The sequence below is a fragment of the Pan paniscus genome, chromosome 3 (assembly GCF_029289425.2).
Source record: "Pan paniscus chromosome 3, NHGRI_mPanPan1-v2.0_pri, whole genome shotgun sequence".
Classification (NCBI taxonomy): Eukaryota; Metazoa; Chordata; class Mammalia; order Primates; family Hominidae; genus Pan; species Pan paniscus.
Genome location: NC_073252.2, coordinates 120159463 through 120231551, shown reverse-complemented (window position 1 = coordinate 120231551; position 72089 = coordinate 120159463). Strand labels below are relative to the sequence as shown.

Sequence of the window (72089 nt, the reverse complement as noted above, 5' to 3'; positions counted from 1 at the left end):
ATAAATGAAAAGCAATAAAGAAGAAAATGTAATATAATACTAATAATCCTAAAATAAGGCAAGAAAGAATGAAGAGAGGAATAAAGGTGAAAAAAGCAAAACACCCACAATGAGACAAACAGAAAACAAATAGCAAGAAGGCGGACTTAAACCAAACTCTATGTCATTGTCATTAAATACAAATGAACTACAAACTCCAATTAAAAAAAAGATGGTAAGATGAAATAAAAATCAAACCCAATTATACGCTGTTTATAAAAAACATATTTTAAATAAAAGGAAAAAAGATTAAAAGAAAAAGGAAAAGGGAATATAATGTGCAAACACTAACCAAAAACCAAAACCAAAAACCAGAGGTAGGCAGATTAACAACACGATGAAAAAAACAGACTTTAAAGCAAGAATTATATAACCAGAGATAAAGAAAATTTCATTCAACAGTACATACCAATTCCAAATTTAATTTGTTTTACTATTAAACTAAGTTTTACAAAATTCTAAATTTAAAGCTAAATTAAATTCTAAATTAAATTTAGAATTGGTATGTATTGCTGAACAAAATATATAGCTTCAAAATATAAAGACCAAGACTTCTGCCTTGATAGAGCAGTCTGAAGTCGACCTGGGATGCTCGAGCTTGGTCAGGGGAGGGACGTCCACCATTACTGAGTCTTGAGTAGGCGGTTTTCCCCTCACAGTGTAAACAAAGCCACCGGGAAGTTCCACCCGGGCAGAGCCCTCCACATCTCAGCAAAGCCACTGCAGACAGACTGCTTCTCTAGATTCCTCCACTTTGGGCAGGGCATCTCTGAAAAAAAAGGCAGCAGCCCCAGTTAGGGGCTTATAGATAAAACTCCCATCTTCCTGGGAAAGAGCATCAAGGGGAAGCGGCGGCTGTGGGCACAGCTTCGGCAGATTTAAATGTCCCTGCCTGCTGGCTCTGTACAGTGGATCTCCCAGCACAGTGCTCGAGCTCTAAGGGTCAGACTGCCTCCTCAAGTGGGCCCCTGACCCCCACGTCTCCTGACTAGAAGACACCGCCCAGCAGGGACCAACAGACACCTCATATGGGAGAGCTCCAGCTGGCATCTGGTGGGTGCCCCACTGGGAAAAAGCTTCCAGAGGAAGGAACAGGCAGCAATCTTTGTTGTTCTGCAGCCTCTGCTGGTGATACCCAGGCAAACAGGGTCTGGAGTGGACCTCCAGCAAACTCCAACAGACCTGCAGCAGAGGGGCCTGACTGTTAGAAGGAGATCTAACAAACAGAAAGGGATAGCATCAACATTAACAAAAAGGACGTCCACTCAGAAACCCCATCCGAAGGTCACCAATATCAAAGACCAAAGGTAGACAAATCCACGAAGATGGGGAGAAACCAGCGCAAAAATGCTGACAACTCCAAAAACCAGAATGCCTCTTCTCCAAAAAAATCACAACTTCTTGCCAGCAAGGGAACAAAACTGGACGGAGAATGAGTTTGACGAACTGAAAGAAGCAGGCTTCAGAAGATGGGTAATAACAAACTCCTCCAAGCTAAAGGAGCATATTCCAACCCAATGCAAGGAAGCTAAGGACCTTGAAAAAAGGTTAGAGGAATTTCTAACTAGAATAACCAGTTTAGAGAAGAACATATGACCTGATGGAGCAGAAAAACACAGCATGAGAACTTCGTGAAGCATACACATTCGTGAAGTATTAATAGCCAAATCAGTCAAGCAGAAGAAAGGATATCAGAGATTAAGATCAACTTAATGAAATAAAGTGTGAAGACAGATTAGAGGGAAAAAAAAGGAATGAACAAAGCCTCCAAGAAATATGGGACTATGTGAAAAGATAAAACCTACATTTTATTGGTGTACCTGAAAGTGACAGGGAGAATGAAACCAAGTTGGAAAATACTCTGCAGGATATTATCCAGGAGAACTTTCCCAATCTAGGAAGACAGGCCAACATTCAAATTCAGGAAATACAGAGAACACCACAAAGATACTCCTCGAGAAGAGCAACCCCAAGACACATAATCATCAGATTCACCAAGGTTGAAATGAAGGAAAAAATGTTAAGGGCAGCCAGAGAGAAAGATTGGGTTACCCACAAAGGGAAGCCCATCAGACTAACAGCAGATCTCTCAGCAGAAAACCTACAAGCCAGAAGAGAGTGGGGGCCAATATTCAACATTCTTAAAGAATTTTCAACCCAGAATTTCATATCCAGCCAAACTAAGCTTCCTAAGGGAAGGACAAATAAAATCCTTTATAGACAAGCAAATGCCGAGAGATTTTGTCACCACCAGGCCTGCCTTAAAAGACCTCCTGAAGGAAGCACTAAACATAGAAAGGAATAACAGCTACCAGCCACTGCAAAAACATACCAAATTGTAAAGACCATCGACACTATGAAGAAACTGCATCAACTAACAGGCAAAATAACCAGCTAGCATCATAATGACAGGATCAAATTCACATGTAACAATATTAACCTTAAATGTAAACAGGCTAAATGCTCCAATTAAAAGACACAGACTGGCAAATTGGACAGAGTCAAGACCCACTGGTGTGCTGTATTCAAGAGACCAATCTCACGTGCAAACACACACAGGCTTAAAATAAACAGATGGAGGAATATTTACCAAGTAAATGGAAAGCAAAAAAAAAAAAAAAAAAAAAAAAGCAGAGGTTGCAATCCTAGTCTCTGATAAAACTGACTTTAAACCAACAAGGATCAAAAGAGACAAAGAATGACATTACATAACGGTAAAGGGATCAATGCAACAAGAAGAGCTAACTATCCTAAATATATATGCACCCAATACAAGAGCACCCAGATTCATAAAGCAAGTTCTTAGACTCCCATACAAAAATAGTGGGAGACTTTAACACCCCATTGTCAATATTAGACAGATCAACAAGACAGAAAATTAACAAGGATATTCAGGGCTTGAACTCACCTGTGGACCAAGTGGACCTAACAGACATCTATAGAACTCTCCACCCCAAATCAACAGAATATATGTTCTTCTCAGCACCACAATGCACTTATTCTAAAATTGACCACATAATTGGAAGTAAAACACTCCTGAGCAAATGCAAAAGAATGGAAATCATAGCAAACAGTCTCTCAGACCACAGTGCAACCAAATTAGAAGTCAGGATTAAGAAACTCACTCAAAGCCTCACAACTACATGGAAACTGAACAACCTGCTCCTGAAGGACTACTGGGTAAATAACAAAATTAAGGCAGAAATAAGTAAGTTCTTTGAAACCAATGAGAACAAAGACATAACATAGCAGAATCTCTGGGACACATTTAAAGCAGTGTGTAGAGGGGAATTTATAGCACTAAATGCCCACAAGACAAGGCAGGAAAGATATTAAATCGACGCCCTAACATTACAATTAAAAGAGCTAGAGAAGCATGAGCAAACAAATCCAAAAGCTAGCAGAAGACAAGAAATAACTAAGATCAGAGCAGAACTGAAGGAGATAGAGACATGAAAAACCCTTCAAAAAAATCAATGAATCCAGGAGCTTGTTTTTTGAAAAGATCAACAAAATAGAGAGACCACTAGCCAGACTAACAAAGAAGAAAAGAGAGAAGAATCAAATGGACATGATAAAAAATGATAAAGGGAATATCACCACTGATCCCAGAGAAATACAAACTATCATCAGAGAATACTATAAACACCTCTATGCAAACAAACTAGAAAATCTAGAAGAAATGGATAAATTCCTCGACACATACACACTCCCAAGTCTAAACCAGGAAGAAGTTGAATCCCTGAATAGACCAATAACAAGTTCTGAAATTTAGGTAATAATTAATATCCTACGAACAAAAAAAAGTCTAGGACCAGATGAACTCACAGCCAAACTACCAGAGGTACAAAGAGGAGCTGGAAGCATTCCTTCTGAAACTATTCCAAACAACAGAAAAAGAGGAAATCCTCCCTCGCTCATTTTATAAGGCCAGCATCATCCTGATACCAAAACCTGGCAGAGACACAAGAAAAAAAGAAAATTTCAGGCCAATATCCCTGATGAACATTGATGCGAAAAACCTCAATAAAATACTCGCAAACTGAATCCAGCAGCACATCAAAAAGCTTATCCACCACAATCAAGTCGGCTTCATCCCTGGGATGCAAGGCTGGTTCAACATAAGCAAATCAATAAACATAATCCATCACATAAACAGAACCAATGACAAAAACCACAGGATTATCTCAAAAGATGCAGAAAAGGCCTTTGACAAAATTCTACACCCCTTCATGCTAAAAACTCTCAATAAACTAGGTACTGATGGACCATATCTCAAAATACACTACTTCTGACAAACCCACAGCCAATATCATACAAAATGAACAAAAATTCCCTTTAAAAACTGCCACAAGACAAGGATGCCCTCTCTCACCACTGCAATTCAACATAGTATTGGAAGTTCTGGCCAGGACAATCAGGCAAGAGAAAGAAATAAAGGTTATTCAGATAGGAAGAGAGGAAGTCAAATTGTCCCTGTTTGCAGATGACATGATTGTATATTTAGAAAACCCCATTATCTCAGCCCAAAATCTCCTTAACCTGATAAGCAACTTCAGCAAAGTCTCAGGATACAAAAATCAATATGCAAAAATCACAAGTATTCATATATACCAATAACAGACAAACAGCCAAATCATGAGTGAACTCACATTCACAATTGCTACAAAGAGAATAAAATACCTAGGAATCCAACTTACAAGGGATGTGAAGGACCTCTTCAAGGAGAACTACAAACCACTGCTCAAGGAAAGAAAAGAGGACACAAACAAATGGAAAAACATTCCATGCTCTGTTCTCACTCATAAGTGGAAGTTGAACAATGAGAACTCAGTGAGGGGAACATCACACACCAGGGCCTGTTGTGGGGTGGGGGGTTAGGGGAGGGATAGCATTAGGAGAAATACCTAATGTAGATGATAGGTTGATGGGTGCCGCAAACCGCCATGGCACACATATACCTATGTAACAAACCTGCACGTTCTGCACATGTATCCCAGAACTTAAAGTGTAATAAAAAAATTAAAAAAACACACACAAACATTCCATGCTCATGGATAGGAAGAATCAGTATCGTGAAAATGGCCATACTGCCCAAAGTAATTTAGAGATTCAATGCTATCCCCGTCAAGCTACCATTTGACTTTCTTCACAGAATTAGAAAAAACTATTAAATTTCATATGGAACAAAAAAAGAGCCCGCATAGCCAAGACAATCCTAAGCAAAAAGAACAAAGCTGGAGGCATCGTGCTACCCGACTTCAAACTATACTACAATGCTACAGTAACCAAAACAGCATGGTACTGGTACAAAAACAGATATATAGACCAATGGAACAAAACAGAGGCCTCAGAAATAACACCACACATCTACAGCCATCTGATCTTTGACAAACCTGACAAAAGCAATGGGGAAAGGATTCCCTATTTAATAAATGGTGTTGGAAAAACTGGCTAGCCATATGCAGAAACCTGAAAATGGACCCCTTCCTTACACCTTATACAAAAATTAATTCAAGATGGATTAAAGACTTAAGACCTAAAACCATAAAAACCCTAGAAGAAAATCTAGGCAATACCATTCAGGACATAGGCATGGGCAAAGACTTCATGACTAAAACACCAAAAGCAATGGCAACAAAAGCCAAAATTGACAAATGGGATCTAATTAAACTAAAGAGCTTCTGCACAGCAAAATAAACTACCATCAGAGTGAACAGGCAACCTACAGGACGGGAGAAAATTTTTGCAATCTATCCATCTGACAAAGGGCTAATATCCAGAATCTACAAAGAACTTAAACACATTTACAAGAAAAAAACAAACAACCCCACCAAAAAGTGGGCAAAGGATACGAACAGACACTTCTCAGAAGAAGACATTTATGCAGCCAACAAACATTTCAAAGAAAGCTCATCATCAATTGTCATTAGAGAAATGTAATCTAATGGTCATTAGAGAAATGTAAATCAAAACCACAATGAGATATCATCTCACTACAGTTAGAATGGTGATTTTTAAAAAGTCAGGAAACAACAGATGCTGGAGAGGATGTGGAGAAATAGGAACACTTTTACATGGTTGGTGAGAGTGTAAATTAGTTCAACCATTGTGGAAGACAGTGTGGCAATTCCTCAAGGATCTAGAACCAGAAATACCATTTGACCCAGCAATCCCATTACTGGGCATATACCCAAAGGATTATAAATCATTCTACTATAAAGACACATGCACAAGTATGTTTATTGTGGCACTGTTCACAATAGCAAAGACTTGGAACCAACCCAAATGCCCATCAATGATAGACTGGATAAAGAAAATGTGGCACATATATACCATGGAATACTATGCAGCCATAAAAAGGATGCGTTCATGTCCTTTGCAGGGACATGGATGAAGCTGGAAACCATCATTCTCAGTAAACTAACACAAGAACAGAAAACCAAACACTGCATGTTCTCACTTGTAAGTGGGAGTTGAAGAATGAGATCATATGGACACAGGGAGGTGAACATCATGCACCAGGGCCTGTTGGGGGGTGGGGGGCTAGGGGAGGGAGAGCATTAGGAGAAATACCTAATGTAGATGACGGGTTGATGGGTGCAGCAAACCACCATGGCAGGTGTATACCTAACAAACCTGCACGTTCTGCACATGTACCCCAGAACTTAAAGTATAATAAAAAAAGAATAAAAAATATAACAAAGATGAAGGAATTAGTTATTACAAACATGTTCAAGATTTAAAGCAAAATCTGAACACAATGAGGGGACAAATAGTGAATCCAACAGAAAAAGGGAAACCATAAAAATTGAAAGTATAAAAAAATCTATAAAAATTAACCAATGTTCCAGAACAGAAGTTCTAGCAGTGAAAATTATATGAAATGAAAAATTAATTATATGGGCATAATAGGAGTTTAGACACTGAAGAAATAAAGACTGACTACTAGCAATCTTACACAATTTCAAAGGACAGAAAAAGAGTGGATGCTTCAAAAATCATTCTATTAGGTCAGCATAACCTTGACACCAAACTAACATTACAAAAAAAGAACAAGTATATATAGGCCAGCATCTCTCATAAACATAATGCAAAACTTTTAGTATTAAAATATTAGTAAATTAAAAATTTGCTATCTGTAAAAGATAATATATGTGACCAAACTGGAATTTATCCAGGAATGCAAGATTGATTATATGTTTCTAAAAAATGTAACCCACTATATTAACAACAACAAAACAATGATATAGCCTACATGAATCAACGCAATTGGTGCATAAAATTCACGTTAAGAAAACACAAATTACTGGGAGGCCAAGGCAGGTGGATCACAAGGTCAGGAGTTCGAGACCAGCCTGGCCAATATGTTGACACCCCATCTCTACTAAAAATACAAAAATTAGCTGTGTGTGGTGGCACGCCTGTAGCCCCAGCTGCTCGGGAGGCTGAGGCAGGAGAACTGCTTGAACCCGGGAGGCGGAAGTTGCAGTGAGCCGAGATTGCACCACTGTACTCCAGCCTGGGTGACACAGTGAGACTCCAACTCCAAAAAAAAAAAAAAAAAGAGAAACAAAGAAAGAAAAGAGAAGAAAATAAAAATCAGTGGCACCGAGAAAAACAGAATTTTCTTAATCTGACAAAAGGTATCTACAAAAAAATGAAACCAAACACCATAACTAACATAATAATAAAATATGGAACATTTTCCCCTAGTTTGGGAGTAAGACTAAGATAAGAAGGTCCATCACCATTTATATTCAATGGTGTAGTGTAGGTTTTATTGACTGTAGTAAGAAAAAAAAGAGATTGGAAAGGAAGAAGTAAAATAATTATCACTAGTCATAGATGACATTATTGTATAAACAGGATATCCAAAAAAATCTGTAACTACAAATTATTAGAATAAGTGAATTTAGTTAAGATTAACAGTTATCAAGGTTAATATACATAAAAGTCCATTTATTTTTACATACCATTATCAAATATACTTAAAAACAGTACCATTTGTAATAGCACAAAAAAACAACTGAGAATATAATGAAATATATGCCCCTACAAAACATTACTGAAAGTAAGACCTAAATAAATGGTTATATCATGTTCCTGATTTGTAATTTTCACTTTTCTTAATTCTCCCTGATCCATAGAGTGAATGCAATCTCATTCAAAATTTCAGATTTTATATGGGTGTGAGTGGTAGAGGGGAGACCATGAAACCAACAAAGTGAATCTTACATTTTTATGGCCATACAAAGACTCTAAAATAGCCAAATATACTTGAAGAAAAACACACTGGAACGCTTATATTACCAAATATCAAGACATTATAAAGCTACATAGTAATTAAGACAGTGTAGTATTGGTATAAAGACTTGACACTGGAAAAAAGATCTATATATATAAGGTTACATCAGATGTACAACTCCAATCCAGAGGAAAAATGATGGCGTTTTCAATAAATGCCGCTATGTCAACCGGCCATATTTTTAAAAGTTCTTGAACGTTATGTCAAAAAATGAAAAATAACAAGTGTTGGTGAGCATGTGGAAAATTAGAGTCCTTGTGCATCGCTTGTAGGAATGCAAAATGGTGCGGCCACTGTGGAAATCAGTTTGGCAGTTCCTCAAAAAGTTAAACAAAATTGCCATATGATTCAGCAATTCTACTCCTAGGTATATTGCCAAAAGAAATGAGAGACTTAAAGAGATACTTGCACACTCATGTTCATAGCAGCAAGATTGCCAATAGCCAAGGGGTAGAAACAACCCAAATGTCTAACAGATGAACTTTTTTTTTGTTTGTTTTTGAGACGGAGTCTTGCTCTGTCACCCAGGCTGGAGTGCAGTGGCGCAATCTTGGCTCACTGCAAGCTCTGCCTCCCAGGTTCATGCCATTCTCCTGCCTCAGCCTCCTGAGTAGCTGGGACTACAGGCGCTCGCCACCACACCCGGCTAATTTTTTGTATTTTTTAGTAGAGACGGGGTTTCACCGTGTTAGCCAGGATGGTCTCGATCTCCTGACCTCATGATCTACCCACCTCCGCCTCCCAAAGTGCTGGGATTACAGGTGTGAGCCACCGCGCCCAGCCCAGATGAACTTTTAAACAACAAAAGTGCTGTGTATCAATACAATAAAATATTATTCAGCTTTAAAAGAGGATGAAAGTTCTGACACATGCTACAAACATGGATGAACCTTGAAAACGTCATGCTAGGTAAAATAAGCCAGACACACAAAAGGACAAATATTATATTATTCCACTTAAGTGAATTATGTAGAACAAGCAAATCCATAAAACATTCAATAGACTGGAACGTCCAAGGGGCCTGGGGAAATAAGGAATGGGGAGTTACTTTCAATGGGTACAAAGTTTCTTTCTGGGATGATGAAAAACTTCTGGAAATGGAGAACACGGTGCAGTACAACATTGTGAACTTAATAATACAGAATTGTACAAAAAATGGTTAAAATAGTAAATTTTATGTCACGTATATTTTACCACAATATAAAATGCATGAATGTTCATTGTAGCTGTATTTATAATAGAATAAATTGAAAACAACTCAAATGTCCCTACATGGGTGAAAGGATAAACAAACTGTGGTAATGTATATAACAGAATACTGTTCAGTAATGAAAAAGGGCAACTATGATACATACAACTTGGAATGAGCTCCAGATTATTATCCTGAGTTAAAAAAAAGCCAGTTTCCAAAGGTTATATGATTTATATAATATGGAATCTCAGCAACAAAAATATATTAAGACAACAGATCAGTGGTTGCCAGAGGTTAGGGGACAGAATTTGACTATAAAGGAGCAGCATGACAGAGTTATTCTGTGGTGATGAAACAATTCTGTACTTTGTGGTGGTAATTTTTCAAATCTACATATAGGAAAATATTTCATAAAACTATACACACAAAAAAGGAATGAATGCAAAAACTGGTGAAACCTGAGTAGGGTCTGTGGTCTTGTTAGTTATATTGTGTTATGTCACTTTATTGGTTTTGATAATATAATTATGTAGCACCATTGAAGGAAGCTGGGTGCTGGGTACACAGGACCTCTCTGCAACTTCTTATGAGCCTCTATTTCAGAATAAAACATTTTTTAAAATTCTGAGAGAAGAATAATTCCTTTACTTAAAAAAGCACACATTAAAATTGGTATCATATACATTCTTAATATTCCAGGAAGTTTTTGGATTTGCAAAATACAAGTCGGCTGGGTGCAGTGGCTCATGCTTGTAATCCCAGCACTTTGGGAGGCCGAGGTGGGTGGATCCCCTGAGGTCAGGAGTTCAAGACCAGTCTAGCCAACATGGCAAAACCCCGTCGCTACTAAAAATACAAAAATTAGGCATGATGACGGGCACCTGTAATCCCAGCTACTTGGGAGGCTGAGGCAGGGAGAATCACTTGAACCCGGGAGGCAGAGGTTGCAGTGAGCCAAGATCACGCCATTACACTCCAGTCTGGGTGACAGAGTGAGACTCTGTCTCAAAAAATAAACAGACAAAAAAACAATAAAAAAAGGAAGAAATATACAAGTCATCTAGTGCAGTTATACAGAAAGAGTACTTATTATAATTTAGCAGTAAATGATCAAAGAAGACAACTCGTTTGTAAGAGACTATATCTAAAGAACCCTACCAGTAAATTTAGATGTTTCTAGACATGAAAAATAGCTGTTTTTTTTTTTGTTTTGAGACAGGGTCTCACTCTATCACCCAGGTTGGAGTACAGTGGCCAGATCATAGTTCACTGCAGCCTTGACCTCCTGGGCTCAAGTGATCCTCTCTCCTCAGCCAACTGAGTAGCTGAGACTACAAGCACGCACCACCAAGTCCAGGTAACTAAAAAATATTTTTTGGTAGAGATGTGGTCACACCATGTTGCCTAAGTTAGTCCCGAACTCTTGAGCTCAAGGGATTCTTCCACCTTGGCCTCTCAAAATGCTAGGATTACAGGTGTGAGCCACCACACCTGGCTTGTACTTTCACTCTTGAAAATAAAAAGTTTTAATGTTTTCAATAAGTAAATATTAACTAACTTTTATAGGAAAGTCATTGCCTAGGAGGCAATAAATAAGTAAATAAATTTACAATTTTGTTAACAGTGCTAAGACATGCAAAAATGAATGTGATAAGAGAGTATAGCATAGCATGACATAGTATATGAGAGTTCAGAGGCAGAAGAAACATTTAAGAGCAGGAGATTTCAAAGACAATTTCATGGAGAAATTCTATTTCAGCTGCCCTAGAAAGGACAGAATTTGGATAAAGATGAAGTGGAAATGTTTGGTCTTGCTAAGCTAAGGGGAGAACATAAGTAAAGAGAATACAGCAAGAAATACATGATATATTCAAGAAACACAGATTTAAATTGGTTGAAGAACATAGTATTGTTAAAGAAGTGGGAAGTAGTAAATAGATTACTTGTGTAGAGTCCAAAAAAAAAAAATCATAGAATTTCCTATTGTGCAGAACACTGCAGATGCCATCAAATTTTTTCAGTTCTCAAATTCTAGTAAACTTCGACAGTTTCAGGGCTAAAATATTCAAAGTCTGACTTGACGTACTACCAAACTGTACTCTAAAATATCTTTCTACTAATGAAACAATGCAACAGTTGATGAAAAAAACTTACAAAGAATTAACATTTTGAACAAGTACCCAAAGATATAGCTTAAAAATTTATAAAGTCATCTGTCCAAACAAGTTACATATTAGAATGTTTCTACAATAATGAATTCCCTTTACATTACAGTCAAAGTGTAAAGCAAGACTCTGACAAGTATATTAACGCATGTAGAAAAATTAAAACTTAATTCTCAGGAAATCATTCATTTAAAAATTTTAAATAGCAACACCAACCACTGAGTAGTACACCTTTTCATTTCTACCATCATTTAACAAATGAAAATTACAGTTTCCATGAAAATACAAAGTAATCCAGACTTAGAACACCATAGAGAAAGGCAACTCAGGCTCAGCAGAAATTTTAACACTAGAAACGTGTATATTATTTCCAGGAACTAGTAACGTTTTGGTAACCAGGATGCTCCTTAACAGTATAACCGTTAAGCTAAATAAAACTAAATATTTCTGACATCTATTGTAACACAAGAAGTAACAGAATAGTAAGTTGTACTTTAATTTATAGGATGCTATGAGGATCAAAAGGTTCTGAAAAGGAAATTCGCATGCTTCCTGTTTTACTTAACAATATTCTTTCTTCTTTCTCACATCAAAGAACAATTACCTTTATCTAGGAACCATCAATTTCAGCTCATTCTCAAAGACAAAGGTGCATTTGGAAGTCACAGTGTTCTTTCATTATTGTTTTAAAGCTTGAAGATGGTCACATTGAGGTTGACTGATGGGGATCATCAATATTTTCAAAGTATTTGTACATATCTTATGTACATATTATACTCGTTATTTTTCACAAGTTCCATCTAATGCCCCTTGGAATAATTCTGTCATATCACTTCACTTCATGTGCAAAATAAAATACAACGTGGGTTTGAACTGAGCTGGTCCACTTAACACACACGTTTTTCCAACCAAATACAAATGAAAAACACAGTATTTTGGGGATGCAAAACCTACCTATAGAGAGAGCCAATTTATGTGGGTTCCACAGGGCTGACTGCAGGATTTGAGATTATGTGGATTCTGGTATATGCAGAAGTGGGAGGGTGTGCTGGAACCAAACAATACCACTGTTATACTGGGGGATGACTGCATATATATATCTAAAAATACCTTCTGTTTAAAACATTGTTTCTAAAACAGATATAACTAAATGTCTGTTCTATCTTTCATAGGCACTACCTCAATACATGATCGAGACAATCATATTTGTCATTTAAAAGTTTAGAGCAGTACTTTCTAACCATACTTACGTATGCCATGGCACAGATAAGAAAATGGCATTGCACAGTGGAGTAAATAACAGGCTGCCTGAGGCCAGAGTTAACTGTCCAGGGCTCTAGCTGTCTCAGGGCCCATACACACCTCTCAAAGGCTAAAACAACCCACTATTAGTCTCCATTCATAAGCCATCATTCATGTCTATTTTAACTACTGTACTATTTCTGCTAATAATTGAGTTCAGTTGGGGATAAGGTGGAGGGGAGCATGACAAAATACAGGCCAGGGCTAAATTTCTACGAACTCACACTGAAAATACCCTGAACATAATCTGCCCATTACTCAATGAAACTGCTTTACTTCCACTCAATTCTTCTCTTTACTCTTATTTCCCTCATTTTGGCTTCAGCCATTTCAGTAATATATTCATATCAGCCTAGATTCTCTATAACCACAGCTGACCCAATTACAGCTGGGTCAATTCTCTGACCTGGCTAACATCCATTAGGACCCAAAACAAGTTGTAAAAATCACATTAGGTGGCTCCACTATAAATTCATGCATGTACACGAAATCTCCAAAAATTTTTTTTTAGACTGAGTTTTGCTCGTTGCCCAAGCTGGAGTGCAATGATGCAATCTCAGCTCACTGCAACCTCCGCCTCCCAGGTTCAAGTGATTCTCCTGCCTCAGCCTCCTGAGTAGCTGGGATTACAGGTGCGTGCCACCACACCTGGCTCATTTTTGGCATTTTTTAGTAGAAACGGGGTTTCACCATGTTAGCCAGGCTAGCCTTGAACTCCTGACCTCAGGTGATCTGCCCGCCTCGGCCTCCCAAAGTGCTGGGATTACAGGCGTCAGCCACCTCGCCTGGCAGAAATCTCCGTAATCTTTAAACAAACATTTAAAACATCCTAACCATATTATTCTCATCACCAAACTGCTAGGAAGAATAGAATGCAGACATTGCCTACAACTTCTCATCTTCCATTCATTCCTTAATGATGGCCAATCTCAATTCTGATACTACTTTTTATTATTATTCTGCAGGGTGGTATTTTTCAAAGTGTGGACAAAGTACCACCTGTATCAAATCACCTGTAATAACTTGTCAAAATGCAGATTTGGGAACTTTCCCCTGATTTGCTCAGACTATCTTGGAGTGGTGCTTCTCCTGAGCAACCAGGTTTGCGAACTGCTGTTTTAGACACCAGTGAACTCATGGTTGCCAAATCAAGTTATTTTTGTAGTTCTCATTCTCCTTGACCCCTCTGCAGCACTTGAGAATGCTTATTTTATTCTCTTTGTGCTATCCTCACTCTACACTTACCTGTCAAAGAACTCCATGTTTCCTTATTTTTCCAAATCCAATATTTGAGTGTTCCTTGAGGTTCTAGCCCTAATCCTCTTTGTATACTCCCTGAAGAGGCAAACATCTTTTCTCACAACTTCAATAATTACCGTTAATTATCTGCATAATATTTGCAAACGACTGATTTCCCAACCTTTTACCAAAGGTCCAAAACTTTCTTAAGGTCTCTGTTACCATATTTCTTATTGCTATCTATCTCCAATTAACCATCTTATTACTATATTAAAAATGTCAAAACTTCAAATCTTTTCAGCCAAATCATATTCCATTCTTGACTTCTCTACTTGTAGTAATGGTACCTGCAGTCACCCAGCTCAAAGTCATGGAGTCACCTTTGTCTAGTCCATCTCCTTTATTTCATATATTCTGTTTTCATTGCCTAGCATCCCATCGTTACTTGAATTTATCTTCTTTATAAATGGTAACAACCCTGGTTTGGGTCATCATTATCTATTATGTAGGTTATTATCATGGCCTCCTAAATTTCTAGTTTTCTCTTCTCTAATCTTGAACACAATTCATCTCTAATCTTTATTACTTCCAAATATAATGCATTTTCTCTCCCATTTCAGCCTACCAAATTTTACCCATCCTTCAGTGCTTGCCTTAGATCACCTGAGAGCTAAAAGGGAGCTTAAACTTAGATACGAGCAATTTAGTGGTTTTTGAACAATTTTAAAAGTGGAAGTTCAGAAGTCTGAATTTAGAAGTTTGGTTTTCTTCAAGCAAACTATCTTGTAGAACTTCAATACATAACATATGAGAGATGAAAAGCACAGCTGTTTTTGACGAAGGGCAGCCTGGAGCCCTTCCCTCAACGCCTTTATCCTTGAACAAAGAATGAAAATCATTAGTCTAAACTTCATCCTTGCAAAGATAAAGAACTGAAGAGAGATTAAATGATTTACAGTAGTCTCAGCCATAAAAGCAAATGTTGGGCTTCACGTCCATTTCCTGACCTTTCTACTAAATGACTGCCTTCTACTCCATGTCATCTCCTTTATCCTTTATGAAGTCTCTCTTGATACCCCTTATCTAGACAAAATCCTTCCTTTCTCTAAACCAAAACACCACATATAATTGAATACACATAGTATATAGAGACAGCGAGTACATGTTGAATAAATGAGTGGTACTTAGTAGATTTTGTCTATAAAGCAGTTGGGCATTTTTATCTTCCCCTTAAAACTGCAAACTTCTTGAGGAAATAAATTGTCTTTTACTGGTCCTCATGGCAGTGCTTAACTCTGGGCTTTTTACTAATGAGGCAGAACTTTCAGACACAAATAAAAGTACTTGGTGCTTTCCCACATTTTATAAGTGTCAGCTAAAAGCAAAATACTTATGAATGGAAGAGCCAAGAGAAGGTGGAAGAGCCAAGAGAAGGTGAAAGATCTTGTATTTTCAAAGGCAAATTTACTATCAAGAAGTGAAATAATAGAAGGCGGAACATTTGCTATGAAAAGAAACAGCCCTGCAAAGAAAATAAAAATATTTAAGAGGGAAATAGCAGTTACAGAAATAAGCAATAAATACTATGTAACTAATGGAAATGGAATTTATTAATATTGTGTTTATTTTAATCCACATGAAACTGCCCATATTTTGATCCTTTTTAATCCACCAAAAAGGCAACTTCACATGATTCAACCTAGTTTCAGTAGAGTTTAGATTACTGAAAGATGTCTTTCCAGCATGACTTCACTGTTCATTAACGAAATTCTACCATACTTTTAGAACAGACAATAAACCAAAACAATTTATATAAACCTCGTCTGTGATTATAATAGTTCATGTGGGGTAGTTGTGAGATTTATAAGTTTAGTAAAGATCTAAGGTAAGGGGGACAAACTCTGAGAACCAATCATGTTTAATATATCTGCGATTGTAAACCAAGGAATAGGATGTAGAAGTAAGGGACAAACAATTTCACTAAAGATACTTATCCTAACTCAAAAGTAAGTAAACTTTCCCTTTTTTCTTTCTAATCACTGTATAAACACATACAGATATAAAGCTAAGCAGTCTTTTACTGACTTAGAAATCCCTGTTAATCTAAATTATAAATAATTAAATCACATTTGGTACAGATAGATCTTGTAGAACAGTTGAAAATGGGCAGTCTTATTTAATGCACATACGATAATCCTCTATTAATAGAATAACTACTTTATCAAACTATTCCTTAACATGGTTAATATTTTTCTACATTTATATGTGCAGTTTGCATTCATGAACTCCTTTAACATGAGAGCTGTTTCAGGTATTGTTTCTTTACTAACACCTAGCATGGTGACTGGCAAATATTAGGCAGTCAAAGTTTGTTGAATTCATCAATGAGTACAAATCATTATTTTTATTCTTGACTTCCAATATTTAATTTTTAAAAAACTGAGTGAGATGCCAGGATACAATGTTGAATATGGTAGCCATATGGACAGCTTTAAAGCAAAAACTTAAAAGGAAATCTCTATTAAACTACAAAAAGGAAAATGGCTTTACAATATCTGTCAAAATAAATACAAAATGGCTACATATTCAAACAGGTAAGTCCTTTTCCGAGAAAATGAAAAAGTAAAAAGCCCTAATGTTTCAATGTAATTTGGCAGGAATATTTAGAAATTTTCAGCAATCATTGCACATTGCTGAATAAGACTCTGATTCTGAAAGTTGAAAACCATCAATATTTTAAAAACATTTTTACTAGTCAAAACACACCAAACAATACAAGATTTTTAATGTGATAATGGATTGCCTATTTCACATGTTAAATTGCTCTATGCAGGGAGATTTCACAATCCAGGATCCATAGCCATGTTGTTGTAAGTAGGATTTCAACTTACATTTAGCTTCTTGATAGGAGGCAGACATACACTAGAGAAGAAAGAAAAAATGAATTATAGAAAATAGGCAGCATTTGATTGCTGAAAAGTAGCCCCAATACTGTTTCTTTAGCTTGAAATTTAAAAAAGTTAATCAAAGTCTTTTTAAATTCCTATATTTTAATATTTTTGAAGCTAAAAAATTTCCTTCCCAACACTCCTAAAGAGCAATTATTCTCCTTTTTTTTTTTCCCTAAGAGCCAAGGTCTTGTTCTGTCATGCAGGTTGGAGGATGGTGGCATGATCACTGAATTCCTGGGCTCAAGCCATCTTCCAGCCTCAGCCTCCTGAGTTGCTAGGACTACAGGCATGCACCACCATGCCCTGCTATTTTTTTTTTATTTTTTGCAGAGGCAAGGTCTTGCATGTTGCCTAGGGTGGTCTTGAACTCCTGGCCTCAAGTGGTCCTCCCACCTTGGCCTCCCAAAGCTCTGGCCAGGCATGAGCCACCACACCTGGCCAGTTTTTCTTCTTGTTCTTTTTTTTTTTTTTTTTTAACATTTTAAATTAAAAGATTAATCATACTAATTGCAGAAAATTTGAAAAACAGACAAAATATAAAGAAGGAAATAAAAATTATCGGTAATCACAAAACTCGATGGTGGCAGATAAAACTAATGGTGGTAGATAGCCACCATTAATATTTTGGCGAATTTTCATTTTTTATAAATGAAAATATAAATGAACTTTTAACAAGCTGGTTTTATTGAGATACAATTTACATACCATGAAATTCATCCATTGTTAAGTGCATTGTTTGGTGTTTTTTAATGAATTCATAGAGGCATGTAAATATCAGCATAGTCCAGTTGTGAAACAAATCCCTCACCTCTAAAAAGTTCCACTGTACTCACCTGCAGTCCTGGTGCCAGTACCAGCCCTAAACCCAGACAACCATGAATCTACTTGCTGTCTCTAGAGTTTTGCTTTTTCTAAAAAATTCATATAAATTAACTAACACAATAAGGATCCTGTTATGTCAGGCTTCTTTCAAGTTCATTTACGTTGTTTCATGTATCAGTAGCTTGTTCCTTTTTATTGCTGATTAATATTCCATTGCAGGGGTATAATATTCCATTGTAGGGGTATAACACATTTTGTTTATGTATTCACCAGCTGATTAACATTTGAATTGCTTCCAGTTTTTGGCTTTTCTGAATAATGCTATTATAAACATGCATGTAAATACCGGTGGAATTGCTGATCACACATTTACCATCTTAAGAAAATGCCAAACTGTTTTCCAAAGTGGCATTTTCTCATAGTCTGTAGTTTGTATTTTCATTTTCTTAATGATGAATTTTGAAAAGCAAGCATTTTATTTTGGAGTCAAATGATCAATTTCTTTTTGGGTTATACTTTTGGTATCACATCTAAGAAATCTTTGCCTAATAATGTAAATATTTTCTAATTTATATTTAATAATGTAAATATTTTCTCATATTTTATTTGAAAGTTTTATAGTTTTAGCTCTTACAGTTAGATCTAAAGTCCACTTTGAGTTAATTTTTGTGTATGACTGACATAAAGATCTAAGTTAATTTTTTGTTTTACCCACACATATCCCACCATTTCAGCACTATTTGTTGAAAAAATGATTCTCCCATAGAATTGGCACTTTTGTACAAAAGCAATTGATCATATGTGTATAGGTTTATTTCTGTTTCACTGATCTATATTTCTATTATTACATCAATACATTGTCTTAATTACTATAGCCTTATTGTAAGTTTGAAAGTAGGTAAGTTTTCCAACTTTCTTCTTTTTCAAAATTCTTTTGGTTCTTAAATGGCCTTTGGATTGCGCTGGGTGCGGTGGCTTACACCTGTAATCCCAGCACTTTGGTGGGTGGAGCACTTGAGGTCAGAAGTTCGAGACCTGCCTGGCCAACATGGTGAAACCCCATCTCTACTAAAGATACAAAAAATTAGCCAGGCGTGGTGGCGGGTGCCCGTAATGCCAGCTACTCGGGAGGCTGAGGCAGGAGAATCACTTGAACCCAGAAGGCAGAGGTTGCAGTGAGCCGAGATCATACCATCACATTCCAGCCTGGGTGACAGAGCAAGACTCTGCATCAAAAAAAAAGGCCTTTGGATTTCCATATCAATTTCACAATCAGCTTGTCAATTTCTACACAAAACCCTGCTGGAACTTTAATTTTGCATTGAAACTATAAATTAATTTGGAGAGAAGTGACACCTAACAATACTGTTTTCCAATGCATGATGATGGTACATCTCTCCATTTACTTAGGTCTCCTTCAATTTCTCTCAACTATGTTTCATCATTTCCAGTGTACAGGTCTTCCATTTCTTTTGTTAAATTTATTCCTCTGTGTTTACACACGAACACACACACACACAAATGTACACGTTTGGTGCTATTGTGAATGAAGCTGTTTTCTCAATTTTTTGAGCATTCATTCCTAGTATATAAACAATTTATTTTTCTATATTGCTCGTATATCTTGTGACCTTGCTAAAGTCACATATGATCCAGTTGTTTGTTTTTGGTAGTTGCCAAAGTATATTTTACCTACAAGATGATACAATTTAGGAATATTTCTTCATCCTTTACGGTATAGGGACCTTTTAATCTCTTTTTCTTTCCATGCTGCACTGGCTAGGACCTAGAGAACAGTGTTGAATACAAGTGCTGAGAGCACACATTCTCGCTTTCTTCTCCAATCTTGAGTAGGGAAAGGAGTTATTCAGTCTTTTCACCATTAAGCAGAATGTCAATGGTAGGCTCTTCATTGATGCCCTTTATGAAGGTGAGGAAGTTCACTTCTATTCCTTGTTTGTTCAGTGTTTTTATTGTGAATGGGTGCTGGACTTTGTCAAACGCATTTTGTATGTCTTTTGAGATAATTATACAAATTTTAAACTTGAATTTATTCATATGGTGTGTTACATAAAATAATTTTCTGATCTCAAATCAACCTTGCATTACTGGTATAAACCACCTTGGTTGTGGAGTATAATCCTTTTTGTATGTTGCTGAATTTGGTTTGTCAATATCTTGCTAAGGATTTTCACATTTATTTTCATGAGAGAGATTGGTTTGTAGTTTTCATTTCTTGTAAGGTTTTCTTGCCCACTTTTGTTACCAGGGTAACACTGGACCTGTAAAATGAGTAGAGAAGTGTTTTCTCCTCCATTTTCTGAAAGAGCTTTTGTAGGATTTGTATTATAGTTTGCTTATATGTTTGACAGAATTCACCAGTGAAGTCATATATGTGTCTGAGATTTTCTTTAGGAAAATAATTTAATTAGTAATTTGATTTCTTAAGTTCTATTTGGATATTCTATTTTTAAGTCAGTTTTTATGATTTGTGTCTTTCTAGGAATATGTCCATTTCATCTAATGTGTCTGCTGACAAACAGTTGTTCATAATCCCTTATAATAATTTTAAGCTTCTTAAGGTCTGTAGTGATGACCATTTTTTTTAAAATTCCAGATTTTGATAATTTGTGTTATCTGTTATTTTTTTCTTGGTTAATCTAGCTAAAGGATTACCGAGTTTAACTTTTTAATGAACCAAATTTAGATTTTTTCCTACTATTTTTTTCTATTTTCAATTTCACTGATTTCTATTCTGATTCATTACATTTCATTATTTCCTTCCTTCCACTTACTTTGATTCTGATTTGCTCTTCTTCTGGCTTCTTGAACTGGAAGCTCCAATAACTGATTTTTAAGATTATTTTCTAACACAAGCATTTAAAGCTATACATTTCTAAGTACTTATTTATATAGTCATTCCTTGGTATCCATGGGGAATTGGTTCGAGGAGCCCCTAGAAATACCAAAATCTGCAGATGCTCAAGTCCCTTATATAAAATGGCATGGTATTTGCATATAACCTAGGTACATTCTCTCATATACTTTAAATCATCCCTAGATTATTTATAATACCTAATACAATATAAATTCAATGTAAATAGTTGTTATACTGTATTTTATTTGTATTATTTTTATTTTTGTATTTTTTTTTTTTAACTTTTCCTTTTCTTCCCCCAAATATTTTCGATCCATAGTTGGTTGAATCTGAGGATGCATAACTTATGGATACAAATGGCCACCTGTATTCCATAAATTTTAATATATCACATTTCACTTCCACTTAGTTCAAGATATTTCTTAGTTTTCCTAATAATTTCTTCCTTGAACCATGAGTTATTCCGAGGCAAGTTAACTTCCAAATATATAGCAATTTCTCATATTTCATTCTGTTCTTGATTTCTAATTTAATTCCACAGTGGTTAGAACAACTTGGCATGATTTTAATCCTTTTAAGATTACTGAGACTTGTTTTATGACCTATGCTGAAGAATGCTCCATGTGGGCTTGAAAAGAACATATATTCTGCTGTTGTGTAGAGTGTTTTCTACATGTCAGTGAGTTTTGATTGGTTGGTAGTGTTCAAATATCCTATATTTTTACTGATTTTCTGTGGAGTTGTTCTATCAATTACTGACAAAGGAGAATTAAAACCAACTACAGTTGCTGAATTGTCTATTTTACTTTACAATTCCGTCAGATTTTGCTTGTGTATTTTACGGCTTTGTTGTTACACCCACATACACATATCTTTCTGATGTATTGACCTTTTTACCACTGTAAGATGTTGCTCTTTGTCTCTAGCAATATTTCTCCTCTTCATGTATATTTAATATTAATATAAACATTCCAGCTGTCTTGTTATCATTTACATGACAGGTCTTTTTTCATCCTTATAACTTGCAATTTATTTGAGACTGAATTTAAAATGTGTTTGTTGCAGACAGCATATATTTGAATCAGGCTTTTTTTTAACCCAATCTGACAATCTGTCATTTGACTGGAGCAGTTAGTCTACTTTATTGTAATTATTGATATGGTGAATTTATATCTGCCATTTTACTATTTATTTCTCACATCTTATGTCTTTTTACAATTTCTCTTCTTTTTCCTTACTGTCCTATAGTTTAAGAAAAATGTTTTACTGAACTATTTTAATCCTTCTATTGGTATTTTATCAATAGTTTTTCATTTATTTTCTTCATGGTTACATTAGGAATTACAATATACCTCTTTACCTTACATATTTGATTTCAGATTCATACTGGCTTATGGTAAAACAGCAACTTTATTTCAATATAGAGCGATTTCTTACCAAATCCTTTGTTATATTGTCATATATACTGCATCTAAGTCATAAACTCAACAACACAGTGTTGTTTTAAACAACTTTTTAGAAAGAAAATAAGAGCAAATATATAGACATGCACGCACACATACTCATAGGTCTCATGTTTATCCACATAATTATCATTTTCAGTATTTATTATTCCTTCCTGTGGATTTGCTATCATCTGGTATAATTTTTTCCAAGCCTCAAGTACTTTCTTTGGAATTCCATTTAGGGAAGTACTGCTAACAACACATTTTCTTAATGTTAGTTTAACCTGTGAATGTTCTTATTTTGCTTTTATTTCTGAAGGATTATTTTCCTGGACATAGAATCCTTGGTTGCCAGGATTTTTCCTTCAGCACCTTGAACCTGCCATTATACTGCCCTTTGGGCCTCCACTGTCTCTTTTATAACAGCTTTGTTAAGATATAATTCACGAGTCACAAAATTTACCCTTTAAAGTGTACAATTCAGCTTTCAGTATATTCAATAATTTGTGCAGCCATCACCATTAATTTTAGATCTTATCCATCATCCCAGAAAGAACTTTGTATCTATTAGCAGTCACTCCTAATTCTTCCTCCTCTAGCACCTGAAAACCACTATTTTCTGTCTCTATGCATTTGCCTATAATAGACATTTCATATAAATCAAACCATATGATATGGGGCCTATGCATTCTTTCACTTGACATAATATCTTATTGTATCTGGGCTCTCAATTATATTCCATTGTCTATATGCCAGTACCACACTGTCTTGATTACTGTAGTTTTATAGAAAGTTTTGAAAGTAAGAACTATGTATTTTTCAACTTTTTTTCTTTTTCAAATTTTTTTGGCTATTTTGGGATGGCCTCCACTGTTGCTAATAAGAAATCAACACATTAAGCCTTTGTAAAACTTCTATCATCTTCTGATCAACTTGTATGTGAAAGAGAATGTACTGAATGTTACAGTCAGCTCTCAAGTATCCCTTGGCTTGTATCCTTGATGGGCTCTCTTGGGTATTCCCTGCACATGAGTGTAGTTTTTCAGTCAGCCAGGAAAATATGAAGAATTTACCTCAGCCCTTTCAGGGCTCTCTCATTTTCCAAATCTCCTTGTTAACTTGCTAGTTGGCCTACCACTTGCCTCCAACCAGGATGGCAACCTTGGGCCAGCAAAGTTACCAGTTTTCCCCATTAATTTCCTACCAAGTTTGGCATTTAAGCCAACAAAACTGCAAACTTTCATTCCCCTGTCCAAAATCAAGTATACCTCCTCTGAAAGCAAAGCTGCTGCTTTTGGTGGTAGCCTCACTGGGTCAAAAAACTACAGTTCTTGGCATTGAAACCAGCAGAGAGGAAGAAAATGAGAATGAGAAAATGAATGAGAAAAGCCTTGGGCAAGGCCATGTACTCCTGTAATTCTTGCTCAAAGTAATAGCAGTTTTTCCTTCTTCTTCTTCTTTTTTTTTTTTAAAGAGAAATAGGGTCTTGCTCTGTCCCCCAGGCTGAAGTGCAGTGGTGTGATTATAGCTCACAGCAGCCTTGAACTCCTGGGCTCAAGTGATCCTCCCATCTCAGCCTCCCAAGTAGCCAGAACTAGAGCTGTGGGCCACCATGTCCAGCTAATAATAAGAGTTTGTGAGGAATACACACTTTTTAATGTTTTTTCTGCCTTTTGTCAATGTCCAGAGTTATGGAAGGTTGTTTTCGACAATTTTGTCTGGTTTTCTACTTGTTTTTATAGTGATTTACAACTTCTTTATGCCACAAAACTAGAAATAGTCTAGAAAAGCTTTTATATTTAAAAATATGTGATTATGTATACATACACCTGTAATTAATGTAACGGCTTTACAGGCTGTAATTATACAGGTTGAGCATTAAGTTGGTAAAATTGGTAAAATTAAAAGACTTTCATATAATGCTGTATCATTATTGGCATTAGGATAGCAAAACAATTTACATTTAATATTTAATAATGGTAACATGGAAGTATGTTCATGTCAGCCAGGCACAGTGGCTCAAGTCTGTAATCCCAGAACTCCGGGAGGCTGAGGCGGGTGGATCACCTGACGTGAGGAGTTCAAGACCAGCCCGGCCAACATGGCGAAACCCCGTCTCTACTGAAAGTACAAAAATTAGCCCAGCATGGTGGTGTGCACCTATAATCTCAGCTACTCAGGAGGCTGAGGCAGGAGAATTGCTTGAACCCAGGAGGCAGAAGTTGCAGTGAGCTGAGATCGTGCCACTGCACTCTAGCCTGGACAACAGAGTGAGACTCCATCTCAAAAAAAAAAAAAAAAAAAAAAGGATGTTCATGTCATATCACATAGAAAGAAAAAGTAGATTAAAACATACCATACCCAATATGGTCTTATTTTTAAACAGATACATACACAAATACGTATATATGAGAAGGAACTGAAATAACATGCTCACATTAAAAGACTGAGTATTAACTTTGAATAGTAAGTGGAATTACAAGTATTAATAATATTTTTTCTGTATTTTTAAAACTTCTTCAAATTTTTGACTTAAACTTACATTATGTTTATGTAAAATATATTTTGGAAGAGAGAAAAAGGCTATGTACCTTACCTACTAAATCAGGTTCAAATCAAGATGCTGAAATTAAAGTTTTTTTCACAACTTTAAAATAGAAAAATTCATATATCTTAAATAATGTATTCTTTTAGAATACTTAACATTCTATAGTTAGTACAATTAATACCATATACAGAATAAATTTTATTAACATTTTGTTTCTCTGGTATGACATAGCAGGTTTTAAGTGCTATGTAACTTACACTGTCAAAATAAGTATATACCATACTAAAATGGCTACTTTAAATGGCAATACTTATTTACATATCTAATTTCTGACATGTTCATTTAAAAACCAATTTTACCACTACCTGGTAATATCTTATATTCAGGAAGTATTCAATAAACTTTTGCTAAGGATAATCATTTTAAAATGACCACATTAATGTCTTAAATTTTATTCCTATGATAACTTTATTCCTTTAAGGACTTACCTTAGCTGCATGATATGTACCAGCTTCAAGTAATTCTTTTTTAGCTTCTTTGGCAAGCAGGTTAAACCGACTTAACATTGCAGCCTTACAAAGCCGACTTGCCATTGACATACCACTTTTAAATGGGGAACTAAGCAGAGAGAAATAAAATTTTTTAAATTTCTTTTTCAGTAATTTATGTTGGCAATTGTATAGATTAAAATCAATATGGATCTACAAAATATTTCTTGATTATTTGCAATATACATAGTAACTTTTTTTTACATAAGAGGCATTCTTAATATTTACTTTCTGAAGTAAATTTCTTAAATTACATTTTAAATTATTTAGTATTGCATCAAAAATTAATGTAGAAGATTGACCTTGGAACATTTCTATTGTATGAAGCAAAATTAATCTATGATGATACAAATTAAACAGCGGTTCTATGAGGGATTCACTGGAAATGGGTATGGAAATACTTTCTGCATTTTGACTAGAATGATGGTTACATAGGTATACAAATATATCAAAATTAATGAAATTGTATAATCTATTTTGTGTTTCACTGCAAGAAGTTTTGGCTCAATAAAAGTGTAACATATACACATAACCTATGTCACAACCCTTCCTGTATGTGTATATTATGTGCATGTAGACGTGTAATTTGGGTTTCTAATGAAAGTGCGTCCCTAGATCATGAACATTTTTGCTACTGTAACTTTTCCCCTTTATTGTATCTTCTCATTAGTTGTTCTTGGGATAGATAACAAAAACAGTCAAAATCCTTCATTCCTCCTAGTTTCCAGTTATTTGCAATGTGACTTTTCAGATCCTCACATCAACAGGCATGGCTGATTTTCCCTTCCCTTGAATTTTACTAGCCTTGTGATTTGTTTTAGCAAACACAATAGACAGTGTGATAATTCTGAATCTAGGCCTGGAGATACCTTGTGTTCTTATTTCTTGGCACTGCTGCCTCTCCCATGTGACCCTGCTAGGACTAGCCTATTAGAGGGTAAGTGAACACGGGCTAAGATCAGCTCACCTGACCTTTAGTTGACCAACAGTTGACCCCAGATGTGTGGGAAAGCCCAAGAAAATCCAGAAAAACCATTCAGCTGACTCAAGAACTTCCAAGTAGTAACAATAGTTGTTTTAAACAACTAAGTTTTGAGGTAGTTTATACACAGCAATAGCTAACATACACTCATGTGTACAAAATCTATTGATTTCTACATATTAATTTTCCACCATGACACTTTTGTTGCAGTGGTTTTGATAATTTTCTTGATTTTTGGATATAAATACCATCTTCAAAGAGTGATAATTGTAGCTCCTTCTTTCCAATATTTTCTCTCTCATTTCCCTTGTCCAAATGTATTAATGCCTCCAGTAAAATGTTGAGTAACAGCAATAACAGTAAATAATGTCTTGCTCTGAATGTTAGTGGGAATGCCTCTGACATTTTATCAATCATGATAATATTTTTTGACTAATAAAGACATACTTTATCCTGTAAAAAAACTACCTAGCTATTCCTTTTTATTGAGTATCTTAATCTAGAATAGTTGTAGAGCTAAATTATTTATACACCTTCTTAGAATTTATAGAGATAAACATAGGGTATTTTCCCTAGATTAATTAATATGACACATTAGTAAGAGTTTCTAGTCTGGTATTATTTCTATTACGTTACTATCTTAGTATTCCTAGAAAAAATGCCAGTTGGTGTTACTGTATAAAACATATTATTGTAATGTGCTGTTAAATTCTGCTCTCTGATCTTTTATACAGCAATTTTTCTTGGATATAGGTGAGTTTGGTCTGTAATTTTGTGTGGTGGAGAGGAGGAGCAGCAATTTCTTTTGTAAACTTTTAAGTTCAGGGGTACATGTGCAGGTTTTTTATATAGATAAATGTGTGTCATGGGGGTTTGTTGTACAGACTATTTCATCACCCAAGTATTAAGCCTAGTATGCATTAGTTATTTTTCCTGATCGTCTCCCTCCTCCCACTCTCCACCATCTGAAAGGCCTCACTGTGTGTTGTTCCCCTCTATGTGTCCACGTGTTCTCATCATTTAGCTCCTACTTATAAGAGAGAACATGCGAGATTTGGTTTTCTGTTCCCGTGTTCATTTGCTAACGATAGCGGCCTCCAGCTCCATCCATGGCCCTGCAGAGGACATGATCTCACTCTTTTTTATGTCTGCATAGTATTCCATGATGTATATGTACCACATTTTCTTTATCCAGTCCATCATTGATGGACATTTGGAATGATTCCATGTCTTTGCTATTGTGAATAGTGCTGCAATGAGCATATGCGTGCAAGTGTCTTTATAACAGAATGATTTATATTCCTTGGGGTATATACCCAGTAATGGGATTGCTGGGTCAAATGGTATTTCCATCCTTAGGTCTTTGAGGAATTGCCACACTGTCTTCCACAACGGTTGAACTAATTTACACTTCCACCAATAGTGTATATGTGTTCCTTTCTCTCCACAACCTCACCAGCATCTGTTTTTTGACTTTTTGATAATAGCCATTCTGATTGGTGTGAGATAGTATCTCATTGTGGCTTTGATTAGCAATTTTAAAAAATCAGATTTAAGTATCATATACTTGTTTCATAGAAGTATTTGGATGCTTTCCATCTTTTTGGATAGCAGTGGAATTATCTGCTTTTTAAAGGTTTAGAAAAAAACCCTCTGAACTACCTCAGAATGGTACTTTGAGAACAGTTAAGGTGCCTTCTTGGTAACTTTCTCATGAAAATAACGTTTATTGGTGGCTCACGCCTGTAATCCCAGCACTTTGGGAGGCCAAGGCGGGCGGATCATGAGGTCAGGAGATACAGACCATCCTGGATAACACGGTGAAACCTCCTCTCTACTAAAAATACAAAAAATTAGCTGGGTGTGGTGGCGGGCGCCTGCAGTCTCAGCTACTCGGGAGGCTGAGGCAGGAGAATGGCGTGAACCAGGAAGGTGAACCCAGAAGGTGGAGCTTGCAGTGAGCCGATATCGCGCCACTGCACTCCAGCCTGGGCGACAGAGCAAGACTCCGTCTCAAAAAAAAAAAAAAAAAAAAAAAAGAAAATAACGTTTATATTTTTCCTCCTTCCATATATAAGTTTTGCAAGTAATGTTTTCCTAGAAATTTATCCATTTCATTCAGGTTTTAAATTATATTTGTGTGGTTACCTAAAATAGCTTATGATCCTCTTAATTTTCTCTATTTCTGATTGCATCCTTATCTATTATTTTATATGAGATTGGTGATTTTTCTTATCAGCATTTCATAAGTAATTCTGACTTTTTTGTTTTTTAAAGCTCTTTTCTTTATATTTCTAATTTATTTCTATCATTTATTGTTACATGCATTTAAGGCTCTGACTTTTCTATTCAGCTTTGTTTAAACTGTATAACCTACAAGTTCTGATATGTAATATTTTCAATATCCCTATTTTCTAAATATTCTGCAATTTCAGTTTATATTTCCCCTTTGAATCAGGAGTCAGAATTTTTCCAGTAAAATCAGTTCCTAGTATTCTGGTTTGTTATTCACAGTTTTATCTCATCATAATCAGAGAATATGTCTACATTGCTTCTACTTTTCCTTTGGAATTTGTTATTTTCTTTGTCGTTTAACACACGGTCAGCTTTTTGTTAGTGTTCTATAGTTTCTTGAGGACTAGGTACATTTTATATTTTTATGATGCAGAGTTTAAAGTAATGAAATCTACCTTACTGTTATTTAAAATGGCTATATCTTTGTTTACTGTTTTGTCCACCTGATCTACCATGAACTGAAAGAGGTGAATTGTTGTCTCTATTAGCAGTGTGTTTCTAGTTTTCCTTTCCTCTTGTCATCTATAATTTCTGCTTTGTGAATGTGGCTATGTCACGTTCTGCATAAACATTCTTAACTGTTCTGTCTTCCGTATAAATTATACTGTCTACATTGCTAAGGTTTTTTTGTCTTATTGTAATGCTTTGAGACTGAATTATACCTTTTCTAATATTTAGACTATATATTCTGGCTTTTTTTTTTTTTTTTTTAAAGATGGAGGCTCACTTTGTTGCTCAGGCTGGAGTGCAATGGTGCAATCTCAGCTCACTGCAACCTCCACCTCCTGGTTTCCAGTGATTCTCCCTGTCTCAGCCTCCCAAGTAGCTGGGATTACAGGCACCTGCCACCATGCCCAGCTAATCTTTTGTATTTTTAGTAGAGATGGGGTTTCGCCATATTGGTCAGGCTGGTCTCAAACTCCTGACCTCAGGTGATCTGCCCGCCTCGGCCTCCCAAAGTCTTGGGGTTATAGGCGTGAGCCACTGCACCCGGCCTCTGCTTTCTTTTTATTTGTAATTACTTGGCAAGTATTTGGCCGTAAAAAGTGTTAAGCTCACACACTTAATTTCATCTTGTTATGCCATTATTTTATGTTTTCAGTGAATAATTTTTTGATGTCTTTCATAGAAGACCTATTGGCTGTGTGTTTAGTTGAGTCTGTTATTAATAGTAAAGCACTTGTTTATGCTGGCCTAAGTCATTTGATAATAGTATAATTCATCCTAGTTAAAATATCAGTGTTATGCTTAACTGAGTCCATACTAAGAAACGTTTATGGGTTTGTCTGTTTTTTTCTTTTTTTTTTTTCCCTTTTTGAGATAGGGTCTCACTCTGTTGCCCAGGCTGGAGTGCAGTGATACAGTCATAGCTCACTGCAGCTTCAAACTCCTAGGTTCAAGTGATCCTCCTGTCTCAGCCTCCCAAATAGCTGGAACTCCAAGTATGCACTCCCACTCCTGGTTAATACTTTTTATTTTTTATAAAAAAGACTGGGTTTCTCACTATGTTTCCCAGATTGGTCTTGAACTCTTGGCTTCAAGCCATGCTCCTGCCTCAGCCTCCCAAACTGCTAGGATTACAGGTATGAGCTTTCTTGACTGCTAAGAAACTTTTGTATGTGGTCTTCATTTAAATTTGTCCTTCACAAAGAAAGCAATTTTAAGCATTTAAATTTTTAACATTATTCCCTGCCTCATTACAAATGTATGTTCACACTAAAAGAACAGTTTTACTTTTACTTAATAATCAATGGCAGAGACATTACGAAGAAATGTCTAGAAGGCACAGAACATCATAGTTAAGAACAAGGGCTTTGAAAATAAAATGTCTGGGTTAGAACCCAAGCTGTGTCATTAACTACTTGGGTAACCTTAGGCAAGATATTTAACCTAGCTTGAGTCTCAGAAACTGTAAAAAAAAAATAAATAAAATCACTCAACCTACAGGGTTATTATAAGAAGACAGTATAACACAGTACCATAGTTCTTACACGTAAGGGTACATAAGTAATATTTGGAAGAGCATATAAAAATATAATTCCTGAGCCCCAGATCCAAAGTCAGATTCAGTAGAAGAAATTGAATTTCTAAAAAAATTTACATGATTCTAATACTAATGGTATGAAATTACAGTTGGAGAAACATAGGTTATGGAGCCAGATTCCTTGGGTTTGAAAGGTGACTCTGCCATTTAGTATGTAATTTCAGTAAGCTATATAACTTCTCCACGTCTGTCTTCTCATCAGAAAAAAAATTTAAAATTAAAAAAATTTTAAAATTAGTACAATGCCTGTAACATAGTCACACTTGACTAATGATAATAATTATTGTTCAGAGTTCAATAAATGGTATCCAAAAGAGTTAGAATAAAAACTGCAATAAAATGTCTTCTTTTGCTTAAGTAATATACGGTTTAAAGAAATTAGTAATTTTAACCTTTCAGTGATCTTCCCACTCAGGCCATCCACAATCTCCAAAGAAACATCTCCTTGTGCCCAATTCAGACTCAGAAATTTATATTCCAAGTTCATTTGAAGGGGATATGCAGAGGGTACTAAACTAATATGAGGTCTGTTAACTAAGTAAAACATTGGAAGTTTTGAAGTGAGTGCATCATCAACACGTTGCTTTATAGCGATTTCTAAGCCTCTGGTATCACTGCAATTCCCATCACCTAGAAAGCAAAAACAAAACACTCAAGTTCAATATTAAAAGACCATCCCAAAATAAAATAAATGAAATGATTGGAAATCGTCTAAAGCCCATTTCTCTATCCTTTATCTTTCAACCTTCCCTTTCCTAGTTCTATTCTCTTAGCATCTACTCCATATTCTTAATCAGAACCAGAACAAGGTAATAACAGATTTTCCATTTTAAAAAAGACTCTGATACAGAAAATAATGAAAGGTCCCTCTACTGAATATTAGCAAAGAGTCACAGCTGCTCAGAAACTGGTACTTTAGTAACTGACTCAGAAAGAAATCTGGTACATCCAGATTTGTTGACTGCATTGTATGCTGATTTCTTGCAAGTGCAGTTGACAAATCTGGATGAGAAATAACTGGTGAAAGTGAGTTACTTTCAAACATCTAAGGGCCACAAATTACAACTTTGCCAATACCACGATGCTTCAATTTCACACTGCAAAATAATTTAAAGAATGACCATTTCTGGTTAAAACTGTGCCAATACCAAAAGCTTTGAATTCTCAGTTATAATAATTATTGAAGGAGAGATCTCAAAAAGATGCAATGTTACTACTAAAAAACAGTGAGCTGCATCAAACTTAAAACAGAAGTTAGGAAGCAGTCATTCTTATTTAAAAAACAGTAATTTTAAAGCATATCTCTTTCTTCCTCAGAAGGTCAGAAGTTCTTGCAACAACAGAATCTTTGTAAACCACTAGACATATTTCACAAATAAAGTTTTGTGTCCTTATGATTAAAATTGTTGAGATAGTTACTAGGGCTGCATTATGACTATCTGGGCACTAGAAAATGATGTAAAAAGGACATGTACTGCTTTTGGTATCCTTTTTCTAAACACTTCCTTAAGTGTTTATCAAGAGTGACAAATGATCAAGACAAAACAAGAGTGACAAAAGAAAACTAATCAAATAAAAATATACTTGGGCACAGAATAAAAGTTGGAAAAAAAAGGTGTGAGGAATAGTTAATACATCTACAATGAACAGTAGATAATAAGGATTTTTAAAAAGCCTAATGTATTTATTACATTCTGCAATGAAATAATGACAGTAGTTGTACCCCCCCCCCAAAAAAAAAAAAAAAGACATTTGGAAAAAGGAAGAAAAAAAAACACCTGTAAGTCAAATTCCTCATGAAATGCTTTAAACATCAAATTGTTTACGTAGATGCTTTAATGGGAAGTATAAAACCTAATATAATAGAAAAAAAGTTTATAAATATTTTATTATAAATTTTACTTTTTCCCTTCATATGTGTGAATTAATAATTTACTATATCTGAGGTATGATTTTAATACATCTTGAGGCTCAATCTTGTTCCTACAAAATAAATATCTAAAATTATACCATATAATTGAAAAATTATGATTTGATTCATTCAAAAGGATCTGAAATAACACGAAACTCCAAGGTTAAAGTCAAAGGTTAAATCTAATCAAACACTATAGAAGACCTGACCTGACAATAATTCATATATTATATATATATATATATATATATATAAAATCTATCATAAGCAGCAGCGTGAAAAGTTATGAAAACTGGGTTTGAATTCAGGCTCTACCACTAAGCAAACTGACTGACTTTAGGCAAGCATTTTATTAACATTCTGAATGTGATCTGAAAAAGAAAGGACTGAATAACAGATTCCCTAAGGTTATCAGCTGCTTCTTAAAAGTCCACGAACTATATTTAAAGTGGATTTCTTCACTAGGAAGGATTCTCTACACTTCAATTATACAAATCAAATCAGTATATGAAAAGGACCTCTGGATGGAAATAACTTCTGGACAAACATTTTTGAAGTACTTAAGCAGAAAAACTAATTGTAATGGGGTTACCAAATTTGCAAGATATATTGTAAAAAGCTTGAGAATGAATATAAATCTAGCTATTTTTTAATAGTCAAGAAAGAGAATTTTTTTCCAGATTACTCTATTTAAATAGTTCTGTTTAAATATAGTAAATGCCCTTTTAATGCAAGCCTAGATCCCATGTTTTAAATTTAAAAATTCCACCACCATAAAATGACAAAATGATTATCTACAGAACATTCACAGCATAAAATTTGTTTCTGCAAACTTTTTGAAAAGTAAAATAACGCTTTAAAATAATGTTGGGGTACAGAAAACAATTCCTCAAAATATGAAACTTCAGCATGCTGAGTGCTTTGAAAATTGAAAGGCCTCAGAAATAAGCTTCACAACCAAGGTTTTTCTCTGATCTTTCCCTCATTTCCCTGTGTCTCTGATCTTTCCCAAAGCACCAGAAGGAGCTCTCTCTGGAATTTCCTTATCCAGCTGGATGGTCACTACAACTTACGGCATCTTTATCCCACAACCTCTGCCTCCCACCTTTGGGATTCATTCATTCTCCCTGATAATTTATCATGAAACCAACAGCTCTACAAAACAGCAGATCTGTGTTTTGACCTTAAATAAAGTTTCACGTATGCAAAAACTAAAACTAATTTTATACTGATAAGTAAAATACAGAGAATTTGCTTAGTGAGTGAGAGGCCCAGGAGGTTCTGAAATCCCACTCACCAATAAGTATACTGCTGATGTAAACTGGCTGTATAAAATGACTCAGCAATGCTCCCTGTACACCAAGCACTTCCCATCTGGTCAATTTGTCACTTGAGGACATACTGCTTATTCTATTAACACCATCTTTAGGACAGTAAACAGTCAGATAAATTTTGCCTTCAACAGCCACGTGGAGACAGAGTTCTTCATTGGCTTCAAATGCAGATATAGAATGTGGATTAAGACGTCTAGAGAAAGAAAAGAAAGTTTCTTCCTTTAAAAAACAAAGGTGACAGAACAAAATCTACCTGTACCTAACAGCTGTTCTGTAACATGTTTAACTTCCCAGTGTACATTTAATTCCAGTAACACAAACAGATGCAAGAAAGCAAGGTAGGAGTGGAGTGCCTTTATTCTACAATAGTACTATAAAACAGAAATGAACCACATCTAGAGCTTCCAATAGAGATATTTTTCATATGATCACCACTTTATGTCCCTTAAAATCCAAAGAAACACTAATTGTTATCCCTATCATAGTTTGTGAATTAGTTCCTTCCTCTGTATGAAAATTTTTTAAAATTACAAAATGAAAGAATGAAAAAAAGGAAAACTATTTTTCTTTGTCATCTTCAATAAAAATGCAAAATTATTTTTCTTTAAGGTTCTTTCTAGAGAACACTGACCTTAATTTCAAAGGTGTTCCTAGAGGGATTTTTATTAAAATATTACCCATGTTTACCACTAGATGGTCAGACTTAAAGTGACTTTTACTGTCTTCTTTGTTCTTGTTTGTACTGTTTAAATGTTATGCTACCTGATGGTATTCATTCATCAAAGTAATAATATTTTGGCCATAGGTTAAAGTTTTTCTTAACTCTCGTATTTGTATGTGAGTAGTGCATAAATCCATACTTCCTAAAGTTTATGAGGTCTTAAAAGTAGAAAGGAGTAGAAGATTTTTTTAAAGCATAGCATAGCAAAAAAAGTGGTGAAGTACATGGAACTTTTAGTCACAGGTTGAGTGTTGCTTATCTCAAATGCTTGGAACTAGAAGTGTTTCAGATTTTGTTTTTTTCACACTGGAATATTTGCTTTATACATACCAGTTGAACACAAATCCAAAAATCTGAAATATGAAATGCTCCAATGAGAATTTCCTTTGAGCGTCATGTCAGTGCTCAAAAAGTTTCCGATTTTGGAGCATTTTGAATCTCAGACTTTTGGATTTGGGAAGCTCAACCTGTAGAAGTAATAGATTAGATTGATGGGAAGGGAAAAGGATTTGGGGTCTCCTGCAGGCCACAAATAACAACTCAAAGCTGAAGAGAAAATACGGGTAATTAGAATTTATATGTTCTATTTGCTGTAGAAAGTCAGAATGTATGGCATGGCCATCCTACTTGCTTTTAAAAACAACTTCTATAATACTTACAACTGTGACTTAATCTGGGCTGATCCTTTAGGCAACTGGTTCATGTAAAGGCAAATGTTGATATTCTGTTTAAGAGTGAGTAGATTAGAAGTTGGTTCTGTACAAAATATTGATTTTTCCATCATAGCAGGATTTTTGCTGTAGAAGAGCAGAAGTTGTCTATAAAAGTACCTAAAATAAATGTTATAATTTTGTCAAGTAATACACTTTATAAAAGACATATCTTAATGAGCATCATGTCCACATGTGTCAGAAGCAATGTCCTGCATGTTAAAAGTTTTGATACAGGTAAGAACTCCTAAATCAATCTTAGCTTTATTTAATGAAAAATTAAGTTTCTTGAAAGTTCTCAACTGGAGCCCAGTCTGACCTGTAACCTGACTTAAAACACCATCCTTTCTCTACTACTCCACTTTTGTTTCACATTAGAGTCTCCCAACTATCATCTTCTCCAAAAGACTCATTTCTCTACTGATTGCTCCCTTCTTCCCCAGAGAGTTCTGCTCCCAGCCTCCCAGATGAACTGCCAACTTTCTGCCTTACTTCTATTTCCCCTTACCTACCCAAACAAACTACTACAAAAATGACAAAAACTGTGGTCCCTGCTCCTTAATGGTTTTAAAGAAAAAATACAAGAGCATAGGAACAATACAATGAACACCAGAAGCTGTATTAAGAAATGAAGCAGATACAGTTACCAATAATTTATTGTATGTTTCAAAATAACTAAATGAGTGGAAATGGAATGCTCCTAACACAAAGAAATGAAAAATGATTGAGGAGAGGAATATCCCAATTACCCTGACTTGATCATTACACATTTAATGGTTGTATCAAAATATCACATTTACCTTATAAATATGCAGATTATATATTCACAATAATTAAAAATTTTAAAATTCAAAATTTTTTTTTCTAAAAAGGGAAGCAGATCTCCTGAAAGACTACAACTAATCAAATCAAGGACAAATACTATTTTGCTTATTTAATAAGCCATGACTTTAAGATATACTCCCTTGAATCCCATCATCAAAAATATATAGTAAAAATTAAGCAGCAGTATGTAAAAACACCAAGCACAGGAATAAGTAACACAAAAGAAGTAGCTTTTAAAGAGGTCAAATAATTCCATAAGCACCAAGAGGGGTGGAGGGCAATGAGATGCATTACCCTCATAGTCTTGCTGAATAATGTTTAAGATTATAGGATTCCTCATTATTAGAGATACAAATTTATATTTTTTCAGGTGTATGTATCTAAATTTATTTTAAAATACTCTAGTGAAGAAAACACCAACACAAAAAGTGAGAATGCAGAGATTTAACAAGGACAGTAGAATGCTAATAACTGTTGAAGCTGAATGAGAATTTGTTATCCTATTCTCACTTGAGTGTCTTTGAAAACATCCATAAGAGGCCAGGCACGGTGGCTCACCCCTGTAATCCCAGCATTTTGGGAGGCCGAGGGGGGCAGATCACAAGGTCAGGAGGTCAAGACCAGCAACATAGTGAAACCCCGTCTCTACTAAAGATACAAAAAAAAGCCGGGTATGGTGGCAGGTGCCTGTAATCCCAGCTACTCGGGAGGCTGAGGTAGGAGAATTGCTTGAACCTGGGAGGCGGAGGTTGCAGTGAGCGGAGATCTCGCCATTGCACTCCAGCCTGGGCAACAGTGTAAGACTCCGTCTCAAAAACAAACAAACAAAACACACAAAAAACCGCCCAAAACATCCATAAGAAAAAGTTAAATAAAAAGTCATTTTAATGGTTTAAAGAACCAAAATGAATAAGATCTAGTATTTGATGGCACAACAGGATGACAATAGTCAATAATTTAATTGTACATTTTAAAATAACTAAACGACTATAATTGAAATCTTTGTAACACAAGATAAATGCTTGAGGTGATACATACTCCATTTACCCTAAAGTGATTATTATGCACTGTATGCCTGTGTCAAAATAGCTTATGCACGCTATAAACATATACACTATGTACCCACAAAAATTAAAAATAAGAAATTATAAAATTTAAAAAAGAATTCCTAATTTAGTAGGAATAAAGAAGAATTAAAAACAAAACAAAAAATAACCAAAAGCTGGTGGATATTATGAGAAGTAGCACTCATTTCCCATTTTACATGTTTTCATATGAAGTGACTTGCAAATTCCTTTCTTTCCCACTTGCTATTCATTCCTCTTGTAAAGAACAGAGTGACTGAGTCTGGAAAAAGAAACTAGGCATGCTCACCTAAGACCTTTTCTCCCTCTCTCTTCAAGATATGTCAGCCTCAAGAATCCCTTATCTATATACTCTGCTTTATGGTAAACTTTGTGTAATCCTCATGAATAAAAACCTGTTGGTTTCTGGTGCTGTCCTTGGACAATTATGGCTAATTCAGGGGTGAAATAAGACCAAGCCTACATAGTGCGGGTCAAAAGCTACACTTTCCAGTAACTTTAGTCATAAAAAAGTGTTATTTTTATCTTTCAAAAAAATATATTGTAGGAATTTTTTTTTTTTTTTTTGAGACAAGATGTACGTCTATTGCCCATGATGGAGAGCAGTGGAGCAGTCTTGGTTCACTGCAACCTCGATTTTCTGGGCTCAAGCAATCCTCCCACCTCATTCTCCAAAGTAGATGGGACTACAGTTGCGTGCCAACATACCTGGCTAATTTTATTTTTTTGTAGAAACTAGGTCCCACAATGTTGCCCAGGCTGGTCTCGAACTCTTGTACTCAAGCAATCCTCCCACCTCAGCTTCCCAAAGTGTTGGGATTACAGGTGAGAGCTACTATGCCCAGCTGATTGCAGGATTCTTAAAACTGAGTTTGGCCGGGTGCGGTGGCTCACCCCTGTAATCCCAGCACTTTGGGAGGCCAAGGCAAGTGGCTCACCTGAGATCAGGAGTTCAAGACCAGCCTGACCAACATGGCGAAGCCTTGTCTCTACTAAAATACAAAAAAGTAGCCAGGCGTGTTGGCGCATGCCTGTAATCCCAGCTATTTGGGAGGTTGAGACAGTAGAATCGCTTGGACCTGGAAGCCAGAGGTTGCAGTAAGCCGAGATTTGTGCCACTGTATTCCAGCCTGGGCAGCAAAAGTGAAACTCCATTTCAAAACAAAACAAAACAACAAAAACTGAGTTCACAGTTCTTAATAATAGAAGCCACTAAAATCCACAGGGTAGACATTGGCATTACTATGATAAATGTTCCAAAAGTGACATGGAATTAATCCGATGACTTAGATAAGAAAATGTGACATCTTTGGCTCTATGATCAATAAAATTCCATTTGTAAATGAAGACATTTATATGAAGTTACTTTGGGCTGAGGGCATTCATATTTAATAACATTAATATATGTATTGTCTTACCTAAGAAGAGACCTTCTTGCTGTAACAACAGCATGAGTGTCATGCAATACTCTTCCATCTGGCTTAATGTCCTGGCTGTAATTGTATTCACCTGTGCCTATAGCTACAACCTCATGTTGTCCAGCTGAAAGAAAAAGGTAGACAGTAGCAGGTTAATTTAACCTCTCTCTTCCCTACGTTCAACTCTTACCTCTATCTCATCATTTTTAATTTAGTAGAATATATTAACTGAAAAGATGAAAAAATAATTCCACAATTTAAAATAAGAGTCTTAGAGTCTTCTAAGAAGCAAAATTTAAAAGGCAGATGTTTTATAATGAAATATAAATGAAAAAGGCAGATGTTTTATAATACTTCATCTAAATCTTTACCACGATCAACGGAATTACCAAATGTCCTTGGCTTTCAAATATCGCTTTCTATTTCTTCTACATCTAGATGTATTTGATCTTCTAAGACACTTCATTTGCCATTCTGCTTCTGTCTTAAATTATCTATATTTAATGCCTCTAATTTTTCTTAATCCACTCAAACCCTATAAATCAAATTAATTTCTTTCTCTGTTCTACTGAAGCTGCTTTCTTAAAAACAAAAAACAAACAAACAAAAAAACCTTATGCTTTTTCCAGTAACTTTGCTCCATTCACATTTTGCTGTGGCCTGCTTGAAATCTCCTGGAAATTCTATGCTCCAAAAATACACAATTCAAATTGGCAGTCTTTTTTTCTCTCACATTCTGATTAGGTCTTTCCATTCCCCAGTGACTAGATCACTCTTTTTCCCCCCATATTCCCCTTTGAATATATATACTCCTCATTCTTTCTATCTCTTACTTCAGGAAATCTTGAGTTTTCATTTTTCAAACAAAGTTCAGTTCTACATTCACAACCGCCTAATGGATTTTTACTATTAGGCTGGTGCAAAAGTAATTGCAGTTCTTGTCATTTTTTTTTTTTTTTGGCACCAACCTAATAACTCAGCAACAATTGCTGAGGTGTTACCAAGTACCAGGCAATAAAAGTAGATGTTAGGAATAAAATGTTGAGCAAGACACACCTTCATGAGGCTTACAGCAGAAGAGACAGAAAAAAGATTAAACCAACCCCAAAGTGTGATAAGTGCTTTGAAGGAAACAATTACGGGGCTTATATGAAGATAATGAGAGAAAAGCTTACCTCATGCAGACCAGTTGCAGAATCCCTCCCTAACGAGCTGAAATTTAAGCTTCAGCACCAGCGAGACAAAGGGTATTCTAGCCAAAAGAAATAACACGTGCACACTGCCCTGTGCAAAGACAGAAGACTATTTCTCTCCTGGGCAAAGAGAGAAGTATAGCTAATCTAGTAAGTGGGGTGAAGGGGATGGTGTAAGATGAAGTTGGAGAAAGAGGTGTTATATAGTATACTATACTGAGAAGTTTATGGATTTTTACCAAAGAGCTATGGGGAAGCTACTGAAGTAAAAACCATCTTGGGTTACATTTCCTTCCTACAAAGCAAACAAAATAATCGACAAAATAAAAAGACAACTTACGGAACAGAAGAAAATATTTGCAAACCATATCTCCAATAAGGGGTTAATACCCAAAGTATATATGTAACTCCCACAACTCAACAGTAAAAAGCAAGTAACTTGATTTAAAAATGGAAACAGAACCTGAACAGACATTTTCTTTTATAGAAGACATGCAAACAGGTATATGAAAAGGTGCTCAACATCACTAATCACCAGAGAAATGCAAGTCAAAATCACAATGAGATATCCTCACTCCTGTTAGGATGTCTATTATCAAAAAGTCAAAATGTAAGTTTTCGTGAGGATGTAGATAAAACCCTTATATGTTGTTGGCAGAAATGTAAATTTTTATAGGCATTGTGGAAAACTATGGAGATTCCTCAACAAAATAAAAATATAACTTGCCATATAATCCAGCAATCCCACTTCTGTGTATATATCCAAAGGAAGTGAAATTAAGATCAGAAGAAATATCTACACTCCCATGTTCACTGTAGCATTATTCACAATAGCCAAGATACAGAAAAAACCTAAATGTCCCAATAAAGGAACAGATAAAGAAACCATGACATATATATAATGGAATATTTTTCAGCCCCCCCAAAAAGAAGAAAATTCTGCCATTTTCAACAATATGAATGAACCTGGAAGACATTATGTTAAGTGAAGTAAGCCAGACACAGAAAGACAAACACTGCATAATCTCACTCATATGTGGAATCTAAAAAGGTTGAACTCATAAAAACAGAGTAGAATGGTGGTTACTAGCAGTTAGAAAGAAGGGGAAATGGAGACACATTGATCAAAGGGTACAAACTTGGAGCTGTAAAACTAATAACTCCTGGAGACCTAATGTAGAGCATGGAGACTACAGTTAATAATAATGTATTGTATATTTGAAATTTGTTGTCAATATTGTGGGTGGTAGGGTGGAGAGGAGGTAGACCAGGAGGGTACTGTGGTAGAAAAAACAAGGAGTGGTAAACTGTGTTAAATGTTTCTAGAAAGTCAAGTGAATAGGTAACAAAATCCACTGGATTGTGCAACATGCAGGCAGTGGGTACCTTGGCAAGGCTAATTTCCAAGAAGTAGTGGAGAAAAAGAAAAAACTAAGTTGAAGTAAAGAGTAGACACAGTGGCTGTCAGGAGCTTCTTGATGAAGTCTGGCTACAAAGTCAAATAAATAATGACTGGGTTAAGTAGAAAGGTGTCATGGGTTTAAAGGAGGGTTTCTTTGTTTTATTTTTAGGATGGAAATTTGGGAAGCCAGGCTTTCCAGAATACTGAAGAGATGAAAGCAAAGATATATTATTCATGGACACCTGGGCACAGACTCTGCTTTCATTCCTAGGATACGGATGTCATGCTATGAATGCTGAATCTGACTCAATAACCAGGTCTGTAAACCTTCCCTTAAATAGAATTATATAGTGTCAGTGTAAGTTCCGGAATGGTGATAATAAGCTCTGAGTTGTGAAGGGTAATAATGTAGCAAAGAACTCAGCTTCTTTCTCAGCTCTGTAACTCAACTTGCAATGCTTCAGGGAGATACTTGTTTGTTATTGCCGGAAAAAGAAGAGTTAACCGAAAGAAGGAATTTAGCAAGATGTGAGAAGGAATGGAATCAGAATTTAAGTAGAAGAATTAGCCTATAGGAGGAGTGATGCTTCCTCTACTGTCACAGTAGAGAAGATGGATACAAGTGCAGGAAAGTATATAGATTTGGTGGCAAGGGAGGGAAGGACATTTAGATCTGATAGCTTCTTATAGACCCAATTAAAAATGATAAGGTGATTTTTGATGGGGGAAAATGGCAGATAGGACACAGGACTAACATGCAGCTTCCACTTGGATGAACAGAATAGCGTGTGGAGACTCACATCATGAACTTTTACTCCAAGAACCACTGCAGGAACATACCAGGAAAACCAAAGGAATTTACAGACCCTTTGAAAGAAGTAGCTTGCCATTGCAAACTCTGTGAGACAGCTGAAAAACTGAGTTCCCAAAGTGTGAGGTGGGGGAAAGCCTACCTCTGAACACACATCCCTACTGGGGAACCTAAAAATCCAGATCACAGGAGAAGGATTTAACTTTCCCTAGAGATGAAATAAATTTAGGGAGCCAAGCAAAACAGAAGACCAACAGCAGGAAGAGCCCTGTAGGAGATCCCAGTCCCCAGCCTATGGAAGTCATCCCTGGCTTTATCTCACAGGGGTCCTTGAGTAAGGCAGCCAGCGGGACTGGGAAGGGGCTACAGGTTAAAGGAAGCTTCTAGCTGAAGTCTGTAATAATTTTGACCAAGCACAAATTTTCCTGAGCAGAATCCATGGGGGTGAATGGGAAGTGCAGATAGGAGCGCAGAAGCCACACCCTATGACAGGCTCCAGGCCTGAAAGCCCTGCTTGCTTTCTCAGTGGGGAGTATTATAGCCTCCTCGTGCAAGATCTCAGCGCTGCCTGCTGCAGCCTGAATATAAACTGGGCTCTGTTGGCGGGGCACTGCAGGAGTGAGACTGGCCTTGTTGGCTGTGTGGGGGCTGGGTGAGGCCTGTCAGTGCTGGCTTTCCCCAACTTCCCTGGTGACATGTATGACAGAGCAGAGGCAGCCATAATCCCCCTAAAACATAACTCCATTGGACTGAGAAGCATCCTGCCATTCCCCACCGTGGCCACAGCACAAGAAGAGTCTGAGCTCAGACCCACCTAACCCTGCTTCTATCTGATGGTTTTTCTCTACCTATGCTGGTAGCCGAAGACAAAAGGCACTCTTGGGAGCTCTACAGCCCCATCCACTGCCAAAGAAACCTGAATACTTATACTGGCTGAGGTAGGGCAAGCTTATGTCCCCCCATTCTCCTACGACAGCTGGTGCCCTCTTGAAAGCGCCACCTCCTGGCTGGAGGCCAATCAACTCAAGCCATTACAGCAACTCGTAACAGAACCACCCTGCTCCAAAGAAGGAGAAAACAACAGCTAATTTCACCGCCTGCAACATCCTGGCTAACCAGAAGTCCTGAATCTGTCCATGTGACAACTTCACTGCCAGTGTAACCAGCATTTGAGAAAACCAGCACACTAAACAAAACTATAACCAAGGATTCCCACAGAGTCCACTTCGCTACCCTGCCACCTCTACCAGAGCAGGTTCTGGTATTTATGGCTGGGAGACCTGAAGATGGATCACATCACAGGACTCTTCGCAGACATTCTCCAGCACCAGCCTGGAGCCCGGTAATCCTGCTGGATGGCTACACCCAGAAGGGCAATAATAATCACTGCAGTCTGGCTCTCAGGAAAACCCATCCTTAGGGGAAGGGGGAGAGCACCACATCAAGGGCTCACCCCATGGAAAAAAAAGAATGTGAAGAGCAGGCCTTGAGTTCCAGATATTTCCACTGAAACAGTCTCCCCAAATGAAAAGGAACCAGAAAAGTAAATCTGGTAATATGACAAAACAAGATTCTGTAACACCCCCAAAAGTTCACACTAGCTCTCCAGCAATGCATCCAAACCAAGAGTAAATCTCTGAACTGCCAGATAAAGAATTCAGAAGATTATTAAGCTCCTCAAGGAGGTACCAGAGAAAGGTGAAAACCAACTTAAAGAATTTAAAAACATATATAGGGTATGGATAAAAAAGTCTCCAGAGAAAAAGCTATCATAACGAAAATAAAATCACGACTTCTGGAAAAGACACACTTAGAGAAATACAAAATGCACTGGAAAGTTTCAGCAATAGACTAGAAGAAGTAGAAGAAATAACTTCAGAGCTCAAAGACAAGGCTTTTAATTAATCCAATCTGACAAAGACAAAGAAAACAGAATATAAAAAAATGAACAAAGCCTCCAAGAAATTTGGGATTATGTTAAATGACTAAACATAATAACTATGGTGTTCTTGAGGAAGAAGAGAAATCTAAAAGTTTGGAAAACATATTTGAAGGAAAAATTTAGGAAAACTTCACAGGCCTTGCTAGAGATGTAGACATCCAAATATAAGCAGCTCAAAGAACACCTGGGAAATTCATCACAAAAAGATCATCACCCAGGCACAAAGTCATCAGGCTATCTAAAGTCAAGATGAAGGAAAGAATCTTAAGAGCTGTGAGAAAAAAGCATCAGGTAACCTATAAAGGAAAACCTATCAGATTAACAGTAGATTTCTCAGCAGAAACCCTACAAGTCAGAAGGGATTGGGGTCTTACCTTTAGACTCCTTAAACAATAATTATCAGCCAAGAATATTGTATCCAGCAAAACTGAGCTTCATGAATGAAGGAAAGATAAAGTCTTTTTCAGACAAACAAATGCTAAGAGAATTCACCACTGCGAAGCCAGTATTAAATAAATGCTAAAAGGACTTATTAATCTTGAAACAAAATGTCAAAATACACCAAAATAGAAGCTCATAAAAGCATAAATTTCACACAGCCTATAAAACAATAACACAATAAAAAAAAAACACCCAAGGTATTCAGGCAACAACTACTATGATGAATAGAACAGTACCCCATATCTCAAGACTAATGTTGTATGTAAATGGCCTAAATGCTCCACTTAAAAGATACAGAATTGCAGAATGGATAAGAACTCACCAACCAAATTTCTGCTGTCTTCAAGAGACTCACCTAACACATAAGGACTCACATAAGGTAAAGAGGTGGAAAAAGATACTCCATGCAAATGGAAACCAAAAGCAAGCAGGAGTAGCTATTCTTATATCAGATAAAACAAACTTTAAAGCAGAAGCAGTTAAAAAAGACACAGAGGGACATCATATAATGATAAAAGGATTAGTCCAACAAGAAAATATCATAATCCTAAATATACATGCACTTAACACTGGAGCTCACAAATTTATAAAATAATTACTACTACCTAAGAAAAAAGATAGACGGCAACACAATAATAGTCGGGGACTTTAATACTCCACTAACAACACTACACAGGTCATCAAGACAAAAGTCAACAAAGAAACAATGGACTTAAACTATACCCTACAACAAATGAACTTAGCAGATATTTACACAACATTCTACCCAACAACTGCAGAATATACATTCTATTTATTAGCACCTGGAATATTCTACCAGATAGACCATATGACAGGTCACAAAACAAGTCTCAGTAAATTTAAGAAAATTGAAATTATATCAAGTACTCTCTCAGACTACAGTGGAATAAATTTGAAAATTAACTCCAAAAGGAACACTCAAAACTATACAAGTATATGGACATTAAATAATCTGCTCTTGAATGATCTTTGTATCAACAATGAAATCAAGATGGAAATTAAAAAATTATTTGAACTGAACAATAATTGTGACACAATCTATCAAAACCTCTGGGATACAGCAAAAGGGGTGCTAAGCGGGAAGTTCACAGCATTAAATGCCTATATCAAAAGTCTGAAAGGGCACAAACAGACTAATCTAAAGTGACACCTCAAGGAACTAGAGAAACAAGAACAAACCAAACCCAAACACAGCAGAAGAAAAGATATAATAAAGATCAGAGAAGAAATAAACAAAATTGAAACAAAAAACACCAAAAACAAAAGATAAATGAAACGAAAAGCTGGTTCTTTGAAAAGACAAACAAAATTGATAGACCAGTAGTGAGATTAACCAAGAAAAGAAGAGACAAGATCCAAATAAGCTCAACTAGAAACAAGACAGGAGATAAGTGATGACACAGAAATACAAAAGATCATTCAAGGTTACTATGAACACTTTCACATGCACAAACTAGAAAATCTAGAAGAGATGGATAAATTCCTGGAAACAGACAACCCTCCTAGATTAAGCCAGGAAGAAATAGAAACTCTGAACAAACCAATAACAAGCAGTCAGAGTGAAACCATAATCTAAAAAATCACAAAAAAGTTCGCAACCGAACAGATTCACAGCTGAATTCTATCAGACATTCAAAGAAGAATTGGTACCAATCTTACTGAAACTATTCCAAAAGATGGAGAAAGAGGGAATGCTCCCTAAAACATTCTATGAAGCCAGTACCACCCTAATACCAAAACCAGCAAAAGACATTAAATAAAAAGAAAACTAAAGACCAATATCCCTGAGTAACATAGATGCAAAAATCCTCAACAAAAATACTAGCTAACTGAATCCAAGAGCATAAAAAGATCATACACCATGATCAAGTGGGTTTCATACCAGGGATGTAGGGATGGTTTAACATATGCAAGGTGATAAATGTGATACACCACATAAACAGAATTAAAAACAAAAATTATGTGATCATCTCAATAGATATAGAAAAAGCATTTGACAAAATCCAGCATCGCTTTAAGATTAAAACCCTCAGCAAAATTGGCATAGGAGGGACATACCTTAAGGTAATAAAAGCCATCTATGACTAACACACAGCCAACATTATACTGAACAGGGAAATGTTCAAAGTATTCACCCTGAGAAAGAACTGGAACAAGACAAGGATGCCTTCTCTCATCATTTCTATTCAACATAGTACTGGAAGTCCTAGCCAGAGCAACCTGACAAAAGACAGAAATAAAGAACGTCCATATCAGTAAAGAGGGAGTCAAACTGTCACTGTTCACTGATGGTATGATCGCATATCTAGAACACCCTAAAGATTCATCCAAAAACCTCCCAGATATGATAAATGAATTCAGTAAAGTTCCAGGATACAAAATCAATGTACAAAAATCAGTATCTCTGCTATACATCAACAGTGACCAAGCTGAGAATCAAATCAAGAACTAAACCCCCGTTACGACAGCTAAAAAAAAAAAAAAGAAAATTAGGAATATACCTAACCAAGGAGATGAAAGATCTCTACAAGGGAAACTACAATACACTGCTGAAAGAAATCACAGATGACAGAAACAAATGGAAACACCTCCCATGCTCAAAGATGGGTAGCATCAATATTGTGAAAATCACCATACTGCCAAAAGCAATCTACAGATTCAATGCAATTCCCATAGAAATACCATCACTGTTCTTCACAGAACTAGAAAAAATCCTAAAATTCACATAGAACCAAAAAACAACCTGCATAGCCTAAGTAAGACTAATCAAAAAGAACAAATCTGGAGGCATCACATTACCAGACTTCAAACTATACACTACAAGGCTATAATTACCAAAACAACATGGTATTGGTATTGGTATACAACTAGGCACGCAGAATAATGGAACAGAATAATGGAACAGAATGGAGAACCCAGAAATAAAACAAAATACAGTCAACTGGCCTTTGACACAGCAAACAAATACATAAAGTGGAGAAAGGACATCCTATTCAGCAAATGATGCTGGGATAATCGGCAAGCCACATGTATAACAATAAAACTGGGACCCTCATCTCTCACCTTATACAAAAATCAACTCAAGATGGATCAAAGACTTAAATCTAAGACATTAAGCCATAAAAATTCTAGAAGATAACATTGGAAAAACTCTTCTACATTTTGGCTTAGGCAAAGAGTTCATGACCAAGAACCCAAAAGCAAATGCAACAAAAACAAAGATAAACAGATGAGGCTTAAACTAAAACACTTCTGCACAGCAAAAGAAATAATCAGCAGAGTAATCAGACAAGCCACAGAGTGGGAGAAAATCTTTGCAAACTATGCATCTGACAAAGGACTAATAACCAGAGTCTACAAGGAACTCAAATCAGCAAGAAAAAACCAAATAATCCCATCAAAAAAATGGGCTAAGGACATGAATGGACATGAATAGACAATTCCCAAAAGAAGATATAACATGGACAAAAATATATGAAAAATACTCAACATCACTAATTATTAGGGAAATGCAAATCAAAACCACAATGCAATACCACCTTACTCCTGCAAGACTGGCTATAATTTAAAAATTAAAATAATAATGGATGTTGACGTGCATGTGGTGTAAAAGGAATACTTTTACAATGCTGGTGGGAATGTAAACTAGTACAATTTCTATGGAAAACAGCATGGAGACTCCTTAAAGAACTAAAGGTAGAATTATCATTTGATCCAACAATCCCACTACTAGGTATCTACCCAGAGGAAAAAAAGTCATTATATGAAAAAGACACTTGCACACACATGTTTATAGCAGCACAATTTGCAACTGCAAAAATATGGAACAAGCCCAAATGCCCATCAATCATGAGTGGATAAAGAAATTGTGGCGCGCACGCACACACACACACACACACACACACACACACACACACACACACACCCTGGAATACTACTCAGCCTGGATAGAGTTGGAGACCATTATTCTAAGGGAAGTAACAAGAAATGGAAAATCAAACATTCTATGTTCTCACTTACAAGTGGGAGCTAAGCCAGGAAGACACGAAGGCATAAGAATGATATAATGGACTCTGGGGCACCGGGGGGAAGGGTAGTAGGGGGGATGAGGGAAAAAGACTACACACTGGGTACAGCATAGACTGCTTGTGTCATGGGTGCACCAAAATCTCAGAAATCGCCACTAAAGAACTTATCCCTGTAACCAAACACCACCCATTCCCCCAAAACTATTGAAATTTTTTAAAAACTGATGAGGCAAAATTTCTAATAATACATCTTAAATATGTACTGATTATGTGAGTTACTCCAGGAATGTTCATCTGATTGCACTCAAGCTTTTCCTGCTTATATTCATACTCATATTATCTAAAACTACATTTATTATTCTTATCCATGCTCTTCTTCAATCAGCTTCACACTAGCTTCTAGATTCCCTATGGATGAGGAAACATGATTATCCTACGTCAACTTTAAATGTTGGTATTACTTTTTATTCATGTCACTTCATCTATCATTTATTGTCACTTTCACCTTATCAAATTTTTTTAAAAAATGTATTTTTCCCTTCCCATTTATGTCCACCTCAACTCTAATGTAGGCACTCCATCACAACCACATAAATTGTGATTCCATAATTCAGGTTCAACCCCTGCAATCTTTTAAAAAATTATTTGTCAATTATTGTTTAAATATTCATTTATCTTAATCATTACAAATGAAATTAGGCTTTTACTAAATGCCAAGTACTAATATTGACATTATTATATCTAATCCTAACAACTCCATGAAGTTGGGTTGTTACTGTTTCTATTATCTCTACTTTTAAGAAACGAGAAAAAATTAAAGCATAGAGATGTTAAGTATATAATTTGCCCAAAGTAATTTAAATAGCAGAACTGAGTCTGATTAATGCTCCCAACAATTACAGCCCATGGTCTATCACTGTTTGAAATTACAGCTTTAACTGATCTTATTAAATTTAACTTTTGACCTGTTTTTAAACCACTCCATAATCTGGCACTATTTTATCAATCTAACTGCATTTTGTATTACTCCTGTACACAGACTAATCTGTGCTAGCAATAAATTTAACTCATTGTCCTGCAGTTTTCTCACTGCTGCTTCCCTCATTCCTTTCTCTCTGCAAAAATGTCTTCCTTTCTTCTATTTATCCAAATTTTATCAACCCTTAAAGTTACAGCTTAAGTCATGCCTATTCCAAAAGATTCTAAACCCTATCATTTCTTTCCTATCTATGAATTCTCACACACTTTTTGCATTATGGAAAACAAGTTTTAACTTTTATCATCTTAGACTTTCAACTAGTATATATATCTACTCTGCCTACTTAGATCATAACAACTCCTTAAGAATAGGAATCAAATCTCAAATTGTTTCTATATAATTTATAATATCTAATTCAGAGATGAATGTAAGACTCAAATGGTTTTAATTAATGATGAACTCAGAACATTAAAGCGTTAACACAAGATAAAAACATAGTTAGAATCACAACATTATATGTCCACAAAAATAAGATTCCATATTTCAATCTTTTCTTACTTGAAAATGAAGAAAAGATGCTATTCTTAATGTTACTGAGGACTAGATTTCAGAAGGGTAGTGATGCCAGCAGGGCTAAGGTTTAAAATGTTAGGTCTTTCACCATTTTGCAGTTCTCTGTTGGGTCCTGGTCAGTGTGCTTTATCTCTACCTTGGAGAAGCTTTGTGTTTAATGACCCACACTTACTAGAAAAAGTCACTTCAAATCAATGCAACACCATTGTGTACAGGGGCAAAGATAGTTAACTAAAATATTACTATTAGATTATTACAATATTAGTTTTTCCCAAATATGTGGACTTACCTCTTTCAATTATAAAAGCAGCCAATGAACTGCTATATTTCAGGTATTCTGAACGATTAGAAATTAGTTGATTAAATCTTTCTTTAACGATCTGTGAAATCTTTGCATATTGAATATGTCTCCCTTCTAGAAAAAAATCAAAACATAAATTTCAAGAACATTGTGCTCCTCCTAGAGCTGTCTTATTATTCTTATTATAATCTTACAATCAAATTATTTAATAATATATAGACATCTGTAAGCAAATTTATAATTTAGGTCATGACTGAGATTTCAAAGTTTTCAATTCTAAAAGAATATGAGTTATTGAGCTTTTTGGATAACTTATAAAAAGATGTGTCAGTATTACATACTAGCAGACTACTGATTTATATCTGTAGAGTTTCTCTGATGATATATTCAAAAGTCATACAGGACACAAGACAATTCTTTGTTGTACAGGACTGTGCCACACTTTGCAAGATGACCAGCACCCCACTGAATGCCCTAATCATTGTGACAACCAAAATACATTCTCTTATTATTTGTCCCATTGAGAACCGCTATAAACCACTAAGCATTTAGATTCTTGATATAGTTCCATGTTCTCACTAAAAAAGACAGAAATTTTGAAAGAGGAGGAAGATAGCTCTAAGTAACCTAGGATTACCATAGAACAGTTTATAACCAAGAATATACATCAAAAGTTATCTATGGATCCTTTTTTTTTTTTTTTTTTGAGATGGAGTCTTTCTCTGTTGCCCAGACTGGAGTGCAGTGGCATGATCTCGGCCTCCCGGGTTCAAGCGATTCTTCTGTCTCAGCCTCCCAAGTAGTTGGGACTACAAGCGTGCGCCACCGTGCCCGGCTAATTTTTGTATTTTTAGTAGAGACAGGGTTTCACCATATTGGCCAGACTGGTCTCGAACTCCTGACCTCATGATCCACCCGCCTTGGCCTCACAAAGTGCTGGGATCATAGGCGTGAGCCACCACGCCTGGCCTCATTATCTTTAATGAAGATATGGTCCAGTTAGAAACATATAGCAAAGTAGGCTAGGCGCAGTGGCTTACGCCTGTAATCCCAGTACTTTGGGAGGCTGAGGGAGGTGGATCACTTGAGGTCAAGAGTTTGGGACCAGTCTGGTCTACATGGTGAAACCCTGTCTCTACTAAAAATGCAAAAATTAGCCAGGCATGGTGGTGGGTGCCTGTAATCCCAGCTACTTGGGAGCCTGAGGCAGGAGAATCACTTGAACTTGGGAGGCAGAGGTTGCAGTGAGCTGAGATTGTGCCACTGCACTCCAGCCTGGGCGACAAGAGCAAAACTCCACCTCAATAAATAAATAAATACACACACACATATATATAGCAAACCACACAGGCTGGGAAATAGTGACTACCTCTGTAACTGGCCCAACAATTTGTGGGTCTCAAATCTTTCTTCTTCAAAAGTTGTAACATCCAAAACTTGTTTTTACCCATAAATTTAAAGAATTTGCTTTCCCTTTTATGACAGATATGTCTCCTGACCTAAGCCTACCAAACCTGGTATTTTTAAAAACTACATATTCTTTCTCACAGATTATCACCTGTTTTCCTGAAGTAATAGCAATCTATATTATTTGCCATCCTTGACTTAGGATTCTATCCTCTTATTCGTTAAAAATGTACACAGAAGCTGAAAGGAAAGACAAGAACCTCTTCCCATATTAAGAGATCACTGCTGTAGGACTGATCCCTCATTGCCCTCTCTTCATCAGTTCTTACAACTGTTAGGCCACACACTATATCTAACTATTGGTGGATTTTGTCTTTTGAATGGGCCTATTTTCCCTGGTCTGGTCCTTTTACTTCACGCAAGCACACAAATGTGCAAGGCCTTTTTCCTGTCTTAGAAAGACAATGGATGCTGAATAGGCATGGAACTTGTCAAATCCTAACCTGCAGGCCTGAAAATGGAAAATAAAGGCTCCTTTCCTTTTTCCTCTTACAAATACTCTAAACTTTAAAGTCTGAAGTGTGCCCACTTGGTAGTAAAAGTAAAAATTAAGAATAATTGTCTAGCTTTCAGAAGATTCATAATCTAAAAGGCAAAATATATAATAACTACCATACAATGTGAAATATGATTGTTATAATAAAATAATATTAGTTACTATTTAGTGAGTATCTATGGTGTGCTAGGCACTGATGTTAAGAATTTTACATTTATGAATTCATTTAATCTTCATGATAACCTATAAGATAATTACCGTAATGACTATCTCATAGATGAGTAAAAAAGGTACACAGAGAAGTAACTGGTCCTAGGTCACACAACTAGTAACTTCAATTGAAGTTGCAGCTTTCTCGGGCTTGAGTGACAAATAATGGTCATTAAAACAAAATAAACAAATTATTTGAAATGAATGTGTCAAATGACCTCCAAGTATCATAAAGCCATTGGTTTTCGTTCATGACAAGCCCACCAAAGCAAAGAATTCTAAAAAAGATGTATGAAATTGATAAAACATCTCCTTATAGGAAAAAAAAATCTTTTCTTCAATCTGTCCTCTCCATTCCTTGTTTCTTTCATTTTTAGCATAGTATAGAAAAAAATTCTTCTTTTTGTAGAAGTGTGAAAGGTTTGGATGATAAAGTGTTAATGTACATTTTCATACCTATGCTTATTTTAATTATGTTGTTACTATTTTTAATTGGGCTACTCTTCTAAAGAAGAACGTCACAAAAAACTTTCCTACCATAATGTACTTTTGAAACATATGCTAGTTCAGATAAAACAACAGGTTCTGCAGGGAAAGGAGGAGGACCTGTAAACAAAACAAAAACATAAGGAAACATGAAACTTCAACATTCCAAAGAGCTGGTATTTCTTTTATTCTGTAATAAAACAGCAATCCAAAATTTTTTTTTCCGTATTTTTGCCAACTCTGGGCCATCAAATACTCATTAGCTCAGCCCTGATAAATGTCTTTCCTATTTTGAAATTGTTTATGCAAACCAATTTCTGAGTTTCCTAATCTTACAGTACAATATTGCTTGCTTTATAATAGATGCAACATCCTGAAAAGCTGCTAAAATGAAATCCTATTTTAGATACATATAAACAACTTTCTATTTATAATACTGTGAAAAACATTTTAAATTAATGTTCTATTAAAAATTAATGAGTAAAATATATCATTTTATAAATAACACTATTTTACCAGGCCATTTTTCTAAGGGAATGCTACATTCGCAGTTTTCAATGCTTTTAGTCTCACTCTTTACAACTGCTTTTCAATTTGGTCTCCAAAGTTAGGGAATACAGAAAAAAGTTTAAAAACCACTAAACCTGAGGGACAAAAAAAAAAAAAAAAAATCGGGAAAATTTAAGGAAGACGCTGCAGAAGCTAAGGTACCAATTAAAGTAGTCAGTTTCTCTTAAGAATCATTCATAAAGACAAAGAAAGCAAACAGAACTGCTTCTCTGGAATTAATTTTGAGGAAGACAGAAGTGAACAAAGAGTGACAATGTCACCTTAGAGCTCATACGAGTAAAAGAAAAATACTAAGTATGGTTTAGATACATAGATGCTGGACTTTTTATTTTTTTATCTGATAAGAAATTCCAGTTTTATTTATTTAGAGCACTACACCCCCCATATACCATATAGTAACAATTTATAAAGTATAAATTTTTTTCAAAAACTTTCAACTTTTTAGATACAGGAGGTACATGTGTAGGTTTGTTAAATGGGAATACTGCATGATGCTGAGGTTTAGAGTATGGATTCCATCACCTGATAGTGACCATAGTATCCAAAGGTAGTTTTTCTTTTACCCCCACCTCCCTCCACCCTTTAGTAGTCCACAGCATCTATTGTTCCAATATTTATGGCTATATATGCTTAATGAGTAGCTCCTAATATTAACAACAAGTGAGAACTTGAGGTATTTGGTTTTACATTCCTGCGTTTATTTGCTTAGGATCATGGCCTCCAGCTCCATCCATGTTGCTGCAAAGGACATGACTTTATTTTTTTAATGGCTGCATAGTAGTCCACAGTTGTGTATGTACCACACTTTCTTTATCCAATCTACCACTGATGGGCACCTGGGTTGATTTGATGTCTTTGCTGTTGTGAATAGTGCAGAGATGAACATAAGACTGCATGTGTCTTTTTGAGAGAATAATTTATTTTCTTTTGGTTATAAACCCAGTAATAGAGTTGTTGACATTCTGGATTTTAGATAAGCAGAACTTTAAAACTCAGAGACAGATAGATTTAATTCCATGGAATGAAAATTAAAGATATTAAATCCTGTTTATTAGGCATAAATAATTTCAATAAACAAAGAAAGAAAGACTGTACAAGATGTTTTGCATTTTAAAACACCAAGTACAAGGTCAGGCATGTTGGCTCATGCTTGTAATCCCAGCACTTTGGGAGGCTGAGTTGGGCAGATCACTTGAGGCTGGGAGTTTGAGACCAGCCTGGGCAACATGGCGAAACCCTATCTTTACTAAAAATACAAAGATCAGCTGGGCATGGTGGCGCGCACCTGTAATTCCAGCTACTCAGGAGGCTGAGGCACGAGAATCACTTGAACCTGGAAGACAAAGGTTGCAGTGAGCTAAGACTGTGCCATTGCCCTCCAGTATGGGTGACAGAGAGACTCTGTCTCAAAACAAAAAACAAAAAACAAACAAACAAAAAAGACAAGTCCCAAGACTTATCCCCACAGCCCAACATACCGGCTGTGGCAGTCTGTGGCCAAAGGGCCTCTTCAGGCCTAAACCTGACCCATCCTTCCTCATTGGGCGGGGCTTCCCTGGAGGATCTCCAATAACTCCAGCTAGAGGCTCAGGGACAGAATTTGGATCTCCCTGGGCCTGAGCCCCTAAGTGGGAGGGGTGGCCATAGTCTCTGCGGACCAGCAGACTTAGCCTTTCTTCCTGGTAGTTCTGAGGAATCTGGGCAGCGCAGAGGAGTGGGTTTCTCCACAGCGAAGCACACCCTCTCCAACAATGGACAAAGTGCTTTGTTAAGCGGGTCCTGCTCCCCGTGCCACCCAACTGGGTGAGACATTCCAACAGGGGTTGTCAGGCACCTTATACAGGAGTGATCCTACCGGCATCAGGTTGGTGCCCCTCAAAGTCAGAGGCCCCAGAGGGAGGAGCAGGCACCCATCTTTGCTGTTCTCCAGCCTCCCTGAGTGACATCTCCAGGCATGGGAGAGAATCAGATAAATAGGGCCTGAAGTGAACCCCAACAGACTGCAGCAGCCTTACAGAAGAGGGACCTGACTATTGAAAGAAAAACAAACAAGCAGAAAGCAACAATAGCATCAACAAGAACAAAAAAGCTCCCCACAAAAACCCCATCCAAGGGTCAGCAGGCTCAAAGACTGAAACTAGACAACCTCACGAAGATGATAAAGAATCAATGAAAAAATACTGAAAACCCAAAAGGCCAGAGTGCCTCTTCTACAAATGATCACGATGTCTCTCCATCAAGGGCACATAACTGAATGGAGGATCACATGGACAAATTGACAGAAGTAGGATTCAGAAGATGGGTAACAAAAAACTTCACTGAGCTAAAGGAGCATGTTCTAACCCAATGCAAAGAAGCAAGCTAAGAACCTTGGTAAAAGGATAGAGGAATTGCTAACTAGAATAACCAGTGTAGAGAGGAACATAAACTACCTGATGGAGCTGAAAAACACTGCATGAGAACTTTGTGAAGCATACACAAGTATCAACAGCTGAACTGACTAAGCAGAGAAAAGGATATCAGAATTTGAAGACCACCTTACTGAAATAAGACATGCAAACAAGAATAGACAAAAAAATGAAAATGAATGAACAAAGACTCTAATATGGGACTTCATAAAAAGACCAAACCTATGATTGACTGGAGTACCAGAAGGAGACAGAGAGAATGGAAACAAGCTGGAAAACACACTTCAGGATGTTATCCAGGAGAACTTCCACAACCTAGCAAGACAGGACAACGTGCAAATTCAGGAAATACAGAGAACACCATTAAGATACTCCATGTATACATATGTAACTAACCTGCACAATGTGCACATGTACCCTAAAACTTAAAGTATAATAAAAAATATAAATAAATAAATAAATAAATAAATAAAAAATAAAAAATAAAAAAATAAAGATACGCTAAAAAAAAAAAAAAAGATACTCCACAAAAAGATCAACCCCAAGACACATAATTATCAGATTCTCTAAGGCTGAAATGAAGGAAAAACTGTTAAGGGCAGCCAGAAAGAAAGGCCAGGTCACCTACAAAGGGAAACTCTTCAGACTAACAGGGGATCTCTCAGCAGAAACTCTGCTAGCCAGAAGAGATTGGGGGCCAATATTCAACATTCTTAAACAAAAGAACTATCAACCCAGAATTTCACATCCAGCCAAACTAAGCTTCATAAGTGAAGAAGAAATAAAATCCTTTTCAGAGAAACAAATGCTGAGGGATTTCATTACCACCAGATGTGCCCTGCAAGAACTCCTGAAAGAAGCACTAAATACGGAAATGAAAAATCGGAAACAGCCACTGCAAAAACACACCAAAATATAAAGACCAATGACACTATGAATAAACTAGTGCATCAACTAGTGTGCAAAATAACCAAATAGCATCATGATGACAGGATCAAATTCACACATAACAACACTAACCTTAAATGTCAATGGGCTAAATGCCCCAATAAAAGCACACAGACTGGCACACTGGGTAAGGAGTCAAGACCCATTGGTGTGATGTATTCAGGAGATCCATCTTATGTGCAAAGACACACACAGGCTCAAAATAAAGGGATGGAGGAAAATCTACCAAGTAAATGGAAAGCGAAAAAAGCAGAGGTTGCAATCCTAGTCTCTGACAAAACAGACTTTAAACCAACAAAGATCAAAAAAGACAAAGGAGGGCATTACCTAATGGTAAAGGGAACAATTCACCAAGAAGAGCTAACTATTCTAAATATATATGCACCCAATACAGGAGCACCCAGATTCATAAAACAACTTCTTAGAAACCTACAAAGAGACTTAAAGTCCCACACAATAATAGTGGGAGACTTTAACACCACACTGTCAGTATTAGATCAATGAGACAGATAATTAACAAGCATATTCAGGATTTGAACTCAGCTCTGGATCAAGTGGACCTGGCAGACATCTACAGAATTCTCCACCCCAAGTCAACAGAATATACATTCTTCTCAGTGCCACGTGGCACTTAATTCTAAAATGGACCATGTAGTTGGAAGTAAAACACTCAGCAAATGCAAAAGAACTGAAATCCTAACAAACAGTCTCTCAGACTACAGTGCAATAAAATTAGAACTCAGGATTAAGAAACTCACTCAAAACCACGCAATTTATTGGAAATTGAACAACTGTTCCTGAATGACTCCTGGGTAAATAATGAAATTAAGGCAGAAATCAAGAAGTTCTTTGAAACCAATGAGAACAAAGAGACAATGTACCAGAATCTCTGGGACACAGCTAAAGTAGTGTTAAGAGGGAAATTTATAGCACTAAATGCCCACATCAGAAAGCTAGAAAGATCTGATATTGATACCCGAACATCAATTAAAAGAGCTTCGGAGGCAAGAGTAAACTAATCCAAAAGCTAGCAGAAGACAAGAAATAACTAAGATCAGAGCAGAACTGAAGGAGACAGAGACATGAAAAACCCTCTAAAAAAAATCGAATCCAGAAGCTGTTTTTTTTTCTTTGAAACAAATTAACAAAATAGACTGCTAGCTAGACTAATAAAGAATAAGAGAAAAGAATCAAATAGACACAATAAAAAATGATAAAGGGGATATCACCACTGACCCCACAGAAATACAAACTATCATCAGAGAATGCTACAAACACCTCTACACAAATAAACTAGAAAATCTGGAAGAAATAGATAAATTCCTGGATGCATACAACCTCCCAAGACTAAACAAGGAAGAAGTCAAATCCCTGAATAGACCAATAACAAGCTCTGAAATTGAGGCAGCAATTAGTAGCCTACCAACGAAAAAAAAAGTCCAGGACCAGATGGATTCACAGCTGAATTCTACCAGAAATACAAAGAGGAGCTGGTACCATTCCTTCTGAAACTATTCCAAACAATTGAAAAGGAAGGACTCCTCCCTAACTCATTTTATGAAGCCAGCATCATCCTGATACTAAAACCAGGAAAAGACACAACAAAAAAGGAAAACTTCAGGCCAATATACCTGATGAACATCAATGGGAAAATCTTCAATGAAATACTGGCAAATGAAATCCAGCAGCACATCAAAAAACTTATTCACCACAATCAAGTCGGCTTCATCCCTGGAATGCAAGGCTGGTTCAACATACACAAATCAATAAATGTAATCCATAATATACACAGAACCAAAGACAAAAACCACATGACTATCTTAATATATGCAGAAAAGGCCTTTGATAAAATTCAACATCCTTTCATGTTAAAAACTCTCAGCCGGGCGCAGTGGCTCATGCCTGTAATCCCAGCACTCTGGTAGGCCAAGGCGCATGGATCACGAGGTCAGGAGATCAAGATCATCCTGGCTAACACGGTAAAACCCTGTTTCTACTAAAAATACAAAAAATTAGCTGGGTATGGTGGCAGGTGCCTGTAGTCCCAGCTACTCCGGAGGCTCAGGCAGGAGAATGGCGTGATCCCAGGAGGCAGAGCTTGCAGTGAGCCGAGATCATGCCACTGCACTCCAGCCTGGGCAACAGAGCGACTCCGTCTCAAAAAAAAACAAAAAACAAAAAACAAAAAAAACCCCTCTCAATATATAAGGTATTGATGGAACATGTCTCAAAATAATAAAAGCTATTTATGACAAACCAAAGCCAATATAATATTGAATGGGCAAAAGCTGGAAGCATTCCCTTTGAAAACTGGCACACTATTATTCAACATACTTTTGTATGTTGAACTCCTATTCAACATAGTTTTGGAAGTTCTGGCCAGGGCAATCAGGGAAGAGAAAGAAATAAAAGGTATTCAAATAGGAAGAGAGGAAGTCAATTTGTCTCTGTTTGTAGACGACATGATTTTGTATTTAGAAAACCCCATCTTTTCAGCCCCAAAACTTCCTGAATTGATAAGCAACTTCAGCAAAGTCTCAGGATACAAAATCAATGTGCAAAAATCACAAGCATTCCTTTACACCAACAGTAGGCAAGCAGAGAGCCAAAGCATGAATAAACTCCCATTCACAATCACTACAAAGAGAATAAAATACCTAGGAATACAACTAACAAGGAATGTGAAGGACCTCTTCAAGAAGAACTACAAACCACTGCTCGGGGAAATAACAGGGGACACAAACAAATGGAAAAACATTCCATCCTCACGGATAGAAGAATCAATATCGTGAAAATGGCCATACTGCCCAAACTAATTTATAGATTCAATGCTACTTTCGCAACTACCATTGACATTCTTCACAGAATTAGAAAAAACTATTTTAAATTTCATATGAAATCAAAGAAGACCCCATATAGCCAAGACAATCCTAAGCAAAAAGAACAAAGCTGGAGGCATCATGCTACCTGACTTCAAACTATACTACAAGAATACATTAACCAAAACAGCATGGTACTGGCACCAAAACAGACATGTAGACCATTGGAGCAGAATAGATACCTCAGAAATAACTCCACACATCTACAACCATCTGATCTTCGACAAACTGAACAAAAACAAGCAATAGGGAAAGGATCTCCTATTCAGTAAATAGTGCTGGGAAAACTGGCTGGCCATATGCAGAAAATGGAAACTGTACCCCTTCCTTACACCTTATACAAAAATTAACTCAAGATGGATTAAAGACTTAAATGTAAAATCCAAAACCATAAAAACCCTAGAAGAAAACCTAGGCAATACCATTCAGGACACAGGCATGGGCAAAGACTTCATGTTAAAAATGCTAAAAGCGATTGCAACAAAAGCCAAAATTGACAAATGTGATCTAATTAAACTGAAGAGCTTCTGCACAGCAAAAGAAACTATGATCAAACAGGCAACCTACAAAATGGGAGAAAATTTTTGCAATCTACACATCTGACAAAGGTCTAATATCCAGAATTTACAAGGAACTTAAACATATTTACAAGAAAAAAAAATCCCATCAAAAAGTGGGCCACAGATATGAACAGACACTTCTCAAAAGAAGACATTTATGTGGCCAACAAAAATATGAAAAAAGCAAGCTCAATATCACTGATCATCAGAGAAATGCAAATCAAAACCACAATGAGATACCATCTCATGCCAGTCAGAATGGCTATTACTAAAAAGTCAGGAAACAATAGATGCTGGTGAGGCTGTGGAGAAATAGGAATGCTTTTATACTATTGATGGGAATGTAAATTAGTTTAACCATTGTGGAGGACAGCATGGTGATTCTTCAAGGATCTAGAACCAGAAATACCATTTGACCCAGCAATACCATTACTGGATATATATCCAAAGGAATATAAATCATTCTACTATAAAGACACATGCACACGTATGTTTACTGCAGCACTATTTACAATAGCGAAGACATGGAACCAACCCAAATGGCCATCAATGATAGAATGGATAAAGAAAATATGGTACATATACACCATGGAATACTATGTGGCCATAAAAAGGAATGAGATCATGTCCTTTGAAGGGACATGGATGAAGCCAGAAGCCATCATCCTCAGCAAACTAACACAGGAACAGAAAACCAAATACTGAAGTTCTCACTCATAAGTGGGAGCTGAACATTGAGAACACATGGACACAGAGAGGGGAACAACACACACCAGGGCCTTTTAGGGGGTGGGAGTTGAGGGAGGGAACAGAGGACAGGTTAATAGGTAAAGCAAACTGCCATGGCACATGTATACCTATGTAACAAACTGGCATGTTCTGCACACGTATCCTTTAAAAAAACAAACAAACTACATCAGTCCAGGTGCAGTGGCTCATGCCTATAATCCCAGCACTTTGGGAGGCCAAGGTGGGAGGATCACTTGAGGTCAGGAGTTCAAGACCAGCCTGGCCAACATGGTGAAACCCCATCTCTACTAAAAATACAAAAATTAGCCGGGTGTGGTGGCATGCACCTATAATCCCAGCTACTAGGGAGGCTGAGGAATGAGAATCACTTGAACCCGGGAGGTGGAGGTTGCAGTGAGCAGAGATCGCACCACTGCACTCCAGCCTGGGTGACAGAGTGAGACTCTGTCTCAAACAAAACAAAACGAAAAACACTACATAAAAAAACCATGTGCAAAATATTAAAGAAGATATACATGAAAAATAATTTTAAAACAGTGATGAGCTCAAAATTTTGAAAAAAACTAGTTTTAAAAGTTTTATGTTGTGAATAAGAAGGAGAAGACTAGAAAAATTGTTAATAGAGCAAAGAAATGAATACTGAACTCTTATCTTCTACATCCTTTCATAACACAAATAGATGTTTAAACTCAGCTGTCTACAGTAGAAAAAATAAAGAAGAAACTCTAGCTCACTATAGTGAAAAAGATGACCTTATTATTTTTTCAGGCTCTAGCCCAAGACAGAATATATCGTTAAAGAACTTTTAGTTGTAATTAAGGCACCATTGGTACTTTTTGGAGAAAACAATAATGAGTATAGAAGTGCCGACAGCAGAGATGGGTAAATGCTGCCTTAGTTTTCAAAGTAGTGGCAGTAGACATGGTTAAATGCCACCTTAATTTTTATGAAGGAGGGAAAAAAATAAATGTTTTAGAAACTAAAGTTTGCAGACCAGTGGGCAAAACATTCGCTAGCCCTACATAAACATTTTGAAAGCTATTAGGGAAAAGGCAGGAGAAACTAATCATCAATATATTTTCTCACAATTTAACTGGATGCTTAGGAAATTCTATAGGTATATTTTAACTTGAGTTCAACAAAGTATTTTAAATACTTTGTAATTTGATTGTGTATTCTTCAGTAAGGCACTGGTTAAGGACTTTGCATGCATTGTTTATCGAATCCTAATGACAACCACAGAAGGTATAACTATCACTGTCTCCCCTCTCCAAATAAAACAGGTTTAGAGGGCAAACAACTTGTCAGCATAGGGTCAATATTCCAACCTGAGCAATCGAATTCTGGAGTTCACACACTTAACCTATTTGCTATGCTACCTTAGGCCATTTTCTCAAGTAATTCTACCATTTACTGAATTTAACACAAACTTCACAAACGCTGCATTTAAAACCTCTAAGTATTAAATGTACAGTATTACATTCATAATAAGAATCTAACAAATTACAAAGAAAACTATATTTTAGGACTTAATCTGTCAATTAACAACCTGACAAGTTACCGGACAGTTTAGCAACATGATTATACCTTTCAGTGCTGAAATATACAAGAGCATTTTAACTACTATTAAATACATCAGTGGACAGCAACTGAAATAAATTATTCAAATCCTGCAACTTCTATCTTGTAGCTGCCAAGTAACTCTCATTAACATAAATCTTTCAGGTGATTCCTTTTGAAAAATGATACCTCTTATAAATACTTTATAATCAAGAGTATTTACCTGATGTTTCTAAAATTCGTGGTTCAGGTTCATCCAGTTGTAGAAGCTCATCAAGAGCTAATTTTGCTGCATTGGATCTAGACTCCTTTTTATTTTGTCCCAGTCCAGTCTTGTACTGAATACCATCCACCACAGCACAAAAGGCAAAATATGGTCCCATAACATTACCTTGAAAAAGAACTCAGAATGAATGCTACAATAATTTTTATTATATTCTTGCAAACAATGTATGTACATAGGAAAACATTCCAGTACAAAAATTCTCAAAAACTACCTCATAAACACCAACTTTACAAGTCCTTTTGTAGGACCAATAGGAGTTAAACTAAAACTGAATGGGCATCTGAACTAACTCTGAGGATTCAAGCAGCTTAGGCCAGCTCCAGATTCAGTGTGAGCAATAGGGCCAGTAGTAGAGTACTGATCACACGTGGAGTAACAGTGAGTGTCTAGTATAATGCCTGGCAATGGTAAACACTCCACTATCTGTCAAACGGCCAGTGAGAGATAAAATGTGGAGATTTCACGTAACATCTCACATCTTTAAAACTTAAATACAAACGTCTTTAAAACTTTAAAACAAAGAAAGCTGAATTTCCCCCACCCCTTGGATTGCCCTAATACACTTTTAAGCTCCAGAATATAAGAGATCTCTTTGAAGAAACCCTGTGTACTATCAGGGCGTTATAAGCAACTCAACCCATTACAGCTGTGAAGGTTGGGGAGTGGGAGAGGAGGTGGGGAGAGAGAGGAAGAGAAAACCAAAACATAATGATAAACTAAAGAATTAAACTGAATGTCCAGTCATCACAATTTATTTACTTAGCTTTTATATTTGGATAAAAAATGAAATAGAATTGTCTTGTCTCCCGTATTTACAGGTCAAAGATTCTTCTGTTTGAGGTTTTGCTTGTTAGTATTTAGACTTTAGGAGGCCTTTAGGAATATGACTCTCCACTCTTTGGTTACAGATGGCTACATACAATGCTGCCACACATAAACCCCACTATCTTATTTCCTCACATACTCACAATTATATTACATTAACTCTTTAATATGTACATCTAGGTTTTACAAGCAACTCCTGACTGCTTCTGGGTAAACTGCTTTCCCCATAACATCTCAGACTTCAGTTTCCCAAGTTCCTTTCTTCATGATCACCTGGGTTCCAATCCAGGTTTACTAAATCAGAGAGCATTTTGTATAATCAACAAGTGGCCCAGATGATTCTTATGTATATTACACATCTTGGCTGGGTGCACTGGCTCACACTCATAATCCCATCACTTTGGGAGGCTGAGGTTGGAGGATCTCTTGATGCCAGGAGTTCGAGGTCAGCCTAGGCAATATAGTGAGACTCCTTCTCTACAGGACATTTTGAAAATTAGCCAGGCCTGGTGGTGGATGCCTGCAGCAGTCTTAGCTATTTGGCAGGCTGGGGTGGGAGGATCACCACTGCACTCCAGCCTGGATAACAGAGTGAGAGCCTCTATCTAAAGAAAAAAAAAGATATTTTACCTAAAATTTATTAGTAAGTCTTCTGTGTCAGAATGCGGAGCCTTTAAGCTTCAGCCTGTTTATAACTCGGGTTCTCAAACTTTAGTGTAAATCTAAATCACACATAGAGCTATTAAAAAATTCTGACACTGGTTTCACTACCAAACACACTGGATTATTGAACTATATACTTTGAGCATAAAATGTACACCATTAACAACCAACAGGTCATGTTTTTTAGTAGTTTTTGCTCAGAGCAGTGAAGATTTGTCCTGATCATTTATTTTTTCTTACAATGACCAACAGTTTACATTTTCCAAGAGCAGTGTGAGATTACTGGAGGAAAGCTAACTAGTTACACGGAAATTAAGTCCACCTTCTACATTACCACCACCATCTATGTTAAGATACTATTTCTGTCACCTGTTAGTTTACTGGTATTCCACCTAAAACAACAGACTGAAACTTGATGTCGCTGTGACTATCTTTACTAAAATCTTGACATGTTAAAGTTATTTAGCAAAGATGTTAGCTTTGAGATCCATATTGGCAAATTAGCACCAGGAAAATTAAAGAAAAAACCTAACTACTCGTGTGTGTACAAACACACACACATGTACATATACACAAAGTTTTTAAAATTTAAAATTTTAAGCTGTCAATGCCTCTTAAGAGCACTTATTCTTCCACTTTCCTAAAATCTTCCTAATCATTGGCTATAATGTGAAGAGATCAGAAACTACTTTCTGCATTTTCCTTATCTGTACTCGTGTAGCCTTTCACAGGCACAGCATGGTTACAGATTATTCTGTCTGGGGAGTTTAAGAGAGAATTGAGAAAACTGTAACAGACTAGTCTGCAGACAAAGTACCAATCATATAATCTAATGCTTGAGTTTCAGAAGGCAAATTTGACCTTAACTTTTCTTAGTCATCATCCTCACAGAATCCTTCTCATAAAATAATCATAGTCCAAATATTTAACATCTTTACAAAAGCATGTTTATGATACAAGAAGTAATTACACCCCAAAATAGTCCATGAGACTAATTTCCATTCAGCTAGCGACACATAAGAAAATTACAATTCAATGATTATAAAACTTTGGTATATGTGAGTTATTTGTAGAGGCTGCAAAGGCTAAAGAAGTGTGAACATAAACATTTAAGTATTCTTGTGAAAACATACAATCAGTTACCTAACTCCAATATTAGAAGAAAGAACTAAATTTAGCACAATTATTTTGCTATACTTTTCGTTTTGTTTTTGAGACAAATACAATTTTACACTTGCCTGTTGTCACAGTTTCCTTAAGGTCAAGCTGAACTCGCTGCATTTGTGCAAACTGGTGCAAGGCTGACACAGGATTTATTTCTCCACGTTTGTATTTCATTATAAATTCCTTAGGTATTTTTTTTGGAGGAAGGACAGGATTTGAAATAGATGAAAGATTCTTGGAAAGCAACGGTTCTGGAAAATTACCTAAAAACAAATGTTATACTTGTCAATTTGGTTTAAAACAAACAAACAAAAATTAGCAAAAGCAATAAATCCTCCCCGAAATGGAAGGTTGTCCCAGATACACTTCATCATATGTTTTTCTTAAGTTTCTACTAAACAATTTTGGCACACATGACAAGCACCACATGTTATTGCATCTATCGAGTACTAAGACTATTTTGCAAAAAGGTAATATCAACATGTCATTATTAAGCGATATCAAGGGTCATGGAATTTTAGTGATGTCAGGGTCTCCAGAAACCAAGCAATTTTTACAGATAATATCACTAAGGCCTAGAATACAGAAAGACACAGATCTGGGACTAAAACGTAGCTTCTGGCTCCCATCCACTCATTTTCTCACTGGATTCCACCGAATTTTAAAGTATGTTTGCCCCTGCTTTATACTTAACACTACGCTAAGTGCTATGTGGAATACAGACCAGTGTAAGTCCAGTATCTTCCCTTGCGCCTCACCTCAGAAAGGCAAGCCACACTTGAAGCGGGGGGGGGGGGGGGCGGGAGGGGATTGAACAGTCAAGGTGGTAACAGATGGTTAAACGAGCGGCACAGGTAAAGAGCTCTACAGGCCTCCTCCAAATGTTGAGTCAGATGCCAGCTCCAGGTACACGGCCACGGGTAAATGTCTATACAACCACGAAACCTTTAAACCAGAGACTCGACAGAACTTACTGGCCATCCTAGAATCTTAAAGAACTGACTCATTGTTACAAATGAAAAAAGTCGTACCCGTTACTTGCGTAACCTTGGATGCCATCTTGGACAGGCTGTAACTTTCTGAGGACCATCCTGTGGGTGTAGTTATCGTCTTTGTCGCTGGTTGAACTGGCAGGTTCTTTTTCAGCATCTGGGCAAAGCTGGGGACCTGCGAACTCTGAAACCAATGATTGTTGCTAGCCATTTTCTCACCTAGAGGTCACGATAAAATTGGCAGAAAACAAGACAAAACGCTATGTAAACTGAAAATATTTACTCCAAACCCCACCCCCCCGTTATTTCCATAAATGGCCTTGGCACATATTCAGATGACTAGAGTCAAATCCCTCTTGAACTGATCTCACGACTGCTTTTTGAGTTTTCATAGACACGGACCTCTTCTCTCCTGAATCCCTTCCCTAAACCTCTGCTACAAAGGAGGAAAGAAGGAACAGAGAGAGGTCCCTGTAAAAGACCTTAAAACTACTCAGGAGTTAGGGAAGATATTAGCAAGGTCAGGAAAAAAGAAAAAAAGAAAAAAAAATCAGCTCGTCGGTGGCCTCCTGAGTCCTGGCCCAACCCCTACCCGCCAAAGTTGTCCTTCCTGCCCTCTATGTGGGAAGACGGGCAGCTGCTGCTGCGCCTCAGGCCGGGAGCTCGCAGGCGGCCGCCGCCGCCGTTGCTCCCACCTCCCAGCCTCAACCTCTCGCTTCAGGCCGCTCTGCGCGAGGTTCACAGGGTCAGGGCCGCATCTTTCAAAAGAGGCCTCGCGGTGCCCCTGCAGGACCCGGGCATGCGCCCCCGCGCCCTGCTTCGTCCAATCACTAACCGTCTCGGAGGCCGGCGCTCTTGCGCCCGCGCTTGCGCCAGCGTCGTGCAGCCGCGCTCCGCGTCTTGCGTCACCTAGGGAAGAGACGCCGACCATCGCAGGCGTTCGAGGCCTGGGTGACTCTGTTCTCCGAACACAAGGACCGGGTCCAACTGGCCGCCTTCCCCTTCTGGAGAAGCCAGGTAAAATCGCGCAGTTCAGCCTCCTCCCTTACTGTCCCGTGCCCCCCTACAGCCCTGACAGAGCACTGTAGGGATGATTATTTATACTGCAGTTGTCTATGCCTGGGGCCTCCTTCCCCAGAGCGGTTGAAGGCTGCCCAAGGGGTACCTGCGTGAGGGTTGTTTCAAGAAAATCCCTCATTTCATCCACAATCGCAATCTGAGAAGGTGCCCATGGGGAAGGCTTGGCCTCCACGGTGGCCTTCCTGTTTACAGAAAAACTACTTCACACGTCCTGAAGCTTGGCCAGTGAGCGAACAATCATGAAAACAGATGGAGTCTTTGAGAGCAAATGGCTCTGCTATCCGGATGACAAATCCAGTGTGGATGTTTTCAATTCTTTGCTCTCCTAAAGGTTGAAGGAGGCCCTACTCGAGGTGTTAGGTGATAGTTCGTGGAAAATAAGAATACTAAGTCACCCAACAAATTTCGGCATGTAAACAAAAAGTAATCCAAAGGATGGAGTAACTTTGTTATAACAAAATTTCAGTGTCCATCTACCTTTTTATAGGGATAAGTTTTCTCAGTAATTAAGTCAGATGTAAATCTGTTTTTTTAAAAAAAGAAGGAAGCCAGGCATGGTGGTGGGCACTGGTAGTCCCAGATACTGGAGAGGCTGAGGCAGGAGGACCAATTGAGCCCAGGAGATCAAGTCCAGCCTGGGCAACATTAGTGAGACTGCCATCTCTTTAAAAAAGAAAGAAAAAAAAAAAAGGAAAAGAACAAATAGACGTAATATGCATCCGGAAGTAGATGGGCTTATTGGAAGAAAAAGTCCCATCCCCCTCGTTAAGCGGTGCATTTTCAATAAAAATATTTTTCTTTAGTGGTTATTAAAATGTGTGTTCATTATGTTGCTTCGATCAAGTGCCCATTAATGATCTCAATGATAACTCAATCTAGAATTTTTAATTAACATTTAGAGACTCCTGGTTACAGGAAATTAAAAAATTCAAATGTCAAGAAGTAAAAGGATGATAATACAACTTCTAAGTACATTAGGATCAAATTTGAGGAGAGACATGCAATGGAAATAAAAGCTCGAGTGAAAGGAATGAGGTACAAATTTCCCTACTGCATACACAAATATATAAATTATGTTTTATTTTGAAGTAATTTTAGATTTACAAAGGAATTGTAAAGATAGTACAGTCTTTCCATTCCTTCCATCCACTTTCCCCTAATATTATCTTACATAACTGTCAACTAAAGACAAAGAAATCAGGCATTTAAAGAATTAAAGTTAGTTTTGTTCAGTCTTAGGATTGCAACCCAGCAGAGTCTTTCAGAGGATTTCTGTTTCACTGCACCAAAGCCATGTTTCAGCCCATAGCTTATATGTCACATGATGTGGATGTTCAGCATGTGCTCAGAAGTTACAGTAGAGCAACATCTCATCAAAGTTTGGGTGGGAGAGGAGTACATTGGTTATAGATTACAGAGGCATAATAATTATTCCTGTCAGACATTATCTCATGTACAGGAAAAGACAAAGGCTAGGATCATTGAACTTCTTTTCTAGAAATGCAGTGATTCAGGCAAGAGACGTGGGAACCTGTTCTCTATCCTGCTTTCCTGCTTATCATCTTCAGGGTATTCCTTCTGGCTGCACTCAGTCACTGAGTCAGGGAGTTGTGAAGTTATGCTCACAAGCAGAGTGAGCAAACATGGCTTCATCACAGCAAGAGTGGACTCTGGCTGGCCAGAGGCAGATGTTTGCTACTTTGTCTCATGTAACTGTGGCACATTGATGGAAACTAATAAATTAACATTAGTACAACACTACTGACTATACAACACACTTTATTTGGATTTCACCAGTTTTTCAACCAATGTCCATTTTCTGTTCCAGGATTCAGGTTGCCATATTGCATTTAGTGGTCCTATCTCCTAAGTATCCCATGGTCTGTGATAGTTTTTCAGCCCTTCTTTATTTTTCATGACCTAGGTAATTTTGAAGAGAGCTGGTCAGGTGTTTTGTAGAATGGCCCTCAATTTGGATCTGTCAGGTATTTTCTCATGACTACAGAGTTACGATATTTGGGAAGAATACTACATAGATGAAGTTCACAGGGTGTATTAGGGAGTAACATAATGAGTATAGCTGGCGATGTTAACTTTGCTGACTTGGTTAAGGTTGTGTCTGTCAGTTTTCTCCACTGTACAATTTCTGTTTTTCCTTCTCTATTCTCTGTTTGTTAGAAGGTTCACCTCTTACAGAGAGGAGTATCACAGAACTTGTGGACATATGTTCAAACCACGTATTAATAAATATTTGGGGGGGGAATACTTTAAGGTTATGTATATGCACTGTTTCACCCTAGAGTTTCACCCACTAATTTTAGCATTCACCTTTGTAGTCTTACCCAAAGCAGTTATTACTATGGTGTTCTAATGGTTCTTTTCAGTTTCCTTCATTCTTTCTACATTTATTATTTGGAATTATGTAAGAAAGCCTTGCCTCTTTCCTTTATATTTATTCAGTTATTTCATTATATCAGTATGGAGGTATTTATTCTGTCATTTGAGTATAATCCAATACTATCTTTTTGTTTAATTTTGTTTTAATTTTTTTTTTTTTGACACAAGGTCTTGCTTTGTCACCCAGGCTGAAAGATACTTTCACCTCAGTCTCCTGAGTAGCTGGGACTACAGGCATGTGTGACCACACCTAGCTAATTTTTGTATTTTATTTTATTTTAATTTTTTGTAGAGACGGGGTTTCGTCGTATCACCCAGGCTCGTCTCAAACTCCTGGACTCAAGCAGTCCATACACCTGGGTCCCCCATAGTGCTGGGATTACAGGCATGAGCCACCGGGGTTGGCACTACCATTATTGATTTTGTTGTTCAAATTATTCCAGCTTTGGTCATTGGAAACTCTTTCATGTTGGCTCTTGTATCCTCTTGACATGTCCTCATCTTTTTTTTTTTTTAAGGTATTTTCCCTGCCCTACATCTAACAAAAAGTTGTGGTTACTTTTACAGGAGAATGGTATTTAGAAACTAAGCTCTGAGCATTAGGAGTGCTTATTGCTGCTGGGGTGTCATTGCTTCTATGCCTGCACAGAGGACAGACAGAGCTAGGAAATATATTTGTATGTACTAACTCCTGTATACAGACACATCTATATTTATATATAAAAACAAATTTATACTTACACCTTTGACTGTAATCTGACACCCAGCAGTCATTCCTGCTTCCCTTTATTTGTGATTTCTTTCTCTGACAATGAGAAATCTGGCAATATCTAAAATGTATTTTATTTTTCAGTGTATAGTAGATGCATATTGGTTAACTTGTACCTTTGTGAGAAACAAATTTACCACCAAGAAGAGTTTAGCATTTACTTATTTCATTTTTATTTCTTTAACCTTATTGACCAGGATATTTCTTTGATTTTTTTTCTTTAATCTTACATTATCTAGTCAAAACAGTTTCCCAAAGTTACTTAGGTTGGTTATTTGTTTATAGTTCTATGGGTTTTGACAAATATATGGTCATGTATCCACCAGTACAGTACTGTGTACAGAATAATTTCATCACCCCCAAATTTCCCTTGTGTGGTCATTTTGTAGTTAACCCTTCTTCTCTCTCCTAACTCCTGGAAACCATTGATCTGTTTTCTGTTTCTATAGTTTTTCCTTTTCCATAATGCCATATAAATTGCATCATAAAATATGTAACATTTTGGATCTGGCTTCTTTCACTTAGAAAAACACATTTAAGATTCATCCACGTTGTTGGGTGAATCAATAGTTTCTTCCTATTTATTGCAGAATAATATTCCATTGTACCACTGTTTATATGTTCATCTGTTGAAAGATATCTTGGTTGTTTCCAGTTTGAGGAAATTATGAATACAGCTGCTATAAACATTTGTGTACATAAATTTTCAATTCATTTGGGCAAATACCTAGGAATGGGATTGCTGGGTCGTATGGTAAGTGTATGTTTAACTTTATAAGAAACTTCCAAACTTTTCCAAAGTGATTGTATCATTTTTCCATTCTCACATGGGTCTGCGCAGAATTTCATTGCTAGGTGTTCTTCCCTGTTCAGCCAGTGCCATGGGGGAAAGCTTTCTTTCATTTTGTTACATACCCAGTAGTCATTCAGTATCAGGTTGTTCAGTTTCCATGTAGTTGTGTGGTTTTGAGTGGGCTTCTTAATCCTGAGTTCTAATTTGATTGCACTGTGGTCTGAGAGACAGTTTATTGTGATTTCTGCTTTTTTACATTTGCTGAGGAATGTTTTACTTTGAATTATGTGGTCAGTTTTAGAATAAGTGTGATGTGGTGCTGAGAAGAATGT

The 72089-nt window shown here is 36.6% G+C and overlaps 1 protein-coding gene across 6 annotated transcripts; it reads right to left on the bottom strand.

Annotated features, from left to right (window-relative positions):
• Positions 1-17025: 17025 nt before the first annotated feature.
• Positions 17026-68077, bottom strand: ADAD1 (adenosine deaminase domain containing 1). 6 transcript variants are annotated; one of them, XM_008969475.5, is made up of 12 exons: positions 67554-68077; positions 66758-66937; positions 65801-65989; positions 63012-63179; positions 53165-53233; positions 50443-50568; positions 38764-38887; positions 35385-35555; positions 33968-34197; positions 31151-31388; positions 25378-25507; positions 17026-17167 (listed from the first exon to the last, which is right to left on the bottom strand). In XM_008969475.5, exons 2-12 carry the CDS (start codon positions 66927-66929, stop codon positions 17054-17056), a joined length of 1731 nt encoding a protein of 576 aa, XP_008967723.1. In that variant the 5' UTR covers positions 66930-66937; positions 67554-68077; the 3' UTR covers positions 17026-17053. The 6 variants fall into 6 exon arrangements, with proteins under 6 accessions (XP_008967723.1, XP_054967782.1, XP_054967779.1 ...); XM_055111807.2 differs by having other exon boundaries at positions 35385-35522; positions 67884-68018; XM_055111804.2 differs by having other exon boundaries at positions 67884-68011.
• Between the last annotated feature and the right edge of the window lie 4012 nt (positions 68078-72089).

Bases quoted from the DNA above. Each gene is read 5' to 3' on its own strand.
- ADAD1 (XM_008969475.5), bottom strand. From the start codon at position 66,929: ATGGCTAGCAACAATCATTGGTTTCAGAGTTCGCAGGTCCCCAGCTTT. The intron at 38,888-50,442 runs GTAAGTCCACAT...TTTTTCTTTCAG, and splicing joins TGCTTTTATAATTGAAAGAG to CTGGACAACATGAGGTTGTA. The intron at 31,389-33,967 runs GTGAGTGGGATT...TTTGCTTTCTAG, and splicing joins CATCAGCAGTATACTTATTG to GTGATGGGAATTGCAGTGAT.